The following is a 72,089-nucleotide window of genomic DNA, read 5'->3' on the forward strand; positions in this document are numbered from 1 at the left end:
CATTTTCCACCCTATACACTCTTCCACCTCCACCTCCACCTGCAATCACCACATTGTTGTTCCTGTCCATGAGTTCTTTCTCTCTCTCTCTCTTTTATTTTTCCTTGCTCAATCCCTTCATTCTCCCAATAGGCCTCCCCAAAAGAACTATCTGCCTGCTCTCTATCTATTGTTAACCTCAATATTACCATTGTTTTAGTCATTTATTCAAAAGTAATGTATACACATTTACTATGTGCAAAACAAAGAAAAATCTTCAAAAGATGAAAATTTTGAAAAAGATAACTTCCATCATATCTTTCTATATTTGTTATAATATTACTATATATTATTAGTAATATAACTAGCCCATATACAAGGTAGGGCAAAGTAGGTGTATACTTGTGAGTATGGAAACACAGAGTTTATTTTTGTATTATATTTATTAGTTATTGTATTATTTTCCATATGAACAAAGGTAAACCTACTTTTGTCCCACCCTGTATAGTGATCATAAGAAATAATCAACATGTTTGCACAGTGCCTGACACAGGGTGAGAAAGTGATGATTTTTGTTTAAAGAATAAACTTTAGTTAACATTTATTTTATTATTGTCATTTTTTAAATCTTTATTGTCACCTTGTATCCCATTGACGCCTTGTATCCCACCTCTGCCCACAACCCCAGGCCTTCACCACCCTATTGTCTGTGTCCATAGATTATGCATATATGCATACAAGTTTTTGATTGATCTTTTCCCACCCACCCACTCATCCCTGCCTTCTCTCTGAGACTTATAATTACTATGCTCACATTAACATTTTCAGTGATATATTTTGTTAAGTTAAATGACAAAACTGAAGCTGTCCTACCTTGGGCACATCATGAGAAGGCAGAGCTCTTTGGAAATGAGAAAGAGAAGGTGGTCCCATTCTCACAATTCAGGTTGTTGTATTTTTGTTTGTTTTAGCATCTACCTAATAAAAGAGTAAAATGCTAATTGACAGTATCTTCACGACACCCACCAGCCAATCAGGATTGAGTATGCAAATTAACCCAACAAAGATGGCGGGCTAATTTGCATATGCAGGCACTGAGCTGCTGGGGGCAGGGCGGGATGCTTGCACCATGGCAATAACACAGGCATTCCACGCCACCCCAGCTGCTCTGGACCTCTGGGTAGCGTGAGAAGGCGAAAAAGCAGCTCCTGACCAGAACGGAAAGGCAGCTCCAGCCAGAGCAAAGGCGGTGCCAGCAGCCAGGGAAAGGAAGGCCCATTCTTGCATGAATCTTTGTGCATTGGGCCTCTAGTATATATTTATTTATAGTATTCAACACTTGCAATTCAACCCAGATTGAGTAACAATGGCACAATCTATCATGAGGTAATCTACAGGCCCTAAGCAGCCTAATATTTTGTTAAGGATTTTATGATGATCATGAGAGAATTCTTCCTATAGTTTTCTTTTCCTGCAATGTCTTTATTTTGGTAGTAGAGTAATACTGGCTTTCATAGGGGGAGTTGGGAACTACTTTCTAATTTTCTATTTTCTAGAAAGAGCTTTTGTAGAATGGTATTATTGGTATTAAGTTATCATTATATGTTTGGTCAAAATCACCAATTAAAAAAAATGAGCATATTTATTTCTTTATTGGAACGACTTCTATTAATAATTTGCTTTATTTTTCAGAGAAACAACTGTTTCTTTTATAAGTTTATGTGTTTTATGTTAATGGAATTTGGTTACTTCATCTACTAGTACAATTGCACATTTATGGGCATAGAGTTTTTTGTAGTTTTGCCTTCTTATTTAATGTCTGAGATTATTGGCAATTACACAACTTTTTAAAAAATGTGTTAAAATATACAAAAATAGAATTTTCCATCTTTTTAAATATATTTTTTATTGATTTCATAGAGGAAGGGAGAGGGAAAAAAAGATAGAAATATCAATGATGAGAGAGAATCATTAATTGGCTGCCTCCTGCATGGCTCCTACTGGGGATAGAGGCCACAACCTGGGCATGTGCTCTTGACTGTAATTGAACCCAGGACCCATCAGTCGGCAGGTTGATGCTCTATCCACTGAGCCAAACCAGCTAGGGAAAATTCTCCATCTTAATAAACATGTTTAAGAGTACAGTTCTGTGGCATTAAGTATGCTAACTTTGCTGTCAAAGCATCATCACCGCCCATCATCTTGCAAAACTGAAACTCTATACCTATTAAGTAACTCCTTATTTTTCTCTCCCCCCATCACCTTGTGACCAACATTTTGCTTTCTGTTTTTATGAATTTGACTAATTTGGATACCTCATATAAGTGGAATTATATAGTATTTGTCACTGTGTGGACTTCTATTTTTTTTTTAATGTTCCTGAGTTGTACTTTAAGATCCATAATGTGGTCTTTCTTGGAAAATGTTCCATGTACTTGAGAATAATGTGTATTCTATTGTTCAATATAATATGTTATCAATGTCAACTAGATCAAGTTTGTTAGTAACATTGTTCACATAACTTATATTCTTTTCAGATATTTTTTTTTCTGCTTCTGCCATCAATTATTGGGAGAGGTGTGTTAAATTCTCTTACAATAATAGATTTGTCTATTCCTTCTTTTGCATGCAGTTTTTGTCCTACATATTGATGTTTCATTATTAGATTCATGTATGTTTAAGATTGTTATGTCTTATTGGATAATTGACTCATTTGTTATTATGTGATGTACTTCTTTATCTATGATAATATTCCTTGTTCTAAAATCACTTTGCCTGAAATTAATATAGGTTGTTCAGTTTTCTCTTGAATAGGGATAGCATGGTATATATTTTACCATTTCTTTGTTTCTGAACTATCTGAGTCTAACATTTAAAGTGATTATTGTAAGCATCTTATAGGAAGGTGTTTCTTTTTAAGTCCAATCTTATAGTCTCTGTCTTTTAACTCTTATATTTATACCATTCACATTTAAGGGATTATAGATATAGTTGGCATAAAAGCTATCATCTTTGTAACTGTTTTCCATTCCTTGCGTGTTTTTTCCCCACCTCTTTTTCTGTGAACTCTGATTTTAATTAAGCATTTTATTTAATTCCACTTTATCTCCTCCTTGACATTTCATTTATACTTCTTTAAAAAAAAACTTTTTTTTTTAGTTTTTTTTCCTATATAAATTTGGAATATAGCCACCTTCAGATAACGCCATACTGTTTTATTTGTAGTTTGGATACTTTATAAGAGTTACTACTCTCATGTCTATGATGTGTTTTATGAGATATAAAGATTCATTTTATAGTAAGACTAGAGGCCTGGTGCATGAAATTCATGCATGGGGGAGGGGAGGTGTCCCTCAGCCCAGCCTGCACCCTCTCCAATCTGGGACATTCCTCTCACAATCCAGGACTGCTGGCTCCTAACTGCTCGCCTGTCTGCCTTCCTGATTGCCCCTAACCACTTCTGCCTGCCAGCCTGATCACCCCCTAACCACTCCCCTGCCAGCCTGATTGATGCCCAACTGCTCCCCTGACAGCCTGTTTGACCCTAACTGCCCTTCCCTGTAGGCCCAGTCGTCCCCAACTTCCCTCCTCTGCTGGCCTGGTCACCCCTAACTGCCTCTGCAGGCTTGATCACCCCCAACTGCCCTCCCTTGAGGCCTGGTCCCTCCCAACTGCCCTCCCCTGCTGGCCTGATGAGCCACAACTGCCCTCCCTTGCAGGCCTGGTCCTTCCCAACTGCCCTCCCCTACTGGCCATCTTGTGGCAGCCATCTTGTGTCCACAAGGGGGCAGCCATCTTTGACCACATGGGAGCAGCCATCTTGTGTGTTGGAGTGATGGTCAATTTGCATATTACTCTTTTATTAGATAGGATACAACACAATGAGACTTGGATAAAGACTGAATTCTTGTTACGTACAGCTTCAAGCAGAGAAGGCTGCTACACGGGGTCACATGGGAGTTTGTAGCTAGAGACAGTATTACCACTAAGTTTGAGCTATATTAGGAAGCATGTCTATATGGCAAGTGGGGCAGCTAGATTTCACCAGGCTTCCTGATGACTGCCTACTTTGAACAATTATACCACCTCCAAGGCAGAAAGGTTGTCCTTGTTCTAGAACTGGATCCTGATAACCTGAGGCAGTTGGTGTGTGTGCATACTGACCCAAAGAGTAGAAGCCTGATAAGGAAAGTGTTTGGAGTAAGAGTTTAGCAAACTCACTGTGAAAGTATTAAAATTTTTTAGCTATGAATTCAAAACAGTACTTGTGAAATATTATATTACAATTGATAATTTCCTATCTTGTCATAGTTCAGTCTCAACCTCCATTATTTGAGGTATTTGGTCTGAATAGTAGAGACTTCCAGAAAGTAGGGCATGAGGTGCCCTAAACAGCATTTTGTTATGACAGTAAAAACAAACCAACTAAAAGGGTGAGGAATCCCCAAAGGCTGGCTAGTAGCTAGACTCATTTGTTTGTTGTTCATCGGGATTAAAAATCAGTCATGGCAGGAGCCGCTAGTAATATTTTGATTATAATAAGGAATGTGCTAACAGTGTGGTTTATATTTTTTATGATGATGATTTATAGTGTAGGTATTTTACTAGTAGTGTACATGTATTTGCTTATCATTATCATTTATTGTCTTTACTATTTAAATTATTGTGTCAATTTCTATTTAATGCAATTATTATTAGATTCATGTTTAAATCTACCATACTCTAGTTTGATTTCTACTTAGACTCCTCACTTTATATTCCTTTTGTGTTCTTCATTTTTTTCTAATTTTAGATTATATATAATTTCCTTATCTTTTAAAATTTCCATAAACATTGCAACTAAAATTACTTACTAAAGTCTAATGTAAATTAGTACCTATACTAGTTCTTGGATAACAAAAGAACTTTAACACACATTAAATCCATTTATTTTCCTTCCAGGTATTTGTTTCCCAGGTATTACTCCTTTTATATATTTTAATTGCACATATATTTAAAATTCCTAAAAATGCTTTTCTTGTTCTATATAGGCATTACCATTGCTTAGTACATCTCATTACTTCAAAATGTGATATTTTTCACTTTATCTGAAAATCTCCTTTTTCTAATTCTTTAGTTTACATCTGCCTATGATAAATTTACCAGTTAATCTCAGTCTAAATATTCTGTTTGTTTTTTTGTAAAGTACCCAACTAGGTGTAAAGTATAGATGATTTTTAATTTCATAATTTATGGAGATATCCTATTGCTTGGTGATTTTATTAATTCTTAATGTTCTTGTTAAGGTATTTTTTATTTTTTTCTCTGCTGGTGTTGTAACAGTTTTGCATACATGACTTGACATATATTTCCACTATTAGAAAGTTCTTAGTCATTATATCTTACAAGTAGTGTTTTTACCATATTTATCTGATCATTTCTTTATCTGATCACATACATTCCAATCATATGTATGTTAAAACATTCAACACATCCTAAATGTTTCTTTTGATTTTTAAATGTTTTGTATTATGTCATTTTATCTTTTCTTTTTTTCCCCTCCACCCACATGGTTCTGTATATCCATCTGTATCTGTTTATTAATTCTCTCTTTGGGAGTATTTACTTTTATGTTAAAGTCATGGATTAGATCTTTAGGTTTATTTAATATAATTTTTGGTTCAATAATTATTTTTCCAGCCCCCCATCTTTGTTCAGTAGTCTCCTCCTCCTTCCTACTATCATTATCTGTAGTGCCCTGCGGAAATTCTCAGCTTGCAACATATATTCTGGAGCACATAGATCACATTTATTTTATTTTTAATTTTTATTTTATTTTTTTATGATATAAAGTTTTTTTAATTGTTTAAAGTATTACATATAGTAGTACATATATCTCTTTTTTTCCCCATTGACCTTCCCCCAGCCACCCCTACTCCCTGTCGCATGTCCTCATCCTGATCACAGTTATTTTTAAAAACTTTTTAATTTATCAGATATCTGCATCCCTAGTCGATCTTATTCTATTTTTCTTTTGCGTTTGCTCATTTTATTTTATTCCCTGATAATATTTTATTGAAGAATTAATGCTCTGTGCTAAAAATCATAATAATATTTAAAAACTTGATATGAGATTATTCTCTTCTTATGACAGCCCTCTCAATCCAATCTGAGATTGTATTTCTTGGACACTGGGTTTTAATATTTAGAGGTTTTTTTTTTAATTTTTAATTTCTGGATTCCCTTTAATTATTAAGATATTTCCCTTCAGTTATAGCAATAGAAAGCCTGGAGGTTTATAATTCTCCTGTGTCTTGTTGGACAATTAACTTGAATTTTTATATCCCCTTTTCTGTGAGATTACTAAAAGCTTATCTTGACTGCCCAGCTTCTTGACCAATAAAATGATTAGGGGGTTTTAATCTGGCCTAATGATATAGGAGGGTGAGTTTCAATTTTTGTAAGACCCAGTCCATTTTCAGTTATATTTCATTCTTGGAGATTAGCCTTTCAAGGATCCAGATGGCAACTACTGGGTGTTTAACAGGACCCTTTCACATTTGTGAGTTTTGAACCCTATTTTTTGTCTCCCTAATCCTGTATGACTGTGTGACACTTTCATTGCATTTTTCTCATTATAGAATTGAACATTCTAGATATAACTTCATAGAAGTTCAAAGAAAAACTTTAAACTGCTTTATCTCTGAGAACTTTCAAACTACAATTTCATAAGTACAACACACTTCTTTTAAAACAACTCACTGAACATTGAAATGGTTTCTTTAAAAGGATCTACTCTCTATACTACAAACTTCTCTCCATCTATTTGCATTTGAATTAATATGATACTCTTCTCTGCCTGACTGCACACTAGACTCAGTATATGCTGTTTCTTAAATCCTCAGATTTCAAAAAAGGAAAGGGAGGGAAAAAACTATATGTTATGTGTGTGTATTTATCTCTCCCTTTACCTTATTTTGTTTTAAGAAATTATCTTGTAATATCTCTCAAAGTCATCTGTTCCTATTTATTCCAACTGACAATACGGATATTTAACGTCACGTTTCACTTACCATGATATTTACATAGGTCCTTCATATAGTTTTTTGAGGACACATTTTTTCCCTTTTTAATCCAGTTAATTAATAATTCTTTTATTTTGTTCTTACAGGAATACTCCTCCAATTAAGCCATCAAAAGATAAAAATTGTCATTAGAAATAATGTCCATGTTTCTTAGCTAATCATTCAATCTTTATATAATCCCTATTTATATTTTTCATTGTATTCGAACAACTCTTCATGATATGTATTATTTAAAATGCAGAACTAATGAATATTAGTTGTATTTATGAATTAAAATCAGATAATCTAGTATTTTATTGGACTATGTTTGTAAAAATGTCTTCATATTCAACACTGGTTTCTCTTCCAGAGCCTAAAACACCAGCTCTCTCATCATTTTTCCCCCCTTCAAACCAACATTTTATATCCATGGCATTTACCCATATATCTTCTGGAATGACTTTCTATCCTATTATTTAGTTGTTTATTTATGTATTTTATCTCCTCAAATAATTTGTATATTTTTCAGAGAGCATACTTCATATTTGATTAATGCTTGTCTGTTCATGCCATTCAACATAGTGGCTTACATCTTGCTGGAAACAATTTGTTTAATGAATGTATTTGTTTTCTATTGCTAAGTAATAAATTACCGTAAACTAGGCAGCTTAAAACAATACTACTCATTATTTAATAATTCTATAAATCAGAAACTCAGCTAAGCTCAACCGAGTCTCTGTTTAGAGGTTCACGAAGCTAACATCAGGTGTTGGCGAGGCTGGGATCCGATGTGGAGTCTGGGGAAGCACATGTTTCCAAGGTCATTCAAATGTTTGGCTGAGTTTATTTCCATGATGTTGTAGGATTGATGTTACTGTTTTCTTGTTTGCTATCACCCATGAGGATACTCTTAGCTTCTAGAAGCTGTCCACATTATTTCTCATCACCTCCCACTCCCCCACCACACACACACACCATCTTCAAGACAGCTACAGTTTGTCAAATACTCATTGTGCTCTGATTTTCTCTGACTTCTCTTTTCCACCAGGCAGGAAAATTTCACTACCTCTAGTTTACCTGACTACGCAGGCCCACTGAATTTCAGTTAACTTGAGACTTCAGTTACATCTTTAAAATCTCTTTGCCATGGTATCTAGATTAATATTTCAGTGAAGAATGAGGGAACAGAAATCTTCCAATGATTATCCTTACAATTATGCCTACCTCAATGAATAAGAAAGAATTGTCACTATTATGAATCATATTTAAAACTTTCAATCCTTGACTATACAGAATCTTCATTTAATTTTAGAAAAATTTTAAGTAGCATTTTTGCAATTTTAGTAGAAGTTTTATAATATATATTATGTATTTAAAGTCTTTGTTTTATTAGAGATTTATCTTGTACTATACATTCAATTTTTTTTCCAATTGAGCAAAAATTTTAAAGCCTTATATTTGACTCATGAACTCTTAATAATTAATTCAAATGAATAAATTTTTATCTTTTTGGAAAACACATTTGTGGAAAATAACACTATCCTTATTGCCAGTTATGTGTTTGGTTTTTATCTATGAGGGGTAAGAAGTGGCATAAGATTGTCAATATAATAATCATAGAATTTTACAAAATACTTTTATGTGCAAGATTCTTTGAACAAAGCTTAAGAAAGTGTTTATTATTTTCAGTATATAGGGTAATAAATGATGTGTAAATTAATTGTCCAAAACAATATTATGGGTAAATGGCACAGTTAACACTTGAAACTGGGTCTTATTTTAGACTCAGTACTCTTTTCACCGAATAATAACTATGAGGTATCACTTCTTATACTTATAAATTTATATGACACAAATAATTTTATTTCTTTGTAGGCCATGCCCCTGAGGAACAATAGCTATTTTAGTATACCTTCTTCAATTTCTTCCAGTTACAGTTACCTTAAAGTTGTGAAACATATTCTGGTCATATATTGTATCTTTAAATTTATATTTTTAAAGCTAAAAGGGTATACTTTCAATTAAATAAAGATAAATTATGTTGTATAGATGAAAGAACAATTACATTTTAATTAGTTTACAAGATCTATAGGAGAGAATAATGAGAACAAAAGAGAATAATGCTTTTAGGCCACAAAATATATATAATAAGATATACAAGAGACACTAAAAAATATACAGTTTTATATTATTCAGTATGGATAAACTATCTCTGCAATATTATAGATGATTTACATTTTTATCTTCATTAACATTGTTGACTCTACAGCAAGTAGAAATCCTATATAATAAAGATGTAGTATGCAAATTGACACTCATGCCGTCACACAAGATGGCTGTCCCCATGTGGTCAAAGATGGCTGCCAGAAGATGGCTGGCAGGGGTGGGTAGTTGTGGGTGATCAGGCCAGCAGGGGAGGGCAGTTAGGGGTGACCAGGCTTTCAGGAGAGGGCAGTTGGGGGTTACCGGGCCAGCAGGGGAGGGCAGTTGGGGACAATTGGGCCAGCAGGGGAGCAGTTATGTGTCGATCAGGCTGTCAGGGGAATGGTTAGGGGGTGATCAGGCTGGCAGGCAGGTGAGTGGTTTGGAGCCAGCAGTCCCGGATTGTGAGAGGGATCCCAGGTTGGAGAGGGTGCAGGCTGGGCTGAGGGACACTCCCCAAGTGCAAAAATTTTGTGCACCAGGCCTCTAGTCTCATAATAAAAAATGGCCAAATCTAATGTCAACTTATTTCTTATTTTTTTTCAAAACTTAATGCTACTTATTTTATACTTCCTCTAGTAATTGTGCATACAGTGGAGTAAGAATTTCTACTATTTTTAAAGTAATGTTAGTCTTTCAACAGTATCTGAGTTTTATCACCTACTTGTTGTTTTCTTCCTTTTTTCTAAGCAACCGTAATACTAACTAGGTTCATCCTCAAACTACATCTCCCCAGTGACATTAATGATTATTGATTTTTTTCTTTTTCTTTTTTTCCCCCATTGGTTAAGTGTAAACACTTCTGCAAAATAACTAAATAATTACAGTGGCCTTTTGGAAAGGTGGTACAACCTATCTCCTGAGTTTTCACTCTAGTCACTGAAAGAAGACATCAGCTCTGCACTGTTACTTCTCTGCCCCATAAGCCATGGAGAATTAAAGAAAAGGAAAACAACAAAAACACACAAAAGTTCTGGTTTTAAAATATCAAAACAAATTGGTACAAAATTTATTATATGGAACCAAATAAATTTTCAGTGTTTTGGGTATTTATTTACATATATTTAGGTTTTTAACAGCTGAGGTCATAAAGTAGGTGTTTTAGAGAAGAATCTATCTATATACATAAAAGCCTAATATGCAAAGTGTCCCCTCAGGAGTTCAACCAGGAGACCAGGAGTTTGATCGCTCACTGTGACCTGCGCTGACCACCAGGGGGTGGTGTGGAATGAAGGAAGGCCCTAGCTGGCAGCCAGAAGGCCCTGATCGATCCTGATCGCTGGCCAGGCCTAGGGACCCTACCTGTGCATGAATTTCGTGCATCAGGCCTCTAGTTATGATTATAATGGACACAATTATCCTTTCAGTTGACTGTAGATCCTTAAGATGACCTTTATAATTAAATGTATGCAATTAGTCAACAGTTAACAAAAATTCTCTCAGCTGCAGGTGGACGAATTAACTTGATCGTACTTGTTAGTTCATAGCACATAGCACAATATCTCATTGGTTTTTGCAAGTTCTTGCTTTTGTTTTATTAATTATTTATATATGCCATTTAAACAATAAGCTTTATCCATTATCTCCAACATAGTAGCAAACTTTGAATATTTTGGTAAATGTTTAACTGTTCTCTGGGGTGGTGGGGGGGAAGACTTGATTTGTCTTGTTTACTGGTTTTTGTAGAATAGACGCACTCACCATAGCCAAGTTCAAGATTCAAACATGATGTCACAAAGTGCAGCATTGGTTAAAAATGTGTAATAGCAAGGATTATACAGTGTTTTCACCATACAGACCTAATAGACCTAAATATCTCAAAAGCAGAAATAATATTAAAATGTAGTATAATAATTTGGCAGTGATGATATTTAAATATTTATTAGAGCTCTTTAATTATTGTTTATTTAATTTTAAGTTTATATATCTTAATTTTGAGTAACAGTTGTATTAACAACTATTTTAAATTAAATTTATTGGAGAAGACATTGGTTAATAAGATTAGCAACTATCAAGTAAAATTTATGACAATGTTACAATAAGCTTACATAGATTTGTATGAGCTGACTTTCAGCACCTCACTGATTCTAGGACTGGAAAAATTTCCAGAAAACAAAATCTCAGGTCACTTAGCTATTTTTATACTTTATGTAACAAGATAAATTGCCCAGAAGTTTCTAATTTAAAGAAAGTTGAGAAATTTCCTAAGATTTATGAAGTCAGTCATCCATGTTATTGGTCTAGGCATAAAACGACAATATTTTTCTCCTTCAATGCCAATCATGACTTTGTATATATGTTTGTATTGTTTTACTCATATCTTTATTTTTTCAGTCCTAAGTCAGTGATACCTTTATCTTCCTACAGTGCATGGAATTAATGAAAATAAATCACAACATAATCAATCTACATGGACCAGTAGTAACTCTTTAGAGTAAAACTGGAGCCAGAGCTGGAGGCTACTGGCAGCAGCTGCACTCGAACTTTGGACCCCCCGCTGCCCGCATTTCACCCCTGACTTGTAGTTATGACAGATATCAGAGATTTCTAGTTATTTGTCTCAACAATAAAAATGTGAGCAAGAAGATGGTGGCAGATTGAGTTGAAGCTACACTGACATTCTCCCAGGAAAACTATCCTGAATAACCAACTGATGATGAGCCAGAGAGAGTCCTTATAACCAAGAACAGAAAGCGGAGACCACCAAGAGACTGGTAGGAAGTGCGGAAGCGTGAGAGGGCTGGCCCGGCTCCCACAGACAGCAGTTGAAGTACCAGAGGGATGTGGGGTATAAACCCCAAGCTAGGCCCCCTAGCCCAGAGCACCAGAAATGAGAAAGGTGCTGACATAACATCTGGATGTGAAAAGTTGCAGGGTTTCTGTCTGCCAAGGGGAGACAGCTGGAAATCCAGGCACCCTTTTGTATGGCCAATGCACAAAATTCTATGTGCCCTCACTCACCTTGGGCTCTAGAAGAAGAAAGGCAGAGTGGGCAAGAGCTGTGAGAGGAGAATCCATGGCTGATGTCAGTGGGCTCAGTTAGCCTCTACATCCTGGTACCATAAGAGTCCAAAACCAAATACAATGGATTATTTCACTTAGCAAAAGCAGACCAAGATCATGGTTTACAATAAGTGTTTCCAAATTGTTTGAAATTTTTTACCTTGCTCAAATCTATATATTCATTATATTATTTCATGTTGAAAAAAAATAGTGATTTTTTTCTCTGTAATTCTTAATTCAGTAGAAGTACTAAAGCTTGAGGAGAGAAATAAAAGAGGAAGAATATAAATAAGTGAAAAGGACTGTTTTTTTTTTCAAGTATAGGCATTATATATGTTTGCTTAACAAATATTTAAGGTGTGCTATGTCTGTTAAAGTAAATATACTCAATCACTAATGTAATCTTTGGAATAATTAAAAAGAAATCCCAAGGCAAATTTTCATTTTGTAAAAAAAAAAAAAAGTCAAATATAAAAAAAGTTAAATGTTGAAATTAATAGGTTAAAATAATATGTTTTTGTTAATAAGATATTAAGCATAAATCTCAATTGTCACAGTGGAAGCTCTAGAAGAATAAAAAGTAAATTTCATATCAGTAAAAATGTCATAGTAAAATTATGTTCACAAAACAGAAGATTTTAATACATTTTGCAACTCAATAATATAGAGAAGTCTGGGTGGATTTAAGTACTAATGAAACCATGACTAATTAGATGTGAGGACCAGGCATAACACCAAATAAATTTAAGGATGTTTAAGCCAATCCATGCTCACTTAGAGAGGCAGATAGAAGATAATGCTGGTCCAAAGAGAAACAGGATAGTGTGTGTGGTCATACAGGTAGGTGCCTGAGTCCGAAAATGGAAAAGCCCCTGGTATTCTCATGTCTGTACATTCAGGTCTACCTCATTGAATGTAGTAATTTAACATGTGCTATAGAAATTTTATAATTAAAAGCATATTTAATTAGATGCATGTCATCTTCTGATGTGATTGCATAATAGACTTTTATATGCCTAATACAACAAAACCAACCTTTTATACTTTATCTTACTTTTTTGTTGTGTTGTTGTTCCCAACAAATCGAAGTATTGAACACAGCAGTTGGCTCATAGAAGCTCAAGTCAGAGGAAAGTGGACTACTCTGGATTGCTGATGTTTTGAAAGTTTTATTCAGTCTTTGAGAGATAAGGATATGATCTCAAATAAAACTTTTCACAACCCTATTGTACTTTCTTTATCTTCTAAGTAGAGCCCCTTGTCAGCCTTTGATCCTACTCCACTAAAGTTTCCAGTAATTCAGCTGTCCCAGAGCAATACATTCTACATTCCTGTAATTGCAAACCAGCTGGTAGAACTTCAAGAGACCAACAAAAAATACCTTAAAAGGCTGTTTTAAAAACAATTAGTTGCTAAATTACACTCATTCCCCTCATCATTTGAAGTATTCTGCATATAAAATATGCCCAGGATTACCTAATTAAAATAGAGGAGAAAAAATTTCCTTGCAATTTACCTTTTGGCAAAAGCATATTTTTATAATAATCCTGAAGCTGTATTTTTCTCTCTAGTGCCTTTTCCTAACAAAATGTATGCTGTATCCAATAATCCTTTCACCTGTAGGTCTATTGGGCACTGCTAATAATAACTAGACCTTTGCTATTTGTAGAGAAAGCAGCTCAGTGAAAATGGGGTCAGAAAAAACTCTTTCTCAATGGATGCACAACTTCTTATGGAAAAGAAAGTTCTCTTCTTAATATATAGAAACCTAATTTATAGACACTGGAATTCCATTTGATTATTTTTATAAAATAAATATGTATTTTATAATTTCAAAAGTACATTATGTAGAATCATGTTTCAAAGGGAATTTTTCAGGCATAAGATGCTTAAAATATAACTGTGATAGTTTTTATTAATCATTATGTAAATTATTCTTTATTTATATGCTTGTGCATAAATTACACTTTTCTCTCCTCAATTGAAGGTTTAAGTGGAGGTTAATTGTGGTTAAGGATATAATATGATTCTGACCTGAGGAAGTATGGGGGGCAATTTGATATAATTTGACACTCTGGTGACATTGCTCTGTAATTTTTTCCAATATGTTCATTTTTTTAACATTTTAACATTTTAAAGATTTTTATAATACAAATTTACTGCATTGGTATGAATTTCAGGGCATGATGGATGATTGGGACAAAACTAAATGGACTGATCAAGCTTAGTTGAACCTTCCAAATAATGAGAAAAACAGTTTTGTTGGTTTTTACCCAGGGTTTTGTTGAACATCTAGTGGCAGGAACTAAGCAAACTGTTTTCAAATTTCTATGAAAATTATGCTTGGAGACTCTGAATGATACAGATTTAAATATATATGTGTATTTGCAATATTATTCCCTAGGTTTTCATAGGGTCTGCTTTATAAAGATGTTTCTAATTCAGATTTGCTATGATATCTTGTTCACAGTATCTTATATTTAATACAATCAACTGATTGTTATTTTTACTTAAAAGGCAAGAGATAATCTAAGAAAATGGATACGTGTTTAATCTTTCTAATGTGCATATTTAATCCTGATTGTAGCAAGAGATCAATATATGAAAACCTTAAGATAAAATCATATACATTATGATAGCTATTTATGTAGGATTTCAAAACTATAATGACTATTTAGTGTACTTAATTTAGGTTTAGTGTAGTAGTTTTCGGTGAAAATGTCCAAGTATCTGTTTGAAGTATTGTTCCTCCATATATATTTACACTAGAGTCCCGGTGCATGAAATTCGTGCACTAGAGTGGTGTCCCTCAGCCCAGCCTGCACCTTCTCCAATCTGGGACCCCTTGGGAGATGTCCAACTGCTGGATTGGGCCTAAACCGGCAATCAGACATCCTTCTCACAATCCAGGACTACTGGCTTCCAACCGCTCGCCTGCCTGCCAGCCTGATCACCCCCTAACCACTCCCCTGCCAGCCTGATCAATGCCTAACTGCTCCCCTGCCGGCCCAATTGCCCCCAACTGCCCTCCCCTGCAGACCTGGTTGCCCACAACTGCCATCCCCTGCTGGCCTGATCACCCACAACTACCCTCCCCTGCTGGCCATCTTGTTGTGACCATCTTTGACCACATGGGGGCAGCCATCTTGTGTGAGGGCATGAGGTTCAATTTGCATATTACCTCTTTATTATATAGGACTAGGGGCCCGGTGCACGAAATTCATGCACTGGAGGTGAGGGGTCCCTCAGCCCAACCTGCCCCCTCTCACATACTGGGAGCCCTCAGGGGATGTCCTACTGATGGCTTAGGCCCGATCCCCACGGGAAGCGGGCCTAAGCCGCTATCTGGCCTCCCTTTGTGGGAGGCAACCGTGCTGGTCAGGGGAAGGCACCAGCACCATCACTCTGCTGCTGCAGCCACTGCCAGTCACCACAGCCACCAAGGTGTTTTCATCAACATGACCCCAGTCCCTTCACCAAGAAAAAATGACAACTTTCTTTAGGCATTTTCAAGATGTGTCTTTCATAGGATATGACATTTCTTCTTTCTTTCTTTTTTTTTTTTTTTTATCCTCACCTAAGGATATGTTTCCATTGACTTTTAGAGAATGTGGAAGAGAAAGGAAAGACAGAGAGAAACATCAAAGTGAGAGGAACACTTTGATTGGTTGCCTCCTGCATGAGCCCTGATCTGGGCCCCGGCCAGGGAGGAGCCTGCAACCTAGATACATGCCCTTGATCAGAATTGAACCCAGACCCTGCTGTGGGCAGGCCAAGGCTCTATCCACTGAGTCAAACCGGCTAGGCCAGGATATGACATTTCTTAGCCCTCCAGCAGCGGACCTTCGTTTTTTTCTCCAGAAGTATGGTGGAAAAACCCTAGATCACCTTTTTGGATTCTTATTACCCAAGTTACTAAGAATATTACCAGTGGCATACAGGAAGCTTAGCCAATGTGCAGTCAGAAAAGGTGTTTCCTCTATAGTTCACACCAATCACTGGCTGTGCCCTGCCCAGGCCTAAAGCCTCTGACCAAAAGCTTTAGGCCTGGGAAGGGGACCTCCAGTTCCCTGTGATTGCAGATATCACCCATTGGGCAGGGGACCCCAGCTTCCTGTAATCCACCACAGGAGCAGAACCCCTCACAGAAGCGGACCCCCAGTTGCCTGCGATCCATCGCAGGCTCCCTGCTGGTGCCCCAGGCTGGGAAAGCCTCCGGCGGAAGCTTTCCCGGCCTTGAGCTCGGCCGCACCCCAGCCTGCCTGCCACGGATCGCAGGAGCCGACCCCCAGTTGCCTGCGATCAGTCTTAGGCTCCCCGCTGGTGCCCAAGGCCGGAAAAGCCTCCTGCGGAGGCTTTCCGGGCCTTGGGCTCAACCGCACCCCACCGTCCCTGCCACAGATGGCAGGAGCCGATCCCCAGTTGCCTGCAATCCATGGTTTCCTGGTGGGCGTGGCTGGTGGGCATGGCTTGTGGGTGTAGTGAAGGTATGGTCAATTTGCATATTACTCTATTATTAGGTAGGATATGTACTACATGAACATAAATTTATATAATACTAGAGGCCCTGTGCATGAAAATTCATGCACTGGAGTGGGAGTGCCTCAGCCCAGCCTGCCCCTCTCACAGTCCAGGATCCCTCAGGGGCGGGAGGTGAACTGGTGATCAGGGGAAGGCGATGACCCATCACACCTCTGCTGCTGCCACTGACAGCAGCACAAGCCTCGGCCAGCCCTAGTTACCTGAGCCTCGGGTGGCCCTGGGCAGCTGAGCAGCCACCATCCAAGGCTTGTCTGCACCTTGGACTGGCCCTGGGCAGCTGGGCAGCCACCATCTGAGGCTTGCCTGTGCCTCGGGCTGGCCCTGGGTGGCTGGGGGGCTGAGGGGGCTGGGGAACTCTGGAGGCAGGTGTACGGAGTGGCCAGGCCCACACCTCACCGTGCACCTGCAACCCTGGCAGGGCTGTGAGTGCCACCATCTTTGAGGGCGGGGCAGTCAATTAGCATATTCCCTTCTTATTAGCCGTGGGCACTGCCATCTTTGTGATGGTGTGAGGGTCAATTAGCATATTCCCTCTTTATTAGATAGGTTGTTTTAGCCAAATAATACTATTTTTTAATTTTTTTTTAAAATTTCTTTATTGATTAAGGTATCACATATTTGTCCTCATGCCCCCATTCCCATCCCACACCCCTCCCCACACATGCCCCCACCCCCCTGTTGTCCCCAACCACTGGTTAGGTGCATATGCTTGCACACAAGTCCTTTGGTTGATCTCTCCCCTTTACCCCCACCATCCTCTACCCTCCCTCTGAGGCCCGACAGTCTGATCCATGCCTCCTTGTTTCTGGGTCTGTTCTTGTTCATCAGTCTATGTTGTTCATTATTTCCACTAGATGAGTGAGATCATGTGCTATTAGAAATACACTTATAAGAACTGAAAATGAGACAAGCAATAATGGTTATGGTGACAGGAAATGAATCAGTCTGTAGTGAGTTTCTTTCTGGGCCAACAGTTCTTTTGAGACCCAATTACAATGTCCAACAGTTCCTTATGTGTACATGTCAGCACTGACATTACAGTTCTGGATGGTGGACAAATGGTGGTAATGCAGGTCCGACTCTCTCTGGTTTGGTCCTGGGCAACCTGCAGTGATGCACTGCTGCTAACTGCTAGTATGGGAAAGCCACATCAGCGTCTTCCATCTCTGGACTGCTTCTCTTCTGTCTTCATGGCTGGAGTAGTCCTGTCAATTCCTCTCTGTTGCTGGAATCCACATGGTCACGAAGTTGTTTTCTGAAAATATACAAACATATTCTCGACCAAACAAATAATACTATATTTTAAAATCCAGGTAACTCATGCTCAATTAAATTAACAGTTGAGCAATTTCATAAGAAATTTGAGTAATGTGAGTAAAAATTAATTCTTCTCAAATCTAATTTTTCTTAAAGGCAGATTTTTTGCTTATATTTTCCAGATGATTTCACAATTTCTTTCTTAAATATTTTTAAGAGTAGGAAAATTTTGGCTTTGAAGATGATTGATTTTTTTTTTTCAGAAAAAGGACCAGAAAAACTAATACTTATGTCAATGAAAACAAAAATTAATTTTTAGTGCACACTTTATTTTGATATTTAGATTAACATTCTCTGTAATATGTTAGTCAAACATTAATGAATAGTGGTCAAGAGTGCAAATATAGAAATTAAATAGCTCCAGATTCCAGCTCAAGATCACACAGGAAAATATCACACTCAATTGTCTCCCACATAGTGAGAAAAATTGTATGGTGATTATTTCTCACTTTGGTGGTGAACAGATTACAATCTTTGTTATCATTCAGGTTAGGAAAGTAAACCTACATATGAGAACACATGTTGTGAGCTTTGTTTGCTTATCTTTTACAGGCAGCCAAGGGTTTCTAATCTCATTTAGATAACTACAGTTTCAAATCTGCCAGTGCACCTTGTTTAGCATCTTTTGAAAATAAATGAAGAAGAAATTATAAAGTATTCATTGAGTGCCCGTTTTCTTATTTTTTTTTTTTATTATTTTGGTATTATCCTCTCTTTTTTAAATTTTGTTATTTTTTTCCTCATAATTTTAGAGATTACCATGAAAAGGGGAAAATACCTTTGGAGTAAGAGGGATTAACCCATGGTCTTTGAATAGAAAAATAGTATTTATGATATGGATTCAGGAAAATATACTAATGTTCTATTTGGAATAGGTTGTCTTTCTTCCCTAACATATTTAAAAAGAGATTTTGAGCACATTTTTTTTTGAAGATATGTCATTAAATGTCTTTGAGTTTCCAAACAAGAACCTGCTACAAACTCTGCATTACAAGAGGAAGTGTGTGTGTGTGTGTGTGTGTGTGTGTGTGTGTGTGTTTATGTGTGTGTGTAACAATTTGTTTTGCCACCAAAAACGATTGAAGATCCAGGGTTAGAAAGTTAATCAGGAATGCAAATGGACTTATTAAGAAGATAGGCAAGATGATAAATGACCATTTCATTAGAAATATCTACTAGGTATAATACTAGCAATAAGAACAATTGCTTGGAGCAGCTGTTACAAGGAGATCCACCATTCATTGTATCACTGACATTTGTTGTTGTTGATGTATAACAGCAATTTTCAACCAGTGTGCCACAAGAATGTTTAAAAGTTATGATACCTGACTATTCAGTCAGGGGCACTGACCTATTTTCCCTTAGATGGTCAAATAAAAAATGACCAACCGTCAACACAATAGCCGTTCAGTGTGAATGAATCAAAATTATACATATTTTTGTCATATTGGAAAAAAGTTATATTTTTGATGTACCACAAAATTTTAGTAATTATGTTTATGTGTGTCATGAGATTAAACAAGTTGAAGATTGCTGCTCTATAAGATTTCCTCACACAATTTGATTTCGGAGAGGTAGATTTGAGCAGATATCTATTCAGTTTGAGGTTAGAGACATTAGCCTTTCTTTAAAAGTTCATAATATATATATTTTCCTTAACATCTGTACTTAAATAGACTTTTATTAATGTCTCAAGTATTGCCATCACCACTTATTAGTACATTTGTTTTCTCCTTCTCTCCTTTGTCCTTTCTCTTCCTTCTCAGCCTCCTCCTCCAGCTCCTATGTTGCCCCTCTCCATTCTCTCAGCAGTGAGTCTAGAAAGGTTAATGGAGTGAGCAGGGAGATTGAGAATTAGTTCATAGAAGTGGCTAAGCTAGAAATGGGACCAATGACAGAATACATTAAGAACTGAAAACTTTAGTCCACTTTAATTCATTTTTACTTCATATTAACAGCAATGAGAGGCTTCAGGTCAAGATGGTAGCATAGGTAAATGCAGCACTCACATTCTCCCATGAGGACATCAAAATTACAACTTGACTACAGAACAACCATTTTTCAGAACCTCCTGAAATCTAGCTGAACAGAAGTCCTACAACTAGGGATATAAAGAAGAAAATACTTGGAGACTGGTAGGAAGGGTATAGATGAAGAACAGGCTGGTTCCACACCCACATGTGGTGAATAAATGCCCAGAGGCATATCTGGGCTGTAGAGGTCCCCCCTGAGGTGTGAGGGGTCCCAGCACCATCCTAGGCCCCCCCCTCCAGCCCAGGTTTCCAGTGCAAGGTAGATAAGTTCCCATAACTTCTGGCTGTGAAAAGCAGCAGGGATTGTGGCTAAGACAGAGGGCTTCTGGATTCCTAGGTATTGCTTTTAAAGGGCTTGCACATGAACTAACTAGGACTTACTCACTCTGAACTCCAGCAGTGGGGCAACAGCTCGAAAGGCACCAAAGAATACAGGGAGGAACCAAATTGTCTGGCATCAGGAGTTGAGTTGGAAGGGCAGCTTTCTCCCAGACAGAAATGCTAACAGAGGCCATTGTTTCTTTTTTGAGCTCTTCCCCCACAGAGCCATCTGACAGGAACCATATTTGATTCTCTATCAAACTGGCTAACACTGTTCAGTTATTTCCTCAGACCCTGCCCCACACATCATTGGGGCCCACCCAAGCCCCATTGCCAGTGCCTTTCCCATATTAATAGCCTGTCTTGGTTTTGGTCATTCCTAAAATCTTTCAAACAAGCAGCATCTAGCCTTGCTGTGCCCCATACATCTGGCCTAACACTAGTGGCAGCCAGCCTTATTCTCAGTTTGTCCTCTCAGGTCACCTCGAAGCCAAGCACAAGTAGCATCCATCTACAGATTTCTTTGTAGTTCATAATGATGGTCCTGGATAGAGCACAGGTGGCTGCTGATCATGGCCTACAACTCCCAGGAGGCCCCAGACAGTGCACCTCAATAAGCACCAACCAACCACCTCTAAAAGTGACAGAAGGGGTGGAATCAGTGAACACCAGAACCCCACTGGAGTAATTCCTGCTCCATGAGTTTGATCTCTGCACAGATAATCTTCCATGGTGTTTGCAGCTAGCCCTCAAAGCTGATCAGCCTGTGATTAAATTTCTCCCATTGAGGTGCCAACAACAAGCGAGGTTTAACTATAACAGGAGGATATACATAACCCATATTGGGGGACTTACTGAGAGGGCCCAAGTTGGGTGATCAGGGAGGCTGAGCAACTAGACCCTTTAAGACACCTACTACATAGAGCCACTCTACCAAGCCCCAGATACATAGCAGCTCTACCTAATTCAAAGGACAAACACAGGGAGGCAGCCAAAAAGAGGAGAAAAAGAAACATGCCCCAAATGAAAGAATGGAACAAAACTCCAGAGAAAGAACTAAATAAAATGGAGACAAGCAATTTAAGTTATTGTCACTAGGCTTAGATACATGGTGCAAAGTTGCCTCTACCACTTTTGATTGGTGCATTCAAAGCCAAGAAGGATCTGGAAGGATTATTCTCTAGAGGCATCCCTTTACATCAGGTCTCATTCAGCTCTGGATATGTTAATTTTATAAATGCCAAATAGTATGAAGGTAATAGAAATGCTTGTGCTAAGAAAACTCTGTCTCTAGGAGTGAAGGGTGCTTAACACATCAAGAAGTACCTGTAGTAATTCATTATATGCTTGGGTGGCATAGGCCAAGAGCTAGGCCCAAAGAGTAAAAACCAACAAACAAAAAAAAATAATACAATAATTACAACAACAAAAAAGGCACTTAAGAAATGTGGAAGGCAAAGTATTCTTTTGCTTTTAAATAAAGGAATCACAATTTGAATTAGAATAGCAATGCTGACCTCTCTCTAAGCCTTCTAACTTACTACTCTACAATAGAGAAAGAGTGACTTTTCTCAATTTTTGATGTAATTTATGATCAGTATTCTCATATACCTGCTAAAATAGGTTGCATTTGTTATCATAGGTAGCTAGGAGCTAACAAAAAAGATGGGAGCTAGATGGGCTGGACCTAATTGAGTCTGGAAGTTACAGTTAATCAGGCTTGGAAGTTATAGCTTCAGACACCCCAGGGAATAGCTAAATCCCACCCAAGAGGATTAACATTCTTATTTCACTCCCTTGTAGAGAGAAAGGACTGGGTATCCAATCTCCCCAAGGTACAATAGGTCCAAGGGCCTGGACTATGGGAGAGGGGAGGAACAAACAAAAAAGGGGGAATTTCTTTGCTAGGTATATGTGCAGCAGGAGCCAAGATGATAACCACAGAGGGAATATATCTAGTTGGGAAGAGGATTGGATGAGGATCCCAGAAGATCTAGGAAAGAGATTGGATGGGGGAGTACTTAACACAATTACTAGAAGGATCAAGAAAGAGATTCGTTAGTTTGAGAGAAGGTTTGCCCCTTTTCAAGCCTGAGATAATATAATTAAGGCTTAACAAAGGCCTGGCTGGGTAGAATGTGCTCACCCATTTGTTGGCATGTTCTTTCTCTGTTGCAGCCATGTGAGCCCAGCAGCCATGCAGGCCCAAACTTGGGTGGGCTCTAAGCATGGGCCGGGGTGCGGCAGCACATTGTAGGAAGAAGTACAGCTGGGAACGGAGACTGAGCTGGACTAAGCTTTGGCATGGACTAAACTGGATGCCCTGCCAGTGCCAGGTAATGGTCCCTGGTCCTTCTTCTGTGCTTGTTGAAGACTAGACTGTTCTTCTTTCACAGTGGGATGGAGCTGAGCCACCTGGTTGGGGATGAGACACTGGGCTGGGGACAGTCCTTTGTGTTTGCTCCAGCTCCAATAAATCTTTCCACTACATCTCATTCTCCCATGTGTGGGTCCCTGAAATGCTTCTCTTGTGACACCATGGAAGAACTCTATTTCCACCAGTAACAGATTCATTTGTAAAACTCAAGGTTATTTGCCTGTATAACAAACCTATATCTTACAACCTAGGTTGATCAACAATGAAAATGACATTTTAGTTTCCATCTACCTGGGTTTTGTCTGTTTTTCAATAGGTTCAGAATTCAGTAGGTATGAGAAGGATATAGTTTTACTTATCCTCTGAAAGCCATAACAGCAGATATAGCTAGAAAAGTGGATAAGGGAATCTGGAATGGATAGAAGAAGCATAGAATGAAAATGTGCATTTCCCTCTCAATAATCACAAATTTATAGTCAATAGACAGAATGCCCTAAGCAGAGTGTTCAGAGTAATAAAAGAGAAAACTTGGATGATTTTAACTCTTAAATGTCATTAGGAATTGGTTCAATAAGGGAAAGTAGAAGCAGTGCTTAAATATTAGGTGGAAAAGCAGAATATTATTTTGTCCCTGAATTGAGAGAATGGAATGGTGTCAGGGAAAGAAAGAATACTGTGTGTTAATTCTCCTGAGAGGTCAAGTAAAATGAGTGAAAAATGTCTTCTGTGGCTAGAAATGTAAACTTTATTGGTACACTAGTGGCCCAGTGCACAAAATTTATGCATGGAGAGGGGGTTCCCTCAGCCCAACTTGCACCCTCTCCAATCAGGGACCCTTGGGGGTGTTCAACTGCCGAACATCCCTCTCACAATCTGGGACCGCTGGCTCCTAATCGCTCACCAGCCTGCCTGCCTGATCACCCCTAACTGCCTCTGCCTGCCTGCCTGATTGCCCCTAAATGCCCTCCCCTGGCGGCCTGATCTCGCCCCCAACTGGCCTCCCCTGCCGACCTGGTTTCTCCCAACTGCCCTCTCCTGATGGCCTGATCTCACCCCCAACGGCCCTCCCCTCTGGCCTGATCTTGCCCCCAACTGCCCTCCCCTGCTGGCCAATTTGGTTTTGATTGGTTGGTTTCTATACCAGTCAGCATCAAAAGCAGCCATTGGCTCCTCACAGTTCACCCAGATTTGCTTCTGATTGGTTGATTTCTATGCCAGTCAGCGCCTTCGGGCCTATCTCTGGGCCTGATAAGAGAGGCGAGGATGATCAGCAGCCCCCCGGAGGCCCAGAGAGAAACAGAGGTGTGGCTGCTGGTGAAGCCTGGAGAAAGAGAGGCAAGGGCTGATCAACAGCTGCCATGGAGGCTGCAGAACAGACCCTGCCTCTCTCTTGGGGCCTCTCTTTGGGCCTCTCTCCAGGCCTGATTCGCAGCCCCTTGGCAGTCAGTGCTGTGTCACTGTGCCAGCACCAGTGGCAGTCAGTTCTAGGTCGCCACAGCAACCCAGCAATGACTGCAGGACTTACTTTTGGTGTTTGGTCTAGCCTTCAGTCGGTCATTATGGACCCTGGGTTTTTATGTATTAGGATAAGTGAGTGCTCATTCAAGGAATACTGTTGTTAGTCACTGGGTAACATTTGTTTGAGAAGTTAGTGGAGATGAGGAGGTGGAGATAGCCAAAATAGAAAACTCTATTTTTAAATTTTTTTTTTTAATTTTGTTTTTTAATTACAGTTATAGAAAACTCTCTTTAAAAATGTGACTAAAAATAAGTGTGGCTATAAAAGGAAGAAGCAGCCAGACATTAAAATCAGTGGGATGAGGTAACTAGTGATTGCATTTGTTTTCTTAATGGAGAGCCATGAACACATTTATAAATGATGAGAAGGATTCAATACAAAGAAAACACTTGTATATACAAGATAAAAATGATAATTTAAGCAGGAAGCACAACTTTGTCCTTAATCTTCTCAGTATTTTCAAGAAAGGCTTACCAATATTTCATAACAATAAAGGGAATATTTACTAGATGTCTCCAATTTTTCAGTCTCCTTAAAATAAATATGTTTTTATAAAACTTTAAATATTGGAAAATATTTTAGAAACTTGAGATAAATATATGGATTTTCTCTCTGAGTCTGGTAAAATTGTGCACTGTTGATATTTACAGCTTGGACTTTAGACGCAGGCAGACCTGGATTTGATTTCTTATAGTACTTAGTAGCAGCATGACCTTGAGGTCTTTACTTGTCTATGTCTGATACCATTGATATTGAACACTTCAGTATAAAGATATTTACGTATATTTTACTCAAGTCCTTTGTTCAATTTTATGTTGTTGTTGCTTTCTTTTTATCTACTAGATTTTTTAAAAAATTCTGTATCAGTAATACTAACAATAAAAAGTTTTTAAAAAATATTCTGTAAACAGTTTTTCTATCATATATAAAAGGTAGTATTGAAGTGTATTCATTTTATTTGCTTAATAAATATAGTAAATTAAAACATTTTATAGATATGTCTGCATTGCTCATTATAATATTTCCTTTATAATTTTATAAATTATGAAAATTTCCTCATTCCAGTGATTATTTTTTATATTATTGAAATAATTTAACACTGAAATATTGATTGTTTTCATGACTAATTTGGCCAGTTATTGATGATCTGAAAACTAAGGTATTTATTTATCTTAAGAAAACATTACTATGCTCTGTATATTTTAAAAATGAAAAGGATAAATATAAAATATATGTAAGAAGTAAAGAATGAGAATACAAAGAGTTGTGGCACTCAAACTCCAGCTTAAGCAAAAGAGCAGTACTAAGCTCCAAGAAGTCCCTATGTGGCCCTTCAGATCCTATTTCAATATTTTACTTCCCCAACCCAACATATTTACTATCTAGAATTTTCCTTGTAAAATTCCCTTGTTGCCCTTGAGGTTTTATCACCTAAGTTAGAATTACTAAATATATGTACTTTTGCATGGTTCTGAATTTTGAAAATGAAATGTACTACATATATTTGTACTGCATATTCTTTGCAATAATACATTCATGGTATATTAATGTTTATCCTGTTATATTACACATATATATGGTACTCAATTTAAAGTGATCTTCTAACAGACAAGATGATGCAGTTTTATTTTTTTATTTGTATGTTTATTTATTTTTAATCCACTATGTCAATCTCTACTTTTTAATTGCTGTGTTTATACCACTTGGGTTTAGTAATAATTGATATGTTGTCTTAAGTCTGTCATTTTATGAACCATTTTTCTTTTATTTTCTCCATTTGTTTTTTGTTTTTCTTTTTGTCTTCCTATGTTTTATTTGAACATTTTTTGAATTCTATCTTGGCATATTTTAGTGTTTTTGAAGTTATTACTTTGCTTAGATTTATTAGCGGTTCTTCTAGGTACTACCTGTACATATTTGACAGTACAGCCTGCTGGTATCAATGTTTTACCACTTTGATTAAAGTGTGGGAACCTTACTTTCATTCTTTAATATTATCTTGTATAACAGATAATATAATTTTACTTTATTACATATTTCAAAACTTACATGGAACAGGATATTCACACCTATTTCTACATTTTCATTGTTATTTTATTCTTCCTGGTACTTCGATCTTTCTTCTTTGATCACTTTCAATTTGAAGAAAACTTTTAGCCATTCTTTAAGAATTATTTTTAATCTTTATGTTGGGGAAAGATGGTACAAATTATTTTCATTTATTTTATCTCTAAGTATTTTATCTGTTCTTCATTGCTAAAAGTTATTTTTGCCACTATCTAGTCCACTCAAGCGGCCCTAACAAAATACCACATATTGGGTGGCTTAAAAATGACAAAAAAATATTTTTCACAGCTTTGGGTGCTGAAAATTCAAGATCAGCATGCCTGCACTGGTTGGGTTCTGGTGAAGATCCTCCTCCAGGATGCAGACTGCCAACTTCTTGCCTTGTCCTCACCTGGTTGTAAGGGCATTAATCTCATTAACTTACCACAGTTTCCACCTTCTCATACTGACACACTGGGCTTCAGTATTTCAACAAAGTTTTGGAGTACATCCATGTTTAAACCATAGCAGGCAGATATAGAAATTGTGATTGAGAATTCTTTACTCTTAGCACTTGAAAAACATGTCCTTTTCTTCTGTCTTTCACTGATTCAGATAATAAATATGTTGTCATTGATATTGGTGTTTCTCTACCAGTAATGGGTCATTTCTCTCTGCCTGCTTTCAAATTTCTTTTTGCATCTTAGTTTTTAGAAGTTTAATTATGTTGTATCATGGTGTGGATTTGTTTTTGTTCATCTTATTCTGGGTTACTCTTAGATTATTGAAACTACACTGAGTGGCCAGATTATTATGATCTCTGAATGCATAATAATCTGGTCACTCAGTGTATATCCTATATAATAAAAGGCTAACATGCAAATTGTCCCCTTGACCAGGAGTTCGACCAGTAGGCAGGCCAGCCAACTGCCCATGTCCCCTCCCCCTGGCCAGGCTGGCCTGGACCCCACCCATGCACAAATTCATGCACTGGGTCTCTAATATATATACTGAGTGGCCAGATTATTATGCATTCAGAGATCATAATAATCTGGCCACTCAGTGTATATGTTTATGTCTTTTGCCAAATTTGGAAAGTTTTCAGCCATTTTAAAAAAATACTTTTTTTCCATACCACTATTGGAATGGAAATAGTGGTATTTCCCCTTTCAAACAGGACAGAAATCATATGAATGTTGTTGTTTTTTAATTGTCCCACAGATTCCAGAGGGTTTCTTCTTTTGTGTTTAAATTACTTCCTGTCTGTAGTTTAGTTTGAATAAATTTTATTGATTTTTCCTGAAGTTCATTGATTCTATCTTCTGTCCCAACCACCCAACTATGAGTTTTAAGATTTCATTTATTATACTTTTCTACTTTGAAAATCTGAGTATTTTTCATATATTTTCAATAATTTCCAATGAACTTGTTCTATTTATATTTGGTTAACATTTATAAGTTCTATTACTCTGCTATGACTTTTTAGTTTTTGTTTCAAGAGAATTTGTTATTGCTTATTGAAGTATTATTTATGATCACTGCTCTAAAATTCTTGTCTGATAAATTAAATATCTGATTTCTCAGTTGATTATCTCTCCTTCTGGTCATTCTGATTTTTGTTTTTCTATAATGGGTGACTTTTCATATTATTCCGCATACTTTGTGTAATATGTTAAGAGATTCCAGGTACATTGCTTCTTGGCTACCTGTTGGAATTGGGTGCTTCTGGCTGATTGTTATCAGCTTGACTTTTAGTTGATCTCTCTTGGTGGTACTCCTGGATTTTTCAGATACCCATTCAGTCTGATGAAGGAAAGAGCCTACCTATGCCGCCTTTTGTTGCTAGGTGGAGATTCAAGGGCCTCCTGCTTTGGGGTAAGAGAATATGCTTAAATGTTTTGCCTACAGTCCTGGGGTCTCCAACCAATGTGTCTTGTTTCCTCCTACTTTTCTGAACACTGCTTTGTCTTCACCTTACATTGTCTCCTTGGTTTGCAATGAGACTTGTTAGTTGGAGGGTAAGAAATGACAGGGATAGATAAGTCTTTGCTAAGTTGTCCAGACTAGCTTTTTTATTAATCTCCTCAAAACTTGCACTTTACTTTTGCTTATATATTTTATATCAAAGCAGTAATTTATGTAGTTTTGAAAACAAAGAATATATTTTGGCATTTAATATTCTAGAATAGAAGAATAATTCTCTTTACATTTTATATATCTTGCAATTACAAAATTCCTAATGATGTTCCAAATTATTTAGGTAACAAGTATGTCAGGGCAAGCTCCTCAGCCAGGGACTTGACCTCTCTGGGTGAAGGAAACTGAAAAAAAAAAAAATGCAGGTACAAGCTGGCAAGTGGGACATGCTTTATTACAAACAAAGCAGCCAGCCACAGGCTGGTCAGTGGCAACTTATACACAAGCTCAAACAAAAATGCTTTATGCCAAATAGTGACCTCAGAATTTTGGCTACAGAAAAGCATGCCTGTGCAGTGTATAGATTGCTGCATTGTTGCTTTTGCATCTGAGTATAGCAAATTGGCCTTGAACACACTAATCAGGATTTCCAAGCTCAGAGTGGCATTGAACACCCTGCGTACTCCAGACAGGGCCCCCACACAGTGGAGGCCACAGATGATCTAACAATAGGCAAAATAATCAATATTTCAGATTTTGCTAATTTAAAAATCTAGTTCCTCATGTTCTATATATTATTTTATATAACTTGTCTTTGAGACATAAGCCTACTTAAATTATGCCCTAATATACTTATTTAAATTGCTTCATATCAAACTCTACTCCTGCTTTTATATTTGTACTAATTAATTTTATTGATAGTGTATTGTTTCTGTGTACCTCTATCTTGGTTGGATATTTTAACATTCTGAATTATAAGATTGTCCTCTATGTAACTTATAAATCAATTTGATGATCTATTTATGCCTGGATTTATAACCTAACAGATGTTTGTGTAGTTATATACCCAGATGAATACTATATCCTGTGGATTATAATGCTTCTAGGTGATCAATTATGATCGAGACTAGCAGACTTTGAATTTAATAGATAATTTAGCAAAAGTATTAAAATGGCAATATGACAATTACATTTTTCACATTATATTGAAGATTCCAAAAAAAGGTTTATGTGTATGTATGCAAAACTAAAGTAAAGAAAACTGGTCTGTATAATTTTTCATGATTATGGCCTAAAGTTAGAGTTTAAATTACCAAGTACCTATTGTGTATGAACTGTAGTCACTACCCTACATAGATTTTTATTGTTAATAAAAACCTAACATCATAACAGCAAATACCTTCAACTATTGAGCCACAACATTTAAAAACATTAATGTTATATTATATTTAAAAATGTAGGACAATTTAAATGTATGCTAATTGTATGTGTTATTTTTAGCCATCAGCATGGAATTGTGTGAGGTAGAAATATAGATTATCAAAAATTACTTAGGGTTATAGAATAAATCAATTTGAAAACAACTGTTAGCACATATCCTAAAAGTGATTAGTGAAGGAGATATTACTGTGGTTTGGTGCATTGGTGAAAATATCCTAAAGGCAACATTAAGTTCAAATGGGAAAAAATAATATAATGGAGTAACTTATGGAATGAGATATATACAAGAAAGAAAAAAGGAACAAAAATTCAGAAATTAGAATAAACATGTTTTGAGGAAACATTGAGTAGAACCTATTGCTTGAATTGTGGTTAATTTATTGTTTATGATGGGTAGTGTAAGGAGTATTTCTGAACAATTATATACTCTGAGGCCATGGAGAAATTGAAATGCCAGGTTGCTAATAAAGTAATGTTAAATTTTAAATGTTCTATTTTATAGTTAAATTTTATAATTAGGACTTAGAGAATAACTTATAGTCTATCAATAAAGACAAAAATACCTGATACAAATTTTGCTTTAAAATACTAATCTGGCCCTGGTGGGTTTGGCTCAGTGGATAGAGCATCAGCCTGTAGACTGAAGGGCCCCAGGTTCAATTCCAGTCAAGGGCACATGCCTAGGTTGCAGGCTTAGGTCCCCCAGTGGGGGGAGTGCAGGAGACAGTTGATCAATGATTCTGTCTCATCATTGATGTTTCTATCTCTCCCTCTCCCTTCCTCTCTCAAATCAATAAAAATATATTTTAAAAAATAAAATAAAATACTAATATGTAATATCAGCAAGATGGTGATATAGGAAGCTCCAAAACCTACTTTTTTCCATGGAGACATCAGTTCAACAATAATACACATTCCAATTATTTTTGTAAGGAAGTCAGAAACCTGTTAAGAGGCTTCTATATGTAAGGTAAGTTTAAAATCAAAGCTGGTAGGAACATTCATGGTACCTTTTTATAATAGTGTCTCACCATAGGCCCTCCCCATGATCAGGAAGAAAAATTCTCCTCCCTAAATAACCCTGGGATGAGTGAAAGAAAACTGGACCATACATCAAAGTTCTGATTTTAGAGCAGTTGCTGGGTTTTTGTCCATCCCAACATGGGCAGGTATACTCTGGATACCTGGGAGCCACTGAGGGCCAAAAAGAGCTGCTGCTTCAGGGGACTCACGGTGGAGTAGACAGACACCAAAGGGAGTAGCAGATGAAAAGTGCCTGGAAAAAAAAAAGGATTGGCCAATCCCTCTAAGGATTACATGCACAAGTCAGAGAACACTCACCACAGAAAAGTGTTTGAGAGGCTCTCAGAATTGTTAGGCTAATTGGTTGAGGTCTTTCTTGTATCTAGTCCCTCACTATTTTTCAAAAACACCTATATCAGCCCTAACTGTTTGGCTCAGTGGATAGAGTGCTGGCCTGAGGACTGAAGGGTCCCAGGTTTTATTCTGGTCAAGGGTATATACCTTGGTTGCGGGCACATCCTCAGTAGGGGGTGTGCAGGAGGCAGCTGATAGATGTTTCTAACTCTCTCTCCCTCTGCCTTCCTCTTTGTAAAAAAATCAATAAAAGATATTTAAAAAAACACCTATATCAAAATAAAGCTATAAGGAACATAAACAGGGAAAGGTGGACAAATAGAAGGTACAATATAAATCTCCAGAAGTCAACTCTAAAGAAACAAAGGTATATTAATTAATAAAAAATAATTCAAAAATATTATCATAGAGATGCTCAAGAAAACAAGGTCAGAAAAACAATGCATGAATAAAAAGAAAATTTCAGCAAAGTGATAGAATATATAGAAAAGAATCACTAATTTTATGGAACTTGTAAAGGAAATAGCATCAGTAATCCAAAGTCTCCCAACAAATGAAAGCTCAAGCCCAGATGACATTACTGGCAAATTCCAAACATTTAAAGAATTAACACCAATCCTTTTCAAAACTTCCAAAAATTATGTGTGCAGAGATCATAATAATCTGGCCACTCAGAATATATATATATATATCTATAGATTTATATATATAGATTTATATATATATACACACATACATACTAAAGGCCCAATGCACGAAATTTATGCATGGGTAGAGTCCCTAAGTCTGGCCGGCAATCAGGCCCGATCTGTGGGATGACTGGCAGGGTGAATAGGGGACCCCTGCTGGCACCCGCCTTGCTGGCCTGGCGCCACCTGCTCACCAGTCCTGCCCCCACCCGCAACTGCCCGTCTGGGCCTGCGGGCTAGGGTCAGCTCCTGCATTTAGCATCTGCCCCCTGGTGGTCAGTGTACGTCATAGTGACTGGTCGTTCCACTGGCCGTTCTGCCGTTCAGTCAATTTGCATATTAGATTTTTATTATATAGGATATAAAATAACAAGTGTTAGTGAGGATATGAAGAAATTGGAACTGTTGTATTCTGTTAGGGCAGTGGTCGGCACACTGCAGCTCGCGAGCCATATGCAACTCTTTGGCCCCTTGCGTGTGGCTCTTCCACAAAATACCATGGCCTGGGTGAGTCTATTTTGAATAGGTGGTGTTAGAAGAAGTTTAAGTTTAAAAAATTTGGCTCTCAAAAGAAATTTCAATCGTTGTACTGCTGATATTTGGCTCTGTTGACTAATGAGTTTGCCTACCACTGTGTTAGGGAGAATGTAAAATGGTATAGCCATTATGTAAAAGAGTTTTATAGTTCCTCAAAACATTAAAAGTAGAACTACCATATGATTTAGCAATCTCACTTCTGGATATTTATCCAAAAGACTTGATATCATTACCTTAAAGAGATGTTTACACTCCCATGCACATTGCACCAATATTCACAATTGCTAAGAAGTGGAAACAACGCAAATGTACATTGACAGATGACTGGATTAAATAATGCACAATATAGATATAATGGGATTCTATTCAGGATTAAAAATAGAAGGCAAATCTGTTATATGCTACAACATAGATGAACCTTGAGGACATTCTACTAAGCAAAGTAAGCCAGTCTTAGAAGGACAAATACTTCATGATTCCACTTACATGAATTATCTAAAGTACTCAAATTCATTGAAGCAGAAAATAGGATGTTGGTTGCCAGTAGCCGGTGAGAGGAGAAATGGGAGTTGCTGTTCAGTGAGTATAAAGCATGTAAGAATGAAAAGTTCTAGAAATCTTCTATAAAATATTGTGCTTATAGTTAACAAAACTGTACTGTACACTTGAAATTATATTAAAAAGGTAGGTATCATGTTATGTGCTTTTTATCACAATATTCATCTGAAATGTAGTGATGGGTTGATTGAACTAGGGAGTTGGGATAGTTAGGATATTTGAGAAATATAGGAAGAAATTAAGAGGCTTGATTTTGGATGACAACAGATATTTTAAAAAATTTTTAGTACTTATAAAAATAAATAATTGCCCATTCTGCTTTAGATGCATGATAAATGTAGACAAAATTTAAAAAAGAAGCAGAATACTAATAACAAAGCATGTTTTCAGATGAAAAGAGATTGAAACAAATGTGAAAATATGAAAGAAAAATCACAGTATTTAAATCTGCTTTTGCTATTTACTGCATACTGGAATTTGATAGTTTTGTATCATATGACATATGATATTTTATTTATTTATTAATTTATTATTTATTTATTTATTTATAATCCTTCCCTGAGGATATTTCTTCCATTGCTTTCCAGAGAGAGTGGAAGGGGAGGATGGGAAAATAGAGAGAGAGAAAGAGACAGACAGAGAGAGAGAGAAAGAGAGAGAGATATGAGAGAGACATATCGATTGGCTACCTCCCACAAATGCCCTGAAAAGGGCAGGGAGAGAACCCACAATCCAGCGACATGCCTTTGACCTAGAATCCAACCTGAGACCCTTTGGTGCAGGGGCAATGCTCTAACCATTGAGAAGCACTGGCAGGGATCATACAGCATTTTAAAGATAGGTAACATTTACCAAAAATAACTATGTCTTTTTAGATAAGCATTTTAAGAAATTCTACTAAAAATATTTAGGCATTTTGAAAGTGTTCATTTATTTGATCTAGTAACACATTTTTAAAACTAGAATATAATAATTATCTTTTTTGCTCTATATTTAATCTTTTAGCCTTCTCTCTCTCCCTTGACCTAAAGCACACATATAAATAAATAGATATAAGCAAAATACCAAAGTTATAGAAATAGTTGTTGTTTTTTTAAATCTGTCTAAAGGAAAAAACAAATTCCCCAAAGTCTAAACAGACATTTAAGCAAAGATATATAAGATTTAATAAAGAAAATGGACACAAATTGTATTTCAACATAATTTTCCTTAGGAAAATGCTGACTAAAATAAGAAATTAATGCTACATACCTATTAAAATGGCTATAAACTTACACTATATATGCTAACTATTGGTAAGGGTATGAAACCATAGAAACTTTCATTTATTGCAGGTGAAGTTGCAAATTGATATAGTCATTTTGAAAGACACTTTGGCAGGATTTTGTCAAATTAAACAAAGACATACCATATGATTCAGCATTTATGCTCCTAAGTATTTATCCAACTGATCTGAAAACATATCACCACATAAAACTTTGTGTATTAATATTTATTTATACTCAACAAAACTACAAGGACCCAAAATGTTCTTCAATAGGTATAAAGATTAAAAACAAAACAAAACTATAGTACAACATACAGTGGAATATTATTCAATGATTAAAAGAAATGAGTTATTTATTCTGTTAACGAAAAAAACAAACATTGAAACCTGTAAAGAATTTTTGTGAGTTTATTTGAGCCAAACTGTCTACATATGCCGGGAAGCAGAACCTCAATGAATTGAGATAAGGCTCCGGAGAATGCAGGGTTACATCTATATTTATACATTGCAATCAAAGGAAAGGGATGTAGGTGAGTTACATGAATTTCATTGGTGATAGATTAAGGAGGTGGGATAAAGCAAAGCGGGGAAACCTCTGGGATAGGGTGAAAAGTGAAATGATGGACATGTGCTTCTTTTACAGAGATGGATACAGGATACTTTAACGTAATTAACAGTTGACAATTAACTTGATAACAGTAACAACGAGGGAATGTCCTGGTGCCATTTGTTGTGCCCTGAGGAGTAAAAAGGAAGTTACAAGTTACCCAGACATCTCACAGACATCTCACAGATATGTTATCTTAGAGGCAAAAAGGCAAAAGGATCAGTAAAGATCTAAGTTGATCTTTGTCAGGGAAAATATTGGCCTAGGACATGACTACCCACTATAACCTGTTTGTAGTTAAATATTTAATTTTCAAACCATCTTTTGTGGTTATTTTAGGTCTCTGAGTTTGCAAGACTGCCACGCAGGCCTCCCCTGAGCTTGTCAGGTTAGCATGTGGCTCCTTTTGTCCACAATTCACAGAACAACATTGATGAATCTAAAACACATCTTACTAAGTAATAGAAGCCACACCTAAAAGGCTGTATACTGTTTACTTGCTATTCTGAAAAGGCAAAAATATATGAATAGAAAACAGAGCAGTTGTTGCCAGTCTTGGGAAAGAGTAGTATTTGACCAGGGGAAGAATTAAAAAAAACCTTAGAGCCCTGGAACTAATCTGTATAGTATACAGTGGGGGATATGTGATGCTATGCATTTGTCAAAACTCATTCAAATTACAATACAAACTGTAAGCTGTAATAATCATAATTTTTAGCTATTTCTCCACCATTGAGGTGTGTGCATTTGATTCTCCTTTGCCATGTCTTCCCACAAGACTTTTAGGATCAAGAGGTTCCTAGCCAATAAGCAAAAGCAGAATCAGTCCATTCCCCAATGGATTTGGATGACAACTGGTAATAAAATCAGGTACCACTCAAAGAGGAGACATTGGAGAAGAACAAAACTGGGTCTATGAGGAATCACACATGAGAGATGGCTCACATTTTTATGCTGTATCCAGGTTGCCCTTACCATTAAATAAATTAAAAGATCACTAAGGTCTGGACAGTTGGGAATTTTAATTGGGAAATTATTGGACTCATGATTTTTCTCTCTTGATTTTTTTTCTGCAGAAGTAGGTTGGTTCAGTAATAAATGTGTGAGACCTTTCAAAAATAATAACAACACTTTTTTAAAAAGAGTAGAGAATCTCAGGATAAACTGCATAATGACATATGTATTTAACTATATTACCTTGTACACCATATTCTCACTAGAGAGCTTCTTAAAAGCTGTGCTGACTTGAATGGTTTTGGAAAAAGATGGTTGAGAAGAAACTACAAAACTAAAAACTGCTGCCAGAAGCCAATTCCAGCATGTCATAATTGCAAGAGTTTCATAGAAAGGTTGATGGAACTTGGGGACTCAACAAGGGCTGAGTCACATATGTTATCACCTGTTGGGAATGACTATAGGCATTTCCCCAAACCTGAAAAGGATGAATGCTTGCTGTCAGACAGCTCAGGGCATCTTAATCTACATGTTATTGCCTCCTGTTGGCCAAACACCTGAATAGACCAAGACAATCCCCCAATATGACAATGGATTCTGTAAGAAACTCTACCCTTTGAAGTGTATATCTCCACCTTGCCTTAGGACAAATTGTGTTAATAAAAAGCAAGGAGTCCTGAGACAAGGAAAACTTGGTTTCTTCAGCCAAGCTCCTCTGCCTGCCCCCCAAATGCCTTTCAAAATTATGTTTTGTCTCTGGACTCTTATTTAATCTATGCACAGCCTCTTCTCCAGATTCCAGAACCCTTCTACATGCCAGAACAAGACCACCAGCGCTAAATGGCAGCCAATGTCCAACTAACTGAATATAAATATTGTACTCTAGTTGGTAAAGTTGTTGATGTTGATTTATTAGGATATAAATTAGCAATTCTGAAATTGCTGTACATATATAATGCTATTGAAAAGTAAGTAAGTGAATAGAAGATAGTGGAAGTCAACTGTCTCATTGTTGTAAAAAGAGATAACAGATAAGTGAGGAGGAGAGTTGAGTATGAACCATGTGGTACTGGATTAGAGTTGGAAGCATCAAGATGAACTCCAGCAGAAGATCCAACCACCTGAGCCCAGTCCAAATACTGACTCACACAACTGTGAGCAAATAAAATGGTTTTTGTCTTAAGCAAAAAAAAAAAAAAAAGATGAACTCATGCTATGTATATGTATATGTATAGCTAAATAAATACATTAATAGTTATAGATATGTGTATATACAAAGGTTCTGGAAACAGTGAACAGTGACACCAGTAGCAATGAACATACCCAACAATTAGGAAGTCAATTTGTAAGAGCATTCTCCTATGAAAAAAACTACAATTTATAGGATAAATGGGTTATTCCAAGACTGAACAACAAATATGCAGGATAAAGTTGGAGTGTCTTCTTGTCCAAAAAATAAGGGAATTCTCAAATATGAACGTGTTAAATGAGAATGTCAAAGAATGAGGAAGCCATCTGAAAGAGCTCCCAATGGATAAAACGGGAGCAATTTGGACACCAAAATAAATAACATTAATTATAAATTGAATATCCACTATAAAATAAATATCCAAATTATAAAATGAATATCCATAAGTTTGTATTAATATCAATAAGTGATTGAATAATTTAATAGAGGAGAAGAGACAAACATGCTGTATGGAAATACCAATAATACATGTAGCTACTTTCCCCCAAAAGAGTTTTTAAACTAGAATGATATTTAAGGTATGTCCTGAATTATAAAAAGGAGATAGATCCATTGTACAACCCATTCAATAATTTATTGTATAAGTTCGCCCTGGATATTGGGCATAACCTTAGGAGAGGCAGCTCAATAGGATAGATTATCATTTCCAGAAAGGGATATAGTTGCAAGCCATAAAAGTATGAAAAATAAATTTCTTTGTCATTTAGGTGGAATCTCTTTGCAGCACACCAGAATATCAGTTAATTCTTGTGGGTTTTATTTTTACAGTTACTAGTATAAGTCTCTCTCCTGAATTAGAATTGTAGGTGGATTGATGGGTTTGTCAGAGATTTTTTAGGTCCTGATTTCATTCTTTCTTAGTTAATTGTTCATAAATATGAATATACTAGAGGCCCGGTACACGAAATTTGTGCACTGAGGGGGGGGGGGGCGTTGTCCCTCAGCCCAGACTGCACCCTCTCTAATTTGGGACCCTTCGGGGGATGTCCAACTGCTGGTTTAGGCCCAATCTCTGTAGGATGGGGCTTAAACCGGTAGTCGGACATCCCTCACAATCCGAAACTGCTGGCTTCCAACTGCTCACTTGCCTGCCAACCTAATCACCCCCTAACCACTCCCCTGCAGGCCTGATCACCCCCAACGGGCCTTCCTGCAGGCCTGGTCCCCTCAACTGCCCTCTCCTGTGGGTCATTTTGTGGCGGCCATCTTTGACCACATGGGGGTGGCCATCTTGTGTGAGGGTGAATTTGCATATTACCTCTTTATTATAAAAGATGTTTATGTATAGTTACTGTATAATGTAAGAAAGATATTATATATAATTTTTCTTAGTAAAACAATGCTAATATTTTTATAGCTTTATTTTGTCACATTGGGTTCCAAGTGATTAATTGAAGCAAGATGTATTTTAAGGGAATTTTAGTCATGAGGAAGTTCACTGATTTTAGACCATTTTATTTTAAAAGTTCCACCTGTGGATGCTGGTAAGTGAATTTCTTAAATCTCTTTCTAGGCTTTAATATGTCCCTCCAGAAATTCTCTTGTCTCCTTCATAATATTTTTTTTTTGTTTCTGTGTCTGCTTTAAGTGAGGTCTTGAATTGTTAGTGGCAAGAAAAAAAAAGGAAATATTTGAAAATTGCCTCTACCCTCCAATTATACTTCAATGTTTGTAAAAAGTATATTTTTCTTTTTATTTAAATAAAATATACATATATCCCTTCTGATTTGGAATGACTTCAGTTTAAGATTATTTTGCATGGCCTATAAGAGAACACAGAGTCAGTATCTTCATGAAGTCAGTCATAACTCCTGCTGCCTGAGGTTTACATGCCTTGGTTCAGAATACCAGGAAACTTGGCTTAAGTTGAATCTTAATATTCTTCTATTCAATTATAGATTGTGTGATGAAAATAATCTGTGTTCAACTTCTGATATATTCCACTCCTCCCATGTTTATATTCCTTATCTATATCAGTGAGATTTTAGGTAGAAATCATCTTGAAATGAGTCAGCATTTAGTGTACAATGTTTTTTAAACACATAATATTCTCAAATGAACAAGTTTTTAAATTGCATTTGACAGTTTGTATGCCAAAATGTGGATTTTTCTGTATTTAAAATGGTAGACATCAATAGGTACTCAAATATATTTTGAAGCAACTTTCCTTGATTGATATAATTTAAAGTTGTTATTTTTTAAAGACATGCATATATTACATACATGTGACATGTATCTTATAAAAATAAATTCAATTTAATTCACAACCATTAATAAGGTTCAGCTACTTTAAGGCTGTAATTTTGGGTTGGTCTGCAATTTGCAGAATATGGAAGCTTGAATTTATAGTATGCTACCAAGGTTTTCAAAAACTGAAACAAATATTATGAGGAACTTTAGGGACTTACTATTTGAGACAAAGGAATAGACTTAGAACTGTGCTTTTAATTAAAATAAAATAAAAGGAAAACAATTTTTACATAATTGTCTAATGGATTAAAATTATTTTTAAAATAAAATAATCTTACAATTAAAATTATATTAAAAATGCCCCTTTAGGATTTGTAAATATTACATTATGCTATAGGATTTATAAAATTTTTGACTAAAAGTTATATTTTAAATTATATGTTCTGTCTCAAAAGCAATTTATGTCTCCTTTTGGCATCCCCTTAAAATCCATAAAAGTTAAAATGATAAATGATATCTGTATTTTCTTCTAGAACATAACATTTATTCCTCATTTAAATGAGTACTCAAACAAAAAATAAACAAAGTCATAGAGATTAAATAAATATACACTCATCTATTTATTAATGTAATTATATGATAAATTATTCAAAGTTTCATTTATGATAACATTTATATTCTTAAGAAAATATGCAGGTCCTTATAGAAACATTTGCTTGCCTCACAACTATTAATTTCAATATCCATTATTTAAGTACTTTTTAAAATGTGATATATTTTACAATATTAAATATTTTTAAAACAAAGAAAAATAAGTAAATAATGCCAGAACCCAAGGACTGTAGAAATCTCTTCAATTCCCCATTAATTGTTAAGTATGATATTCATCCAAAGGCATTGCACTTAGGATGAATCCACAATCTTAACAGTAGCATAGAAGTATTCAATATTCCTCAGTCTGCATGTAGATTTTATTTGTGTAAGTTGGTATTCTATTTTAAAGAAATATTTTCCCCACATTATTTTTTCTGATATCCTTTACATATCTGATAAGAGCCTAAAAATTAAAGTCTTAGTCATGTCTTTAAGAAAAATGAAGTTTTGTATATCATAAAGGTTAAGATATCAAAAAATAAACATTGATGTACCAAACTTACTTGCCTACTCCTTGATGTATCTGACATGGTTTAATGTTAATGTTAATGTCAAGATTACAATATACATCATTAAATGATCTTTGGATGTCACATAAGTCCTTCTGTTTTGGCTCTCATCTTCAAGTTACTACCAACAGCTACTTTAGATAAGGACACACAGAAGATCTAAATTTTTTGGAGATAACTTACAATAAACATATGTTAATCTATACTAATAAAAGAGTAATACACAAATTGGTCAGGACACTCTCACAGTAACGACCGAACAGCAGGCTGTGTGGGGCGACCAGGCCAGCAGGGTGGTTAGTGAGGGATGATCAAACAACTGAACAGCAGGCTGTGTGGGGCAACCAGGCTGGCAGGGGAGTTAGTGAGGGGTGACCAGGCCAGCAGGGGAGACAGTTAGCGGTGACCAGGCCAGCAGGGGGGAGGCAGTGAGGGATGACCAGGCAGGTGGGGGAGCAGTTGGGGGCAACCAGGCCAGCAGGGGACAGTTAAGGGTGACCAGGCCTGCAGGGGGGCCAATTGGGGATCACCAGGTTGCCAGGGGAGGCCAATAGGGGGCAATCAGCCTGGCAGGCAGAGGTGGTTAGGGGTAATCAGGCTGGCAGGGGTGGGGGCAGTTAGGAGCCAGTGGTCCTTGATTGTGAGAGGGATGTCCGACTGCCCGTTTAGGCCTGATCCCCGGGATCGGGCCTAATCCGGCAGTCGAACATCCCCCAAGGGGTCCCGGATTGGAGAGGTGCAGGCTGGGCTGAGGGGACCCCCCCACCATGTACGAATTTCATGCACCGGGCCTCTAGTATAATATAATAATAAACATTAGTATTTTATTGTAGAAGTATTATATATGTGAAATATACACAGTGTCTTCTACTATTCAATGTCAAATTTTTATCTACTTTTTGCTTTTATTAGTGACTGATTTTCTAATATTCTGTTTGAGATATGAAAGAAACATACATAGATTTATTCACATTTATTCAACAGCAGAATACCTTCTGGAAAATCAAATAAGTTCCATTTTTCCAATACAGTTCTCTAGGAAATAACACTGTATATTGCTTATTCACTGAATAATACTTAAGTTTCAACATGATATATTTAAAATAATTTAGGGAGAAAAGCAGAAAATTTTAACAGATAAAACAATAGCTTTCTTGTTTTGAAAAAGCTCTATACATTTTCTAGTTTATCTCATTCCAATTGTTTTGGAAAATATTATTTTCCTCATAAACAGATAAATTATTATCAATAGTGTCAGCTATATTACAGGAAATTATAGTGTAACATGTAATGTGAATTTAATAATATTATAAGGAAACAGGCCTTGGGTCATTTAGGTGGTGTGGAATCTCTAGTGTCATCAAAATGCTGACACAAGTCAGCAGTGTGTTTGACCTTCTTTACTCATGCAACACAATTAACTGAATTTCTGCATGATGGATTGTTACATTTTTTTTTTTATCTAAACATGAATTTACCTGGTAGTTCATTTGACTTTAAAAATGTTTTTGACGCCAGTATACTGAAAATTTAGTGTCACACTGGTACTTTATTATGAATCTCGGGAACTTAATTGGAACCCCAATGGACAAGATTGAAGGCTTTGAATATTTTATAGGATGAGATCAATTGCGTGAACATATTCATGACAGGCTTTTTGTTTTTTCTTTTTACATCATCACACTATTATAGTATGTGTGTGTGTGTATGTGTGTGTGTGTGCACACGCGCACATGCCCACATGCAAGAGAAAGAGAGAGAGAGAGAGAGAGAGAGAGAGAGAGAGAGAGAGAGAGAGAGAGACTTTATGGGGGAAAAAGAATTTAACAGTTCATTTATATTTAAATAATCTTTTGGTAAGTGCTTTCCTTAAAAACGCCATAACATTTACCTAGGTCTACTGCTTTATTCAGATGTGATGCTATGATATCTGGTAGAAATTGGACTATATACATTTAAAATTATAATTCATAAATCATTGATGGGGTAATAGTGTATTGTGAGCAATAATTGATAAGGGATGGATCTTTTCTCAAGCTGGAGAGAAAAAAATTGAAAGAATTCAATGAAGAAAATATCAGCTAAACTGGTCAAACACAACAGTTTTCCCAATAACTCACTCTAGGATCAAACCAAAAGTAGAATACTCAAAACAACTACTTGGCTTCAGAAAATATTCTGAAGGAAAAAGTGGGTAACCAGAGAAAGTCTTTAAGGTTTTACATTAGAGTAGGGATTCCAGGCTTTAACACCTTCAACACTCTCTGGATTTAATATTCTTCAAATGTTTGGTTGCTAGTATACCCAAATATTAATCAATTTTTAAGAAGATAGAGGAAAATGTGATCACATAAATTAATAAATATATGTATTCTGTATACTGTATACATTTCTCCAAAGTATGTGTGTGTGTGTGTGTGTGTTAATATATATATTATTTTTACCAAAGAATCATTTGAAAATAGCTTAATAAAGAGAGGGAATGTGAAATAACTTTCTTTTAGTGAATTGGATTTCATATCATAGTTCAATAGCATGAAATAAATTTTCAGGACATATATATATAATATGTCCTGATAAGCATCATAATCTGGTGACCCGCACACCCTGGCGGGGCCCACCCGCTTAAGGCAACAAAGTTTCAATTATAACCCCAACAGAAATGGCTGCCAGCCTCAGAGGGAGCCCCAGGCTTGGCTCTGCTTCAGGCTACAAAGTTTCAATTGTAGAAGGAAAATAAACTCCAGATACCAGGGCCTCCACTTGGGTTGCCAGGGGCCGTAACCTGCCTGCAAACCACCACAGGCCCCTTGCTCAGGCCGCCCCACACCCCAAGGGAACCCCACCCTGATCCGGGACACCCTTCAGGACAAACCAGCTGGTCCCCACCCCTGTACCAGGCCTCTATCCTATCTAATAAAAGAGTAATATGCAGATTGATCACCACTGCAACACACAATATAGCTGCCCCCATGTGGTCAAAGATCCTTTCCCCATGTGGACACAAGATGGCCACCACAAGATGGCCAGCAGGAGAGGGCAGTTGGGAGGCACCTGGCCTGCAAGGGAGGGCAGTTGAGAAGGACCAGGCCTGCAAGGGAGGGCAGTTGGAGGTGATCAACCTTGCAGGAGAGGGCAGTTAGGGGTGACCAGGCCGGCAGATGAGGGAAGTTGGGGGCAAACAGGCTGGCAGCAGAGTGGTTAGGGGGTGATCAGGCTGGCAGGCAGAAGCAGGTTAGGGGCAATCAGGAAGGCAGGCAGGCAAGCAGTTGGGAGCCAGCAGTCCTGGATTGTGAGAGGGATGTCCAACTGCCCGTTTAGGCCCAATCCCACCAGGATCGGGCAGTCGGACATCCCTTGAGGGATCCCATATTGGAGAGGGTACAGGCTGGGCTGAGGGACAACCCCCCTCCATGCACGAATTTCGTGCACCGGGCCTCTAGTATATATATATTAGAGGCCCGGTGCATGAATTCGTGCATGGGTGGGGTCCGACCAGCCTGACCAGGGGGAGGGGACGTTGGCAGTTGGCTAGCCTGCCTGCTGGTCGAACTCCATATCGGGGGTTCAATTTGCATATTAGCCTTTTATTATATAAGATATACACTGAGTGGCCAGATTATTATGCCTTCAGAGTTCATAATAATCTGGCCACTCAGATATGTCAAATTGATTCTGAAATTCAAGTTTCTTAAAATACTTGAGTACTAATTGTCCAAGAACAAGAGCATTCCGTTGCTTTTGCTAAAAAGAAAAGTGCATTTGTAGCTTTGTATTTATCACATGTGTCTCAGCATTTTATATTTAAAATAATAATAAGGGTGCCTTCAAATATCGTTGAACAAGTAATATGCCATGCAATGTGGGCTAAGCACTTTACATGCTTTATGTCATTTAATCCTCTCAAGTACAACATCTGAGACAGCTAAAGTGTTGGGGAGTTAAGTAATGTAATGGAAGTTTCACAGCTGACAAATGGTTTATTTGAAAGCCAAGCGGTTTTCTCTGAATTTGAAGTGCATTGCTTTTACCCATTATGTTACTTAATAATTACTGACTCTAAATATCTGTAAAAAGAAGTATAAAATCACGTATTTGGGAATTTAAAAAAAAAAAAACACAAGACAAAGTTCTAATTGATTTTGTGTTTTGAACAGATGGATTTGCATAAAATATAGCACATTTCTTCTTATCACAGATGCAATTCTACAAGTTATATATGTACATTTTTTTAAAAAGGGGCATAATGTTAAGTATAATTTAAATTTTTGGAGTAAACCTTTAGTCTTGTAAATTATCAAATTGTATACATTTTATTTTCAAATATTTTATAATAACTTTGTTTAAAAAATGAGATAAATAGCATAAGATATTTTATCTTCTGACTAAAAACATGGGAAGTATAGAGAAAAAAATGAATGTCCTGTAGTACAAAATCAAAAATTCTTGGGACTTTTAGCAAATAACAACTGCTAACTTGGTTGTGGTTTGTTTTATATAGAAAAGAAATATAATTCATATCATTGCAAATTATTTTGAATAGTAATAGAATCTTTAGACATAGAGCTTCTGAAGAGTAAGGTGAATATATATTTTTCCCCTGACAATAGCTCAGTGGATAGAAAAGTTAGATTATTCTCATTTATCATCTCTGAGTAACTAATTTACTAAGAATGTCTCTTTCCTTTTCATTTACAGCAGCAGTTTAGCAGTTTAACTTTCTGTGTTTTCAGTTACCCAGGGTCAACTACAGTACAAAAATATTAAATGAAAAATTCCAGAAATAAACAACACATGTTTTAAATTGTTCACTTCAGGATGGAGTGATAAAATCTTTCCCTGTCTGCTCTGGTCTGCCCAGAATGTGAATACTCCCTTTAGTAGCATATTCATACTGTATACACTATTCACCTGTTAGTCACTTACCCCTCTCAGTTGTCAGATCGACTGTCACAGTATGACAGTGCTGTATTCAAGTTACCCTTAGTTACTTGACAATGGCCAGAAAGCACAACAGTGGTTTAAACTTTATGATAGATATACATGTATAAGTAAGAACATTGTATATATAGAGTTCAGTATTTTACCTGCAGTTTCAGGCATCCACTAGACATCTTGAAACATATATTCACAAATAAGGAAGCAGGGACCACTGTACTTTATGAATAAAGGCAAGAATAGTCATTTATAGGAGAGAGAAAGGATCAGGGGGAGTAGCTGAAGGTCCATCCAAGAATACTGGCCAGTGGGAATACTTGCAGGGTCCTTATCAGTGAGGTTTTTAAAAAATATGTTTCTTTATTGATTTCAGAGAGAAAGGGAGAGGGACAGAGAGATAGAAACATCAATGATAGGAGAGAATCACTGATTGGCTGCCTCCTGCACCTCCCCCCACCCCCACTGGGGATTGAGCTTGCAACCTGGGCATGTGCCCTTGGCCGGAATCGAACCTGGGACTCCCCAGTCTGCAGGCCGATGCTCTATCCACTGAGCCAAACCAGCCAGGGCAGTGAGAGTTTTAAGTAGCTGTCTTCCCCCTGGAGATTCTATAAGGCAGGGACAGAAAGAACAGGATTTTTGTTGCAAGTCTCATAGTGATTAGATGTAATATGAAAAACTGCTCTATGAAGAGAATGGTGAAATACAAATTATTCTTCAGTTAATGGATCATAGCAGCTTGGCTGCCTCCTGCATGCTCCCTTCTGGAGATCAAATCTGCAACCTGGGCAAGTGCCCTTGATTGTAATCAAGCCCAGGACCCTTCAGTCTGAAGGCCGATGCTCTATCCACCGAGCCAAATCAGCTAGGGCTACTCTTCATTTCTTTCCTTGTGTTTCCTTCTCTCTCTCTCTCTCTCTCTCTCTCTCTCTCTCTCTCTCTCTCTCTCTCTCTCTCTCTCTTTCCCTCTTGCTCACTATTTTAGTATTAGCTTTAGACTGGCTTTTGTATGAAAAATTCATGTTGTTCATTATATATGAATTTTTGTGAATTGAAGGATTGATTAATCAAGAGAATAAAGGAAGGGACTTATATTAATCATATGTCCAAGGTAATGTCAGAATTGCCCCATCTGAGTAAAAAGTTAATCATAATTTTTTACCATAGTGGACATATTGAGTTAAATTCCTCTCTTTATCCCCCAAAGACAGATACTATACAGTGAGATAATGATGACATCATCATTCAAAAATTGGTGATATATATATATATTATAAAATATTATAAAAATAATTATGTCAAATGCTTTAATAAATTACTGATATGTGTAATTAATATATAGTAGAGTTAAACTCTGTAGAGAAACATTTTATAATGTATTTTAGTATGCACATTTAAACTCAAGTTTTAAGAAATATTTATAAATATGATTGCAAAGTTTGGTCAATGTTCTATTTTCAGAAAACAAAGCCTTTATCTGTTCATTTTTTCTCCATAATAGATACATTAGATTTCATTTATGTAGATTCTTTTTTCTCAATACAGCTCTTTTTAAAAAATATATATATATGATTGATTGATTGATTGATTGATTTCAGAGAGGAAGGGAGAGGGAGAGAGGGATAGAAACATCAATGATGAGAGAGAATCATTGATAGGCAGTTTCTTGCATGTCTTACACTGGAGATCGAGCCCATAATCCAGGCATGTGCTCTGACCGGGAATTGAACTGTGACCTCCTGGTTCATAGTTCGACACTCAACCATTGAACTATGCCGGCAGGGATCAATACAGCTCTTTTTAATAAGTACAAGGTGTAAAGTACATTTCTAATGTTAACAAATGAGATCTTTAATTTTAATCATAATTTCAAAATAAAGTGTGTTCATACATCAGTAAGAGGAGTTCTTTAGTGGAATAAAGTTAGTACGTACTCTAAAATTAGTTTTTACTTGAATGTAATACTGGAAAAATAAATTGTAATTATAAATGACTTTTCTTTAAACATAACTGAATTTAGTAGTTAGAAATAAACCTATTTTTCTATATCTTATATCTATAACATTTTCAAAAACTTAATATTCCTCTCTAAATCAAAAAACATATAGAAGTCTTTTACTACTTGCTGATGATAAATTGCAGATATGCCACCCCAAAATATGCCACCTTGACAAAGGGTTATTTTGAGTTAAAGGCACTTGTAAAACAGCAATTAAAGAAAAAAACAAAACTCTGATTCTTCAAAGCCGGAAATGAAATTCCCTTGTGAAAAAGCATCTTCAAGTCTCAGAAGAAAAGTAGCAGTCTTATCAGGGACAAGAAGTTGACACCAAGGACATTTTATACAAAGAATCCTATACAAACAGAATTTATTAAAATAATTCTTATCCCCCTTTAGCCTCCCAACAGATAGTTAAATTACTTTTCCATGATGATCTCTCTTTGTTCAATCTACTATAAAAGCATATAGTTTCCACCATTTCTTTGGGTCTTCATTCTTATGAGGGCTCCATGCAAAACTTATATGAATATGTATGCTTTTCTCCTTTAATCTGTCTTATGTCAATGTAATTCTCACACCCAGCTGAAAAAAAGGTAAAGATGAAATGTTGCCTATGCTACACCAATAAGCTATTATTTTGTTATTATTAATACTTTCCTGATTTAAAAAAATCTTCAATGTTGGGGAAACTCACACTGGAGTTCAACTAAATGATATTTAGTTGAAGTTTACACTATACTGACACATTGGAAGAAATAGCATTTTATATCACCATATTTATAGAATATTTATGGGAAAATAACAAAAATCCTCAAAACATGTACACACATGTTGAAATATTTAAGGCTTGTAAAGCTTTATAAAAGGTAACCCTCATCCTCATAAAGTTAGAAATCATCATGTAAAGGGATTAGGTGTAAATAAGGAATGGTGTGGAATCAGACATTAATCACAAAGCTAGTGTAAAACTTTTCTATTTTACCTGGCAAGAATTTTAATTATTCATATTTCATAATCTTATATATTTTCATGGTTAGAATTATGTCAATATTTATATTGATACATTAATCTAAAAAGCAAGTTAAGGCAAAGTTATAACTGAACGGCTTCTTTTATCTTAAGTTTCTATTATATCATTTCTAACACACACATTCAGCCAATTTTTTTTGTTTTTTTGTGTGAGGATATACAAATATAATTTTGAATACACAATTTCAATTTTAGTCATATTTCCATACTAGCAGCCCGTTTGCACGAAGACTTGTGCAATAGACCTTCATTCACCTGGCTGCCTGCACCAGTTTTCTGCCGGCACCGGGGACCCAGGCCTTGGCTGTGGCCACCGCCTTCTGCCTTCTTTCAGGGTTGGGGCTTGGCCCAGGGCGGCGGCCTTGGCTCTGCTGCACCCCAGCCTCCCTGCTAAGGATCTTAGGAGCCGACCCCCAGTGGTTTCCTGCGATCCCTGCAGGCTGCCCGCTGGTGCCCAAGGCCGGGAAAGCCTCTGCCCGAGGCTTTCCCGGCCTTGGGCTCTGCCGCACCCCAGCGTCCCTGCAATGGTTTGCTGGTGGGCATGGCTGGTGGGCGTGGCTGGTGGGTGTAGCAAAGGTATGGTCAATTTGCATATTACTCTATTATAAGGTAGGATATTAAAAGATATACTAAAATAAGTAGAAGAAATTCTATAATATTTTATGCAAACATTGTTAGAGAAAAATTCTATCATTTTATATTGCAGAGATAACAACTCATGATTTGTTTGGGCAGCCACAAATTGTCAGCATAATATTTACAGTTGAATATGTGTGACTATATATCTGTCTGATAGAAAATCTAAATACTTGACATACTTACAGATTTATATGTATAATTAATTATTAGAGTGCTTTTTCTTTATTTTGTATGCCAGAATTTTAATTAAGCTGAAAACTTAACACTAGAAGATATATAGTACCCAAGAAAAGAAACAAGGACTTTTTAATACTACAAAAACATTTTAGGAACGCTTGCTAGTACTGTTATCATTTACATTTAAAAAATTCAAATTATTTTTGAAATGATTTTGGGCCAACATTATTAATATCATTATAGAGCTAAACTCATTTGTATTCTTTAAGTGAAGATTTTAAGGGGGGTGAGGGCTTGTGTTGGGGTTAGGGGTGGCAGGGGAGAAGTCAATGGGGGAAAAAGGAGACTCATGTAATACTTTAAACAATAAAGAATTTTTTTAAAAATTTGGAATAATTTTATATTTGAAGAAAAGCTGTAAAGGTTGTATAATGAGTCCCTATATGACTTTTACCCAGTTTCCCATAGTTATTATTTGATAAAACCCTAATACATTGATCAAAATGAAGAAAAATGTTTGCTACATTACTATTAACTACATTTGAATCTTTGTTTTGATTTCACCAGGTTTTTACATTATAGTCCCTTATCTGTTCTAGAATCACATCAAGGGCTTCATGTTGCATTGAGGCATCAATTGTCTTTGTATCCAACTGGTCTATAAAAAACTCCCATTCTTTTCTTGTTTCTAATGGCCTTGATAGCTTTGAGGAGAATTGGTCCAGTGATTTTTAAAATGCTCCTAATTATGGATTTGTCTATTGTGCTTTTGTGCTTAGAGGTTACAGATTTTCAGTAATAATACCACAGAGGTTCAGTGCATGACATCATATCACTGTTTCCATGTTATCCACATAAGGTAATTGATGATGTTAACCTTGGTCACTTTGTTAAGGTGGTGTTTGCTAAGTTTCTCTAGTACTAGTAAAACATTACTATTTTTCTATTTCTCTGCTATATGGAATCCAATCACTAAGTTGAGATTGCATTCAAGGAAAGAGGATTGACTATATATATATATATATATATATATATATATGTATATATGACTTGAAATTCTTCTATAAAGTTTGTCCCACCTGTCTCATTTGCTTATTTATGCAATCTTGTATTCATGTCAGTATGGACTTCTGCTTGTTCGTTAAATTTTGCATTATCATCCAATACTATGTTATTTATTATTTGCTCAAATTCATTTATGATTGATCATTGGGTGCTTGCTGTATAGTATGGCAACTGACTACCTTTTACATGTTCCACTTTCTTCACTTTTTGAGCACTTCTTAATTTTAGCCCAGCTATACTGAGGTATTCTTAACAAATAAGTATTGTATATATTTTATGTGTACAGCTTAATAAATTGATTGCATTTTCTCATTTCTAACATGACAAGATGCTCCAGGATCATCTTACATTTTCCCTACCATCCTAGAACAGCTATTTATCCAAAGGTCAACTTTTATCATTTTAGCTTATTCATTTTGAGCATAATTTCTAAAAAAAGTGAAATATAACAAAACCTATGAATATGTATGAGCTAATGAACATTAACTTGACTTTATTAATAGGAGAATATCTTCTGTAACAGAAAAATTATGAAGATCCTTTATTAATTAAAAATAATGCAAATGAGTGAGAACACAACTAATGAAGTTCAGCATTTTCCTAAATATTTTTTGCAATAGAAATTGTAAGCCAAATTTGTATTTTGAAGAATAGGAATAATTATAATAATATTACTGATGATATATGATATAACAAAATGACAGTGACATTGAAAACTCTGTTTTGACAAAATGGATGAATATTACATTAGTATGTGAATAGTTTATTTGGACTGTAGGTTCATATTATACACCTATTAGTGAAATAATGTCCCCAGAAGGACAGATACTTTTGCATTACTATGAATCTATTATTAAATTTTTATCCAACAAATATATGGGACTATGCTGTAAGCTGAGTACCTTACAAACAAACAAGCCATACTCCTCCTTTACATAGAGCTTAAATGTATTGTGTCAAGGAGTCATAAAATAATAATTTGAATAAATATAAAATGAAAAATGATATAAGTGAATCAGTGGAGATATGCACTTTTAATTCAAGGAGATCAGGAAAGGTGTCAATGATAATGATTGATCTGATTTGGTATGGTTGAAAATTTCTAAGCCAATTTTAAGTGAGAGAGTTTCAAAATAACAATTGTCTATGTACGGCAAAATAACAGTTGTCTATGTGGAGCACGGGAGGATGTATAGTACTTTTTACAATGAGAAGTAAATCAGAGTATCTAGAGAAGGAGGACATAGGGTGTTAGATAAGCAAAGGAGAAAGCATAGGATATATAGGGTCTGGTCTCCATCTTAAAAAAAATTGGCTTTTTAAAATTCATTTAAATCAGGATGGCATAACCAATTATCTTGAATAATTAATTGATTATATAGATGACTACACTTTAGAGAGGGTTCAGAGAATATATAATAAAACCAGTTAACAAGCAATTACAGTAATCTGAGGGATGATGGTAGTTTAAACTAGAGTAATGTCAAGGAGTTAGGAAGAAGTTGATAGATTGAAAAGTTATATAGAAGGTGGTCTGACTTTGGTAATAACTTTAAAATGGGAAGCTATGACATCAATGATGACACATTTTATTGCTTTTGGCAATTGGTATTATTTGTGCCATTGGGGAAAAAAGTAAGCTCGTTTAATTAATTTATTTATTTTTTAAATTCTTTATTATTTGAAGTATTACATATGTCTGCTTTTCCCCCCAGTGACCTCTCCCCAGCCACTCCCTCACCCCTCTACTGTTTGTGGCCATTGGTTATGCTTATCTGCATGCATATAAGTCCTTTGGTTAATCTCTTACCCCCCAACCCTCCCCTACCTTCCCTCGGGGGTTTGATGGTCTGTTCAATACTTCTCTGACTCTGGATCTATTTTATGATCAGTTTATGTTGTTCATTATATTCCACAAAATGAGTGAGATCATGTGATATTTATCTTTCTCTGACTAGCTTATTTCGCTTAGCATAATGCTCTCCAGGTTTATCCATGCTGTTGCAAATGGTAAGAATTCTTTCTTTTTTACAGCAGTGTAGTATTCCATTGTGTAGATGTACCACTATTTTTTAATCCACTCATCTGCTGATGGGCACTTAGGCTGTTTCCAAATCTTAGCTATTTTAAATTGTGCTGCTATGAACATAGGATGCAGATTTCATTTCTGACTGGTGCTTCTGATTTCTTGGGATATATTTCAGAAGTGGGATTACTGGGTCAAATGGGAGTTCCATTTTTAATTTTTTGAGGAAATTTCATACATTTTTGCACAGTGGCTGCACCAGTCTGCATTCTACCAGCAGTGCACGAGGGTTCCTTTCTCTCTACATCCTCTCCAGCACTTGCATTTGTTGATTTGTTGATGATAGCCATTCTGACAGGTGTGAGATGGTACATCATTGTCATTTTGACTTGCATCCCTCGAATGATTAGTGATTTTGAGCATGTTTTCATATGTCTCTTGGCCTTCCTCATGTCCACTTCTGAGAAGTGTCTATTTCGGTCCTTTGCCCATTTTTAATTGGATTGTTCATCTTCCTTTTGTTAAGTTGTATGAGTTCTCTGTATATTTTGGAGATTAAACCCTTATCTGAAATAGCATTGCAAATATGTTCTCCCATGCAGTGGGCTTTCTTGTTGTTTTGTTGATGGCTTTTTTGCTGTGCAGAAGCTATTTATTTTGATGTAGTCCCATTTGCTTATTTTCTCCTTAGTTCCTATTGCCCTAGGAGCTGTATCGGTAAAGATACTGCTAAGAGATAAGTCTGATATTTTGCTGCCTATGATTCCTCTAGTATTTTTATGGTTTCCTGTCTGATGTTTAAGTCCTTGTGTATGGTATAAGTTGGTGGTCTAGTTTCATTTTTTTGCTTGTATCTGATCAGATTTCCCAGCACCATTTATTGAAGAGACTGTCTTGACTCCATTGTATGCTTTTGCCTCCTTTGTCAAACATTAATTGAGCATGATGGTTTGGGTTGATTTCTGGGTTCTCTGTTCTATTTGATTGGTCTATATGTTCTTGTGCCAGTATCAGGCAGTTTTGAGAACAGTGGCTTTGTAGTATAGCTTGATATATGGTATTATGATCCCTCCAACTTTGTTCTTCTCGCTCAGGATTGCTGCAGCTATTCAGGGTCTTTTTTAATTTCATATGAATTTTTGGACAGTTTGTTCTAGGTCTGTGAAATATGCCATTGGTATTTTAATGGGGATTGAAATGAATGTATAGATTGCTTTGGGTAGTATGGATATTTTAATGATGTTGAATCTACCAATCTATGAATATGGTATAATTCTTCCATTTCCAAGTACAGGTCTTTTACTTCCTTAGTTAAGTTTATTACTAGGTGTCTTAATTTTTTTTTTTTTTTGTGCAATAGTAAATGGGATTTTATTTTCAGCTTCTTTTTCTGTGAGTTCCTTATTGGTATATAAAAAAGCCATAGATTTCTGGGTGTAAATTTTGTATCCTGCTACATTGCAGAATTCATTTATTAAGTTTAGTAGGTTTTTTTTGTTTTGTTTTTTTATGGAGTCTTTAGGGATTTCTATGTACAATATCATTTCATCTGCAAATAATGACAGTTTTAGTTCTCCTTTACTAATCTGGATGCCTTTTATTTCTTTTTCTTGTCTGTTCACTATGGCTATCACTTCCTGTACTATGTCGAGCAGGAGTGGTGAAAGTGGGCATCCCTGTCTTCTTCCTGTTCTTAGGGGAAATGGTTTTAGTTTTTGCCCATTGAGTATGATGTTGGCTGTAGGTTTTTCATATACGGCTTTTATTATGTTGAGATGTGCTCCCTCTGTTCCCACATTGCTGAGATTTTTTATCAAGAAACAGTGTTGGATTTTGTCAAATGCCTTTTCTGCATCAATTAATATGATCATGTAATTTTTGTCTCAATTTGTTTATGTGGAGTATCACGTTTACTTATTTATGGATATTGTACCATCCTTTCATCTCCAGAATAAATCCCACTTGGTCAAGGTGTATGATCTTTTTAATGTAATCCTAGATCTGATTTGCTAGAATTTTGTTGAGGATTTTAGCACCTATATTCATCAGGGATATTGGCCTATAATTCTCTTTCTGTGTAGTTTCTTTATCTGGTTTTGGGATTAAGGTAATGCTGGCTTCTTAGAAAGAGCTTGGAAGTGTGCCTTCCTCTTGAATTTTTTGGAAAAATCTGAGTAGGGAAAGTTTTAGTTCTTCTTTGAATGTTTGGCAAAACTCCCCTGTGAAGTCATCTGTCCTAGGACATTTGTTTGCTGGAATTTTTTTTTGATGACAGCTTCAGTTTCCTCCATAGTTATCAGCCTACTTAGATTTTTTTTATTCTTCCTGATTGAGTTTTGGAAGGTCATATTTTTCTAGAAAGATATCCATTTCTTCTAAGTTGACCATTTTGTTGGGATAGGGTTGTTCATAGTATTTTTTTTTTTATAATCCTTTGTATTTCTGTGGGGTCTATTGTTATTTTCCCTCTTTCATTTCTGATTTTGTTTATTTGGGTCCTCTCTCTTTGTTTCTTGGTGAGCCTGGCTACAGGTTCATCAGTCTTATTTATCCTTTCAAAGTACCAACTCTTGGTTTCATTGATCTTTTGTCTTGCTTTTTTTAGTCTCTATGTCAGGGGTCCTCAAACTTTTTAAACAGGGGGCCAGTTCACTGTCCCTCAGACCGTTGGATGGCTGGACTATAGTTTAAAAAAACTATGAACAAATTCCTATGCACACTGCACATATCTTATTTTGAAGTAAAAAAACAAAACAGCAAAGACACCTGCATGTGGCCCGCGGGCCGTAGTTTGAAGACGCCTGCTCTATGTCATTTATTTCTGCTCTGTTCTTTATTATCTCCTTCCTTCTGCTCACTATGGGCTTTACTTGTTGCTCTTTTTCTATTTCTTTAAGTTGTAGAGTTAGATAATTTATTACCAGTTTTTCTTGTTTTTTGAGGTAGGCCTGTAATGTTATGAACTTCCATCTTAGGACTGCTTTCACTGTGTCCCATAGATTTTGCATTGTTGTGTTTTAATTGTCATTTGTTTCCAAGATGTTTTCTATTTCTTCTTTGATATCTTTGGTAACCCAATCATTGTTTAATAACATGCTATTTAACCTCCAAGCATTTGGATTTTTGTGATTGCTTTTATTGTAGTTTATTTCTAATATTATGCCATTGTGATCTGAGAAGATAGTTGATATGGTTTCAATCTTCTTTAATTTGAAGAGATTTTGCCTGTTCCCAATATGTGATCTATCTTTGAAAATGCCCCATGTGCACTTGATAATAATGTATATTCTGTAGCTATGGGGTAAAATCCTGAAGATGTCAATTGAGTCCATCTGATCTAGTGAGTCATTTAGGAGTGCTGTTTTTTTGTTGATTTTTTTGTCTAGAGAATTTATCTAGTGATGTCAATGGAGTATTAAAGTCCTCTGTTATATTGTATTGCTGTCGATCACTCCCATGATATATTCCAGAAGTTTGTTGTTGTTGTTGTTGTTTAATGTATTTTGGTGCTCCTGCATTGGGTACATATATGTTTACCAGAGTTATATCCTGTTGTTGTATTGATCCATTTAGTATTATGAAGTAGTCTTCCTTATCTCTTTTTATGGCCTTCACTTTGAAGTCTATTTTGTCAGATTTAAGTTTTGCTACCCCTGCTTTTTTTTCATTTCCATTTCCTTGAAAAATATTTTTCCATTTCTTCACTTTCAGTCTGTGTGTGTCCCTCATTCTGAGGTGGGTCTCTTGTAGACAGCAAATATATGGCTCATGTTTTCTTATATATTCAGCAACTGGATGTCTTTTGATTGGGCATTTAATCCATTTATATTTATGGTTATTATTAACTAGTGGCCTGGTGCACATTGAAAGTGAATTAAATAGAATAAATATTTTAATATTGCTATTTGTTTTACCCCCTGATTGCTGTCCCCTCCCTCTGACTGCTGGCACCTGCCTTGGTTGGCCTGGTGCCGCCCACTCACTAACCCCACCCCCTGCCAACTGGCTGTTCCACCATTTGGTCAATTTGCATATTTCCCTTTTATTATATAGGCTAGGTACTTGTTTGTAACCATTTTATTTTTTATGACTCTCTGTTCCTTCTTCCCTTTCTATTTTTTTCTTTTTACAACAGTCCCTTTAGTATTTCTTGCATTGGTGGCTTGGTAGTGAAAAACTCCTTTAGCCTTTTTTTGTCTGTGAAGCTTCTGATTTCCCCTTCAATCAATTTTTAATGATAGCTTTGCTGGATAGAATATTCCTTGATTCAGTCTCTTGCTTTGTATACTTCATTCTATTCCCTTCTGGCCTGATGTGTTTCTTTTGAGAAATCATTTGATAATCTAATGGGATATCCCTTGTAGGTAACTCTCTGTCTCTCTCTTGCAGCCTTTAAGATTCTTTGTCACTAACGTTTCATTGTAATTACTACATGTCCTCGGTGTGGTTCTTTTTGGGTTCATCTTGTTTGGGACTCTCTGCTTATGTGACTTTTTCTTCCCCAAATCAGGGAAGTTTTCTGACATTATTTCTTCAAATATGTTTTCTAATCCTTGCTTCTCTTCTTGTCCTCCTGGAACCCCTATTATATGGGTATTACTTCATTTCATGTCATCCTAAAGCTCCCTTAGGCTCTCCTCCTGCTTTCTATTTTTTTCTTCTAATTGCTTTCAGATTGGATATGTTTTACTGCCCTGTCTTCTAAATTGCCAATTTGGTCCTCTGCTTCTTCTAGTCTACTGTTGAAACCTTCCATTTTGTTTTTTATTATAGCTATATCATTTTTCATTTGCACTTGATTCTTACATAAGTTGTTTCTTTTCTTATCTATTCAGTTTAGAAATTGAATGACTCTTACTCTGAATTATTTTTCTGACATATTGCATGCCTCCATTTTATTTAGCTCCTTTTCCAGTGAGTCCTCCTTTTCCTTCCTCTGGGGGTTGTTTCTTTGTCTCTCCATTTTTGATCTCACCAAAGAGTCCAGGGACGAGTCGTGTGGTGCCTGTAGCTGAAGTGGTGGGCTTGATATGAGGGTTGTGCACTCCAAGACTCACCAGAAAGCCCAGGTGCTGAGCAGCATGGGGCCTATGGCTGAAGCAGTGGGATTGGTGGCAGGGTTACACACTCTGGGACTCACTGGGGAGCCCAGGTACCTGGGAGCTTGGGGTCTGTGGCTGAAGCATAAGCCCCCTCATTTTATCACTCCTCTGCCTACTTGTTGCCGGTAACCCTCCTGACATTTTTTTGTGGTGTTTTTTTTTGACAGTTTTATTTTATTTTTATCCTAGAAGACCACATTTTTAAAGGTTAGGTGATTATGGTGTTGTAATTGAACATTTCAATGTAATATAATTTTGGGACCTCAGGTCAAAAAATCATGTTAAACTTGCATATACAAACATGAAACTCACTTAATGGAAATTAGACATAATATATTTTCTCTGGACATGATTTATGATAATCAAGAGGTAGGGTATAGAATAAGGAAAGTAAAATGCATTTGGTCAATAATAATTCATTAATATCACAGGAACTATTGATATTAAGAATTTGATCTCTATCCAACCATCCATCAAAGAATGCTTTGGTTGTTTCCATGTTTTGGCCACTCTGGGTAATGTTACAGTCAACATAGGGATACATATATCTTTACAAATAAATATTCTCAAAATTTGGGGGTAGATATTCAGAAGAGGGGTTGCTGGGTCATATTTTGAATTGAGAAACTTCCATACTGTTTTTCATAATGACTGCATCAGTATACATTCCCAACAGTGGTGAATAAGGGTTTCTTATTCTCCACATCTCCAACACTTACGGTAATATTAATTGTCTTGTTGATAATAGCTATTCTAACATATGTAAGGTAGTATCTCATTGCCATTTTGATTTGCATTTCTGTAGTTGCTAGTGAAGTTGAGCATCTTTTCTTATATTTTCTGGCCATTTATGTCTTCTTGGGAAAGTGTCTGTTTAGGGCTGTTTAGGGTCTCTGCCCATTTTTCATTTGGATTTTTTGGTTGAGTTATATGAGATATATATATATATATATGTTGGATATTATCCCTTTATGGTAGATGTTTGCAAATAACATTTCCCATTCAGGTGATTGCCTGTTTGTTTTGTTGACACTTTCAGCTGCGCAGAAGCTTTTTAGTTTGATATATTGCCATTCATTTATTTTTGCTTTTACTTCTCTCATCTTTCAGGTTAAATTCATAAAACCTTTAAGATCAAGATCCATAAGTTTAGTACCTATGTTTTCTTCTATGTAATTTACTCCTTTTGGTTTTATGTTTAGAACTTTGATACATTTTGAGTTAATTTTTTTATATGGTGACAAACTACAGTTTAGTTTCATTCTTTTGCATGTGGTTTTCCAATTTTTCCAGCACCATTTATTGAAGAGTTTTCATTTTCTTTATTATTTGTTTGGAAAACTACTCATCCATAAAAAAAAGATGAAATATTGTCATTTGCAACAACCCAGAGTGATGGCAAGTCTGCCCAAGAAGCAATGGTTTTATCAGGATTACTAACCACAGCAAGTAAGTTGAGAAATGTTGCATTGAAGGTGTGAGTTTGATTTTGCTTGAAATTACTGATCATGAGAAATCATATTATGTTCTGCCACATTTGGCTTTTCTTCAATATAGAATACAACTTTTAGTTATGTGTGGTATCTAAGTGGATTTATGCATTTTTTCATTATTCATAAATTTTAATTATTTAGAAGTCCAGAGGGATCCAGCCTCTTGAAAAAGATTTTCTGCCAAAAAAAACTGCAATGAGGAGTATGGTGTTTCCTATGTTAAGAGTAAGAACCCTGCAGCATTGGAGACATTTGATAGCTGAGTCCCATAGCCCTGTGTGTTTCTGGCGAGACACCCTACCCTTTCCTTCTTGCAACGCTCAACTTCTTTTCACTAATATATGTTGTGGTTAACAAAGGAGCAATGTAATAATTTCCTTTATCATGCTTCATGTCAGTTTATTATAAACTTTCCTAGAAAACCTTAACCAGTTATGTTCCCTTGACCAAGTGTGGTCACCTATATGAATTCATGTCCTCATTTAAAAGTATTCACCAAGTATATTATTAAAAGGATTAGAATAACCAGTGCAAATGATCTATTCCTATGCTATTTTTACAGCAAAAATTTATTAAAATACTTATTTAATCTTGACATAATATAATAGTTCAGTGTGTGTCTTGGTGTTGCATGTATATATTGTATACATAAGGTTATAAGTTAAATCTTTTTTAGTTCCAGATTTACTGATTTGAATCTCAATTCCACCATATAGCACCACAATTCACTTGTCTTTAAAAGAAAGATAAATATTTTTCTATCCCAAATGATAATTGGGAGAAATAAAGATGTTAATATATATGACTGTATCAATTAGGTAAATAAAAAGTTTATGTACTCAAGTAAAAATTATAGTGTTAATATAATAAAGGAATTATTCAAATTTTTGAGAATGATAAAAGAAATACAAAATATATTTTAATATATTTATTTTTTTAAATATGCTTTAATTAAATTTTTAGAGAGAGATAAAGGGATAGGGAGAGAAAGAAAAATCAATGAGAGAAACATCAATTGGCTGCCTCCTGCATACCCCCTACTTGAGATTGAACCCACAACCTGGGCATGTGCTATGACTGAAAATTAAACTGGCGACCTCTTGATGCACTCAAACAACTGAGCCATACCAGCTGGGTACACAAAAGATATTTCAGTACTTTAGGACTAGTAATAGCAGAGATATTGCCACTCCAAATATGAAAGGAGGAGGGGAAGTTCCAATTGCTACAGAAAGTACAGCTTTTATTAAGAGTTGTATAGAACAGCAGCCTCAAGAGGATCTGTGAATTAGAGAAGCAAAACAGTCAAAAGTGATCATACAGGAATGAAGCTATTATATTCTTATTCTCTTCACTCCTTTTTACATTGTGCCATACCTTCCCATTGGGTGAATCCAGCTGGAAACCGAATGTAACTAAGCCCATGAATATAGTTCAAGAAGTTTCAGATTCCATGGTAGAGGAGAGATTAGAGAATTGATCTAAAGGTGTTACATTATAACTGGCATAATAATACTCAAAGTCATGTCTGGTATATACTCAGTGATATAAGTGTTAGCTATTGTTTGACACTGCTTACACTAAAATTATACACTTTTATAACTGTTCTGTAATTATTCACTCTACATCTATTTAAATGTTCAGAAACATTCAAAGTACACATGATTAACTCATATATTAACTGTCTTATAGCATTTCATTACCAACTTTGATAATCATTCCAAGTGAAATAATTTCCCCCAGATGCTAATTTTAAAATAATTATCAATAAAAATTATCTAAGATTTCATTTTTGAGGAAGTTGAAACATTTCCAATTCAAAGAAAATGAGAATTTATTAAATTTTAACTTTATCCTACAGAACTTATTAGATAAAATATTTAGTATTAATACATGTATAAAGAAATAACAAAACAAAATCAAACTGCCTATTCCTGTAGTATTTCCTCACTAATTATCTTTGGCAGCGTTTTTAGTTTTGAGACTTTGTTTAACAGTAAATCCAATATTTCAGGTTAATGGGGAAGGAATGGATGTTCAGTTCAGAAAATGGATACAGCCCTAGGAATTTTTCATGGTAAAAATTGTACTTATGTTGTTTTATTTAAAGTGACATTCAACTATGTTTTTGTAACTGGTGAAGGTAATAATTTGGATTATAAATGTCTGATATTCATATGAAGATAAGTAATTTAATATAATTAGTATTGAATTACTTCTAATTTTCACCATGATGGATTAAAAAATATAATAGCGTAGGCAGTTATATTAGATTCTCAAGCCAAATGCCAAGTACTGGCATAGAAATTGTCAGTAGGGGAAATTTCACCTTATAATATTCTGAGGAAAGTTTAACTTTTTTTCTCTTCTTTGTATATTCTTTTATTTTAGTGCATGTGAGTGAATTCTCTATAATTTCATGTGGATATTATGTGATTTCCTTGTGTATATTTGAAAAGCATCAGATCACAGGCATTTACATATATATAAGAACTGTAGAGAGAAAAAAATTTGAACTTAAAGTAATGAGCCCTGAGAAATCCAAACCTTTAGAAATTAGGTAATGGAGGAGTAAAAACACAAGGTATGCTGAGAAGGCTGGATTATTTGTATATGTAAAGCAAAACAACAAACCATACATAAGAGAGGGTGGTTAGAGTTGCAAAGAAATGAAGGTGCTTCATAAAGAATGGTTTGATAAACCACAATAAAAGACATTGACAGTATGAGTAAGAGAGGACAGAAAGGGTTCATTGATCTTCAAAACCTCGAGATTAATTGTGACATTGATAAAATAAGAGCTTTAGTGGATTAGTGGGTGCAAAGGCAGGTTATATTGTTTTGCAAAATGATTTTGAGTTGGACAAAAAGAAACACCCACCCCAGAAAATTATTACAAAATGAACTATAAAAAATAGTTGTAGTCCTGGCTCGGTACCTCAGTTGTTAGAGCATCATCCCAATACTCCTAGGTTGTGAGTTTGATCCCCAGTTAGAGCACATACAAGAATCAAGCAATGGATGCATAAATAAGTTGTAAGACAGATTGATGTTTCTCTCTTTCTCTCCCTTTTCTCTCTCTCTCAAATCAATGTAAAAAACAGTTGTAGCTATACAGATATGTAGAGGTAAGGCATAAGAGAATTTTGGTTTGTTCTTCCTATATCATTATACTAATGGGGATTATTCGATAGAAAAGCAAAATGATACAGAGCATGGAAAAAACTAACAACAAAGTCCTTCAGAAGGCAGAGAGGGTAAGTTCCTGAGCATACCCGTTAGGCATTCTCTCTTTTGTGAGGGAGAGAATACTCCCTCCCTTGAAATAGGGAAACAAAAGGTGAAAGTATAGTTGGTGAGTTTATAAACTTGTTGGGACTAAGGTGAGGATGGTCTGTTGATCTTAAATTGGAATGAGGTTTTTTGTTTTGTTTTGTTTTTATCTTTTCAAATAACTTTATTAGGATGTTTTTCACATATTAGGAAAAAGTTTATTAACCAGTAAAAGAAATATACTTGTTTAACAACACAAATGAAAAACAGCAAAAAGAATTTGGCATCATAACTTGGATAAACTCAAGAGTTCCTGGTGTCCAGTTCTTTTAAACTACACTCTCATGTAGTGCTCAAAGCTTTCAGAAATACCAAATTCAGTCACTCCTGAAATGATACATAATAGCACTGAGACTACTTACTCCTTAATTTCTCCTATGTGCACATATGTACACTAATAGAGTCCACCAAGCATAAATCTTCCCTTTTAAATATTATTGAACATTTGAATGATTTTTTAAATCTTAAAAAAAATATCCTCTGAATTAAAGTTTAGAGACTTAAGGAAAGTGAGAAAGTATAAAATTGTCTTGTGCAGATGTGAAAATTAGAGATTAGTATTTAATTGAATACATCTGCCAATGGATGCATAAATAAGTTGTAAGACAGATTGATGTTTCTGTCTTACAACTTATTTATGCAAAATCCAGTCTCCTTAACATGGAGTTTTTCAATAATTTAACAATAATTAATTCCACCCTAACTGGTTTGGCTCAGTGGATAGAGCGTCAGCCTGCAGACTGAGGGGTCCTGGGTTCAATTCCGGTCAAGGGCATGTACCTTGGTTGCTGGCACATCCCCAGTAGGATGATGTGCAGGAGGCAGCTGATCGATGTTTCTCTCTCATCGATGTTATAACTCGGTATCCCTCTCTCTTCCTCTCTGTAAAAAATCAATAAAATATATTTTAAAAATAATTAATTCCTTGTGTGAAAGATCTAAGCAGATAATGTCAGGGAAATTTTGATATTAAGGTTTTGATGTAAAAACCTGTGGGTGCTAGATTGGACTAGGAATATGATTATTTAGATACAAAGAGATACAATGTAAAGGGTCCATAGATTGGCATGGTTATAAAAGTTCACCCATATTATCATTTGAAAAATGGAAAAATATTAGTATGTGGTCCAATATAGGCTATTCTAATTTAACATTTTAGAAATGTTCAAGTTACTGGTGAAGACAAAGGTCATGTGTGTTTCTATGAATGTGTGGCTCATGGATCTCAAAATATACTTAACTCCTACATAAAAAGATTAAAAATCAGATGTGTGATTATATCAGAGGTCCTTTAAAACCTTGTCTAAATAAAGCATTGTATTTGATGCAAGTTATTTGAAGAATAAAAAAGTCTTGTAAGAATCAACTATGTGTAATCCATATCCTAGGAAGACAGACTTGCTTTTTTAGTCTGTCTTTCTTTTTGGATAACATGTTTCAGTACACCAAATTATTAACTCTTTTCCATTGCTACATAATTTTACAGTGAAAAGAATTACTTTATCTTTGGACTTGACCATGTGACTTATTTTGTCTTTATCTCGACTTGTTCTGTGCTTCAGTGTCCTCAACCATGAAATAAGGCTAATAATAGCCTCACAAGATTCTCATGAATTTTAAAATGTATTGTGTATAATGACTGAAGAAAAAGATACTAACAAAATAATGGTCATGATACTTAACATGCTTTTTTTTAAAATCCTCACTTGAAGATATTTTTTTCATTGACTTTTTTTCAGAGAGAAAGAGAAACATCGATGTGAGAGAGAAACATCAATGGGCTGCCTTCCCTGGGCACCCAAATGGTGAATAGGTATCTAAGCAGTGACATTGTGCCGCCTCAGATGTGTAGTGCAGGATCGTCACATGAGCGATAAATTACCCTGACTTTTGTTATCATTTTCTTTTTGTTAAATTGCATTTCTTTTGGGAAGTCTTAATACAGATCCTATGTCTGAAGTGTATGTAGTGTTTGAAAAATAGAACTAAAATATGCTGCTTGACTCCAGGTGCGATAGGAATTGGCAAGGATCTTTCCATGCCAGGTCAAATGAGCCTTACCTGTCAGGTCACATTGAAGCACACTTTGATTTGTTCCCAATTATCTTAGGACTCTGACCATGTTCTTACAATAGAAAAGGTTATGGACACAGGAGGATACTGGATACTTTACTCAGCTTTAAACATTTTTTTTTTCCAACTTGGAATAAGAAAAAGATGTAACTTTGTTAGGACAGGACTTTTCTAAATATAACCTGTGATCCAAGACTAATGAGGTTCAAGAAACCATATGCTGTGCCTCTTTGCAAAAGGAAAAAATGTTGTACCTTGCTAAAGGTATTATGCAAAGTCAGAATGGGGATAGTACTAACTAACCATAGAAATGGAGCCCTTTAGTGCCTCATTCAGGTCCCTCTTGTGTGCTTTAGTTTGGCATCCTGTTCCTGATGTCATCCATCATAAGGAGAAATCAAATAGGGCACAGCCTGAGGCCAATGCTTGATATCTATAAAAGTGTAAAATGAAGACAGGTATAATGTGGTAAAGCTCTTATAGCTGAGAATAATGAAGAATGATCTCCAAGGACAAGGTCCTCATTCAAAGAAAAAGAAGTTCCTAATAAATAAGATGCAGAAGTTGGTACTAGTTAAGAGAGCTCTCAAAATGGAAATGAAAGAGCAGCTAGGTATATTAAGGTAACTGTACTCACAGAAGGAGCCCAAAGAGTTGGTGCTTGTTACACTGCTAAGGTCATGTCTGAGAAGTTGCAGAGCAGACCAGGCATATCAGTGTCACTTCTATTTAATGAAGTATCTTTGTTCCTGTCCATATAATGTGTTATCATAGATGGGCTCGATGTCTGCTATTTGATGTCTGTCAATTCTTTTAAGTACAAACCTTCCACTATATTTAATTTTCCATCACCATTGTATATGTGTTTATTTAGCCAGAAATATAAGGATTATTAAAACATATACCAGAAATTGAGAAAAATGGTATCAACCAGAGATGCTGGAATTTAGGGAGTTAATGGCTCCCAGCATTGCTTTGAATTGTGTAGCTGAATATAAAACTAACTGTTTTCTATTGGGAAATCTGTTGGTATACATTATATTATTGAAAAAATTTGTTTCAATTTGGAAATATGGAAACAAGGTTATATGTGAGTTGTGTGCATATAGTTGTGCTCATGCCTAGCAACCAACATGTGTGTGGAAATGGGAGAGGGGAGTGTTGATACTCAACATAAATGTGCGTGCTAGGTACAATCACAGTGATTTTGCTAGGGGCTATTTATGTGTAATTCTGCACCTCTCATTTAGAAATAGATAGCTACAGGGATAAATATGGATATATAGATGATATATATAGATATATAGATGTAGATATAGATATAGATATAGATATAGATATAGATATAGATATGGATATAGATATAGATATAGATACATATATAGATATAGATATAATAGATATAATGGAAGTGATTATTTAACAAAAATAATATATAAAAGTATAGCTGTTTACAGTTAATTAATTTATTCCAAACAAATCTAGTTCACCTAAACTCACTAACTTGTAGGATTTATTATACCAAAAATGCAATATTCAGAGGAAAATATTAAAGTACAAAAAGTTTTTTTACTAAAATATTAATTATTTTGTCCTTTCTAAATGTAAGAAAGTTGAAAAACAGATGTATACAATTCTAAGAAAGATTAAATGAATATAACAAAATATCACTCAAATACATTTACTACTTTAGTACTATTCCAGATTATAAAAATAAAAGTGGGAGAAAAGCCTTAATTACTGCTTGAAGCTTATATGCAACAAATAATTCCTTCTGGCAGGAATGGATTCTAATCAGTTGTGACCCATGGCAACAATCCGATGCTTTTATTAATATTTATTCATATAAGTGTAGTCTCTTTTTTCTTTCCTTAATGAGAAAGTATCATACCTAATAAAATGGGAATATGCAAATTACCATCACTCCGCTACGCCCACAATTGGGCCGGCTGGAGGTGCGGGGGCGGGACTCAGAGTGGCCGATTGGCTGGCAGTAGGAGCGGGGGGTGGGGACTCGCGAGTCCCCGCCCCCCCACTCCTCCCGCTGGCTTAAACGGCCGGCGCTGCTTAGGCCGGCCCTGCAGAAGGAAGACGCTGGTGGCAGAACTCGGGGTGGCCGATTGCGTGGCTGCTGGCACCATTTTTTCGCCAGCAGCAGTTTTCCTCGGGCCACCTGCCCGATCGGAGCGCCTCCCGATCGGAGTTCCTCTCGGGGTGGCCGATCGTGCTGGCGGGAGGTGCTCTGATCGGAGGGTGGCCAGAGGAAAACTGCTGCTGGCAGATAACTGGTGCCGGGAGCCAAGTGAAGGAAAAGTCTATTGCACGAAACTTCGTGCAACGGGCTCCTAGTTTATTATAAAATACATTCAGGAATTTGATGCATATTTATTGGAAACAACGTATTCTTAGGCACATCCAGGAGAGGTTTTCTGTACTGTCACCACATTACATATAGGCACTTTTAATGTTGGAGGCTTCTATTATGATAGGACAATTGTAGCACCTTAAATCTGATATACATGCTGATAAAGTAATGAACCAGGTGTATTAAATCATTTATGTAGCAAGCTAGGATATTCATAAATAAAATAAAAATATTGCCTTTAAAGCACTTATTACAAATTGATGCTATGTTCTGACAAACACAATGATCACAAAAATAAGACTCACATCACCACACTAACCACAAAATAAATACAAAATCCCCATTAAATTTGAGACAAATCCTTTAAAATCTGTGCCTTAAAGATTAAAACTCTTAAATTTTAGTATTATATTCTAACAAAGTAGAAATATTACTTCAATATAAAATGTTTTTAAGGAAGATTTAATTTTTATAAATAATGTATCCTCATGAAATTGTAGTTGCTACAGTTAAAGACCATAATACCTTTAAAAATTATTTATTGAATCACTACTATATGAAATGTACTGTCTTAAATGTTGTAGATGTTTTACCATAGTCTTTTTTTCTCTCTGTTAGTTGACTATCCTATATAATAAAAGCCCAGTGACTGAATGGCAGAACAACCAGAACAACCAGTTGACCAGTCACTATGATGCGCACTGACCACCAGGGGGAAGATGCTCAACACAGGAGCCCCACTGGTGGCCAGTGCGCTCCCACAGTAGGAGCGCCGCTCGGTTGATCGGGATGAGTGGCACTCCCACAGTGGGAGCAGCCACTAGGAGGGCTGGTTCACAGCCACTTGACTGACCAGGATGAGTGGTGCTCCCACAGTGGGCTGATCCCCACAGGCCACACCCCCCATCAGTGCATGAGTCCCATGCACCAGGCCTCTAGTCAATTAATATTCACTGTTCACCATGCACAAATCAGAATGATTATGCATGAATATTTATAAACAATTTAATGAGAATCTTTAAATACACATTAGTCATAGTGGATTACTCACATGTAACTCCAATGCCATTCAGTGTATTGGCTCATTTTAAGAACATATTGTAGTTTACTCAAATTTATTGTTATACTGCTTTTTAAAAAATATCTCCCTTTCTCCACTCCCCCATTGCTCCTCTCCACCTGCTTCCTACCCACCCAGGTGTTCATCACCCTATTGTCTGTGTCCATAGGTAGTGCATATATGCATATAAGATCCTTGGTTAATCTCTTTCAGCCCCAGCCCCACTCCACTTCCCTCTGAGATTCCTCAGTCTGTTCCATGTTTCTATGCCTCTGGTTCTTTTTTATTCATCAGTTTATTTTATTCATTAGATTCCTTGTTGTTTTATTTTGATGTTTAGCTTTCATTGTTGATAGATATGTATTTATTGCCATTTTATTATTTATATTTTTAATCTTTCTCTTTTATTCTTCTCCTTCTCCTCTCCTTCCTCCTCCTCCCCTGCCTCTTCCTCCTCCTCCTTCTTCTCCTCCTCCTCCTTCTCCTCCTTCTCCTTCTTCTCCGCCTCATCCTTCTCCTCCTCATCATCATCATTCTCTTTCTCCTTCTCCTCCTTCTCCTTCTCCTTCTTCTCCTCCTTATCCTTCTCCTTCTCCTTCTCCTTCCCTTCTCCTTCTCCTTCTCCTTCTCCTTCTCCTTCTCCTTCTCCTTCTCCTTCTCCTTCTCCTCCTTCTCCTTCTCCTCCTCTCCTTCTCCTTCTCCTTCTCCTTCTCCTTCTCCTTCTCCTTCTCCTTCTCCTTCTTCCTCTTCCTCTTCTTCTTCTTCTTCTTCTTCTTCTTCTTCTTCTTCTTCTTCTTCTTCTTCTTCTTCTTCTTCTTCTTCTTCTTCTTCTTCTTTCTTCTTCTCCTTCTCCCTCTCCCTCTCCTTCTCCTTTTCTTCTTCTTCTTCTTCTTCTTCTTCTTCTTCTTCTTCTTCTTCTTCTTCTTCTTCATCTTCTTCTTCCTCTTCTTCCATCTTCTTCTTTAAAAATACCCTTCAACATTTTATGTAATACTGACTTGGTGGTGATGCACTCCTTTAGCTTTTTCTCATCTGTGAAGCTCTTTATCTGAACTTCAATTCTAAGTGATAGCTTTGCTGGGTAGAGTAATCTTGCAAGGGACTGCCCATACAATTGTTAGCTTATTTCTCAACAGAATCATTGCAGGCCAGAAGGGAGTGGCAAGAAAATTCAAAGTGATGCATGGCAAGGACCTATACTGCTTTTTTTAAATGCAAAAGTGCAAGAGATATCTGCATTTAATATGAACCATTATAGAAACATGAAAACAACTAAGTAATTAAACTATATTAATTTATTATATATATTTATAAATTAGCCAAACATAGTGCACATATTTGAAAAAATATTTTACAGTATTTTTTTTGTATTTTATTAATTGATAAAGATTCATAAAAAGAAGTTGTAATGCTGGATCTATTCTAATATTGAAACACTTAATGTTTTATGACCTTTAAAACTAGTGTGATCTGAATTACTCTGCTGTGTTGATGTATATGAAATATAGTCTAAGTGATTAAACACTTATTTTCTCATATTATTTGTATTGTAGTTAATTCCTTAATGTGTTACTTCCTTGATATTGGTAAGATGTTAACAGAAACCACTGTGGAGAAAACAAATTTTCAAGACAGTTAAAACAATTATAAACCCTTTAACAAAAACCAATGCATATTTAGTTGTTAAACTTGGATAAGAATAATTTAATAGGTCTAATGTCAGATTTACCAGTCAACAAATGGCCATGGTATTTCTTAATTTATTATTTAATAACAAATAAATTTCCTTTCTGGAGTACCCTAATGGTTTTAAAATAATAACATTTGTATTATGCAGTTTAGCAACAAACACATGGTAATTAAAATAACAGATGATTACTAAACAGGTAATAGCATGAGAAATTTTCTAATCTCAATGTTGTTTTTTCTCTTTATTAAATTATAGCTTTAAAAGAATTTGCAACTGAGTATCATGATTGAAAGGCAATTACTAGTATATTTCTATAATGTAGTACATGAACAATACCAGTAATTAATTCAGTATAATTAAAAATAGTTTATTTTCATTTTATAGATTCTCTTTATATAAGCATTTTACTGTAAATTAATGTCAAATATAATTATAATTTGAATTTCATTCTTGATTTTCTTGTAATCAAACATCTAATGGGAATCATTTGCAGTAGCAGTTAGAATAAAGTCCAGAGGGCCTTTTTCATTAAATATTTATTCATATTCATGAATAATTAAAGTTTATCACTTAATTATGGTTTTTATGGAGATGAGGACATTAATGACTGATTTATTGAACTTAAAATTCTCATTTGCTTTTGACAATACTAGAATTATTAGCTATGTGAAATCTATTTTAGCTGCTAATAAAGACATTCGATCGACCAAATTTTATTTTGCAAATAAATATTTTAAAAAGGCTATTAGAGCAAATATGTGATCAATTAAATGTTGAAAGATAGGTGTATCTATCTAATTTCTGTATCTGTGCCTATGTGCTTGCATGCACACACAGCATTTTCATCCTTTATTTGAACATATATATTTTTGAAAATTACTTTTAAATAAAAAACAAATTTAAAAGGATTTAATAAATAATTAATGACCCACTAATATATTCATCATTGATGGCTATAATTATATTTGAACACTTAATATTGTGTTATAAGTACTTTGCAATAATAATTCCTCCACAATGACTAAGCATTATATTTGTTTATAATCCAGTTATTTTCTTAAAATAATTATTTGCCATTGGAACCATATTTTAAATTTAAAATATTTTGTACTATTATTAATTTATTGAGATACTTATTTATATTATTACTTTATTGTTGTTTTTATAGTTTAAAAGTCTCCTGTTTCTGTTCTCCAATTACCTATCTATCTTGCCTAGAATCAATCAATATAATCAGAGAACAAATGATAGAGTTCTTGAATCAAATGCATTCATCACACAATTGTCCCTTGAAAAATACAAGGGCTGGGTTACAGAGCCCTGAGCAGTTGAAAATCCACATTTAATTTGAGAATTTCCAAAAACTTAACTACAGTAATCTCTAGGTATCTGTGGAAAATTTATTCCAGGACAACCTCACAAATACCAAAATATATAGATGCCCTAGTTCCTTATATAAAACAGTATAGAACAAAGCCTATAGTTGACCCTCTGCTTCTTCAAATTTCAGTGTCTAATCAAAAACATTATTTTCCTTCCATGGTTGGTTATATCTGCAGATGTGAAACCAGGAGATATGGAAGGTTGAGTGTATATTTATTTTTAAAAATCCACATATAAATGGACCTGTGCAGTTCAAACTCATCTTGTCCAAGAGTCAGCTGTATATAGAATGGGGTAGAATTTACCATACTCTCTCAATAATTAAAATAGTGGCTAAATTTTGCTTACTTTCCTGTGGGTAATTCACTACATAAACTAATTTAGGAAGTTATTTCTTATTCATTTCTTACAAATAATGTTGTAAATACTTTTTAAAGATTTTATCCCACCGCAGAGAATACTGAGGACAAACTGTGCTCAATCAATTTTCTGATGACATAGACCATGTAGCCAAGAAGTGACAAGTTAGTGTCTTCACCTAGTCAGCACCACTAAAAAGGCCATGTTTTTAACAATTATAATATACTCCCTCCCCTACGGTGCTTCAAAACAACACCTGAAAAGATGATAAGTATTAAATAATTTCTTTCTGTAAACCACTTACTGAATGTTAATATATTTAGGTGTGTTGGAGAAAATAATTCACATATCAGACTTAAAAGCTGACAAAAATTAGACAGGAAGTTAGCAAGTAGTGCCATGAGCTAAAGAACAGACCAGGACTTGAAACAGACACCTAAAATTGTACCTCTAGGAGATATACCCACATGAATAAAGGTTGTGCAAATAGGACTTTTAAAAAGATAGTCTCTCCTACACATAGTGCCTAATGGGTGAGTAAAATAGATCTTTTTACAATGACAATTTTTAGTGCTATATAAGTATAATAGTATGAAAAAATTAACTATAGTACCTTCACTATTTATTATAAAATATTAAATTAGTTAAATACTATTAAATAATTTAATATATGTATATGCAATATATACATTTTAAATAAATTTCCATTTTTGGTATTGATAGAGTAAGTAGGTCTGGACTTATGCTACATAATAAAAGCCTAATATGCTAAGTGTCCAGTCGACCAGTCAGCCATTCAACCAATCAAAGAGTAATAATGCTAATGTATGCTAAGGATGCTCAACTGCTCACTATGATGTGCACTGACCACCAGGGGGCAGTTGACTGACCACCAGGGGGCAGATGCTCCAACCAGTAGGATAGCTTGCTGCTGGGGTCCAGCCAATCGGGACTGAGCAGGATGGGCCAGATACACCCTGGAGCCCTCCCGTGTTCTCTCTCCAGCTGGCCAACCTCCTGTGTC

At 35.8% G+C, this 72,089-nt stretch overlaps 1 protein-coding gene across 1 annotated transcript; it reads left to right on the top strand.

Annotated features, from left to right (window-relative positions):
* The first annotated feature begins 35,537 nt into the window (after positions 1-35,537).
* Positions 35,538-35,693, top strand: LOC103288369 (60S ribosomal protein L39-like). Its single transcript, XM_054720231.1, has one exon. The coding sequence runs from the start codon at positions 35,538-35,540 to the stop codon at positions 35,691-35,693; it is 156 nt and encodes a 51-aa protein (XP_054576206.1).
* Positions 35,694-72,089: the final 36,396 nt, after the last annotated feature.

Source organism: Eptesicus fuscus, chromosome 8, assembly GCF_027574615.1.
Source record: "Eptesicus fuscus isolate TK198812 chromosome 8, DD_ASM_mEF_20220401, whole genome shotgun sequence".
NCBI lineage: Eukaryota > Metazoa > Chordata > Mammalia > Chiroptera > Vespertilionidae > Eptesicus > Eptesicus fuscus.

Excerpts from the sequence above, each read along its gene's own strand:
- LOC103288369 (XM_054720231.1), top strand. The coding sequence starts at position 35,538 with ATGTCTTCCCACAAGACTTTTAGGATCAAGAGGTTCCTAGCCAATAAG.